The 72,089-nt window shown below is 32.1% G+C and overlaps 1 protein-coding gene and 2 long non-coding RNA genes across 6 annotated transcripts; 2 read left to right on the top strand and 1 right to left on the bottom strand.

The window, feature by feature from the left end:
- Positions 1 to 24,220: 24,220 nt before the first annotated feature.
- Positions 24,221 to 67,603, top strand: LOC139502316 (putative defense protein 3). 3 transcript variants are annotated; one of them, XM_071291749.1, is made up of 4 exons: positions 24,221 to 24,542; positions 63,502 to 63,760; positions 65,987 to 66,063; positions 66,657 to 66,886. In XM_071291749.1, exons 1-4 carry the CDS (start codon positions 24,329 to 24,331, stop codon positions 66,797 to 66,799), a joined length of 693 nt encoding a protein of 230 aa, XP_071147850.1. In that variant the 5' UTR covers positions 24,221 to 24,328; the 3' UTR covers positions 66,800 to 66,886. The 3 variants fall into 3 exon arrangements, with proteins under 3 accessions (XP_071147850.1, XP_071147848.1, XP_071147849.1); XM_071291747.1 differs by lacking the exon at positions 24,221 to 24,542 and adding an exon at positions 52,480 to 52,817; XM_071291748.1 differs by lacking the exon at positions 24,221 to 24,542 and adding an exon at positions 60,313 to 60,881 and having other exon boundaries at positions 66,657 to 67,603.
- On the bottom strand, positions 27,631 to 30,255 carry LOC139501368 (uncharacterized). The gene is made up of 2 exons (XR_011658531.1): positions 29,429 to 30,255; positions 27,631 to 28,018 (listed from the first exon to the last, which is right to left on the bottom strand). It is a non-coding gene; the product is annotated as an uncharacterized lncRNA (long non-coding RNA).
- LOC139500799 (uncharacterized) lies at positions 40,972 to 45,955 on the top strand. 2 transcript variants are annotated; one of them, XR_011658366.1, is made up of 3 exons: positions 40,972 to 41,066; positions 44,278 to 44,365; positions 45,240 to 45,955. It is a non-coding gene; the product is annotated as an uncharacterized lncRNA (long non-coding RNA). The 2 variants fall into 2 exon arrangements; XR_011658365.1 differs by lacking the exon at positions 40,972 to 41,066 and having other exon boundaries at positions 43,103 to 44,365.
- Positions 67,604 to 72,089: the final 4,486 nt, after the last annotated feature.

The following is a 72,089-nucleotide window of genomic DNA, read 5'->3' as shown; positions in this document are numbered from 1 at the left end:
TCTTACTAGTAAACATCTCTATTACTTGGTATATTAGACAAGTGGAATATCACGACAGAATTATTCAGGATTGGCATCGTTTTACACGACACAGTCATACATTCTGGTCATACATTGACTTTCATTTCCAGTCCAAAAAGTTAAATGTTTTGTTGATGCCACTTTTTTTTCAAGTAACGCATATTGCTCTATGCCTAGAATGGCTATTATACATTCATAATAAGAAAGTCACGTTTAAAATTATTTTTTAATGTTACAATTAAACTATAGTTTCTTGTATAGCTTCCGATTTAGAAGGAATCAACTATAGGAACAATTAAAAGAAATAAGTACTACGACTCTCAGTTCGACATCCTTTGCGGGTAGAACTGTTCAAAACTATTTATGGCATAAAATTGTCTAAAACTGGTCTACGATAAATCTGTTCTTGACTGTTCTTGACTGTTATAAGAGAGATTCATAAATATATATACAAAGATGTGGTATGAGTGCCAATGAGGCAACCCTCCATTCAAGTCACAATTTATAAAAGTTTACCATTATAGGTCAAAGTACGGTTTTCAACATGGAGCCTTGGCTCATACCGAAAATCAAGCTATAAAGGGCCCCAAAAATTTACTAGTGTAAACCATTCAAACGTGAAAACCAACGGTCTAATCCATAGAAAAAACAAGAAACGATAAACACTTATGAACCAAATCAAACTATGTTTAAGTAATTTCAGTGTCGATACTTACTAATGGAATACGCTGCTGCATGATGGCTTCAATGACATAACAGTGTTCGATTACTTGATCGAAAAAAGATAAAATTGGAAATATCATATTTCATTTATTATAACATGACATGTAAAATGCATGCATCCAGATATTATATTTCAAAAATCCTTTTCAAATCAATTCTTTATTTACAAAATGTCATGACAGTTTTATTATTAATTTGTTATAATGAGAAAATCATGATAAAACAGACAGAAGAAGAAACATGCAAATGTAATCAAATATGATATATCAATATGAATTCAAAAAGCAAAATGAAACAAATTAAATCTTAACAAAATTAAACAAATGTAAAATTATAGAATAATAAAGTCATTTCTAAAATGCAGTACCCGATTTATGTATTTCCCTAAGGCACAAAAGTCTTTACCATTATAAATTGTGTTCATCATACATATTTGTCAGGAAAATCTATACTTAGGTTAGCATCAGTTTAGAAGTTAGTGATTTGGTGTTGTGATCGTTTTTAACATTTTAAACATTTGTACCTATTGTGTCTGTTTGTTTTATTCACGCATCGTTGTCAATATAATGGAACTTGATGCGACTGCCATGCAAGTAAGAGGTTCAGTTAGATATAAAAAAAACAGGTTCAATCCACCATTTTCTACATAAGAAAATGCCTGTACCAAGTCAGGAATATGACAGTTGATATCCATTAGTTTGATGTGTTTTAGCTTTTTTATTTTGCCATTTGATTAGGTACTTTTCTTTATTCAATTTTCCTCGGAGTTCAGTATTTTTTAGATTCAATTTTTTTAGAGATAGAGGTTATACAAACTGTCCGTACATGACAAACATTTTCAGTTCATAAAAGTTAATGTTTTGTTAATGTCTTTTTGTTAAAGGTCAGCAAACGTTTTAATTGTATAGCTTTTCTGATCTCGAGTGTGTCTGACGAAGATTATTCGAGAAACGCATGTTTTTCTACGGACTAAAATGACTTTTCTACATTTATGTTAAGGAAGTAGTCTTTAAATTTTAGACTGTTACATCCTGGTATTTTTATTGAACACGTGGTCAGTAATGTTAACTTTTGTTTATGTAACAAATAACTGAAGTTTCTTGTATAGTTCTAATTTAAAGGAAGCAACTATAGGAACAATTAAAAAAAATTGTACTCCGGCACTAAGTTTGACATACTATGAGGGTAGAACTGTTCGAAACTATATATGGTATACAACTGTCCAAAACTGGTCTATAATAGATCTGTTAGAATATGTTCTTGACTTTTATAAGAGAGATTATAACTTTTCATAGATAGATATAAGAAGATGTGGTTTAAGTGCCAATGAGACAACTCTCAATCCATGTCACAATTTATAAAAGTTAACCATTAAAGGTCAAAGTACGGCCTTCAACACGGAGCCTTGGCTCACACCCAACAGCAAGCTATAAAGGGCCCCAAAACTCACTAGCGTAAAACCATTCAAACGCAATAACCAACGGTGTAATCTATATAACAAAAAGAATCGAGAAACACTTATGAACCACATCAAACTATGTTTAAGTCATTTTAGTGTCGATACTTACTATTGGAATATGCTGCTGCATGATGGCTTCAATGACATAACATTTTTGTTATTACCTGATCGGATACAAATAACATTGGAAATATTAAATATCATTAATTATAACATGACATGTAAAATGCATGCATCCAGACATTATATTTCACAAATCCTTATCAATTCAAACCAAGATTTTTATTTACAAAATGTCATGAATGTTTTATTATTATTTCGTTCTTATGAAAAACAAAATCATGATAAAACAGATAGAAGCAGACAAAATGCAAATGCACAATATGATTTCAAATAAGGAAGATATGTAAGAAATTTAATCTTTATCAACTGTTACTAAATGCAACGGATAAAATCAAAAAGTCATTTCTTAAATAGAGTGCCCAAATTATGCATTCCCCAAGTCTTAAACATTAAGCATTGTATTCATCATATTTATTTCCGGGTTTTGTCATGAAAATCAACAATTCGGTTAGCATAAATAAAGACAAGTACATATGTACTTAGACAGTGCTTCGGTGTTGGAATCGTTTTATATAATACAGTTATACATTCTGGCCGTACATAATATACATTACCAGTTCATAAAAGTTGAATGCTTGGTTTATGCCCTTTTCGTTTTAAGTCATCAAACGTTTACATATTTAAGCTTTCAAAAGTTTTTGATCTCGAGTGTGCCAGAGGAAGATTTTTCGAGAAACGCATGATCTGCAACATACTTAAAAATGACTATTATACATTTATGTTAAGGAAGTCCCGTTTGAATTTATACTACATCATCCTGGTATTTTCATAAAACACGTGGCCAGTAATGTTAATGGTTGTTTCTAATGTACAAGTAACTGAAGTTTCTTGTACAACTTCCGATTTTAAAGGTTAAATCTATAAGAACAAGTAAAAAAATAAGTACTTCGGCACTCAGTTTGACATACTATGATGGTAGAACTGTTCAAAACTATATATGATATAGAACTGTCCAAAACTGGTCTATGATAGATCTGTAAGAATAATGTTCTTGACTTTTATAAGAGAGAATGACATTTTTCACAGATAGATATAAGAAGATGTGGTTTAAGTGCCAATGGCACAACTCTCAATCCATGTCACAATTTATAAAAGTTAACCATTAAAGGTCAAAGTACGGTCTTCAACACGGAGCCTTGGCTCACACCCAACAGCAAGCTATAAAGGGCCCAAAAAACTCAATAGCGTAAAACCATTCAAACGCAATAACCAACGGTGTAATCTATATAACAAAAAGAATAGAGAAATACTTATGAACCACATCAAACTATGTTTAAGTCATTTTAGTGTCGATACTTACTATTGGAATATGCTGCTGCATGATGGCTTCAATGACATAACATTTTTGTTATTACCTGATCGGATACAAATAACATTGGAAATATTAAATATCATTAATTATAACATGAGATGTAAAATGCATGCATCCAGACATTATATTTCACAAATCCTTATCAATTTAAATCAAGATTTTTATTTACAAAATGTCATGAATGTTTTATTATTATTTCGTTCTTATGAAAAACAAAACCATGATAAAACAGATAGAAGCAGACAAAATGCAAATGCACAATATGATTTCAAATAAGGAAGATATGTAAGAAATTTAATCTTTATCAACTGTTACTAAATGCAACGGATAAAATCAAAAAGTCATTTCATAAATAGAGTGCCCAAATTATGCATTCCCCAAGTCTTAAACATTAAGCATTGTATTCATCATATTTATTTCCGGGTTTTGTCATGAAAATCAACAATTCGGTTAGCATAAATAAAGACAAGTACATATGAAATTAGACAGTGCTTCGGTGTTGGAATCGTTTTATATAATACAGTTATACATTCTGGCCGTACATAATATACATTACCAGTTCATAAAAGTTGAATGCTTGGTTTATGCCCTTTTCGTTTTAAGTCATCAAACGTTTACATATTTAAGCTTTCAAAAGTTTTTGATCTCGAGTGTGCCAGAGGAAGATTTTTCGAGAAACGCATGATCTGCAACATACTTAAAAATGACTATTATACATTTATGTTAAGGAAGTCCCGTTTGAATTTATACTACATCATCCTGGTATTTTCATAAAACACGTGGCCAGTAATGTTAATGGTTGTTTCTAATGTACAAATAACTGAAGTTTCTTGTACAACTTCCGATTTTAAAGGTTGAATCTATAAGAACAAGTAAAAAAATAATTACTTCGGCACTCAGTTTGACATACTATGACGGTAGAACTGTTCAAAACTATATATGATATAGAACTGTCCAAAACTGGTCTATGATAGATCTGTAAGAATAATGTTCTTGACTTTTATAAGAGAGAATGACATTTTTCACAGATAGATATAAGAAGATGTGGTTTAAGTGCCAATGACACAACTCTCAATCCATGTCACAATTTATAAAAGTTAACCATTTAAGGTCAAAGTACGGTCTTCAACACGGAGCCTTGGCTCACACCCAACAGCAAGCTATAAAGGGCCCAAAACACTCAATAGCGTAAAACCATTCAAACGCAATAACCAACGGTGTAATCTATATAACAAAAAGAATAGAGAAATACTTATGAACCACATCAAACTATGTTTAAGTCATTTTAGTGTCGATACTTACTATTGGAATATGCTGCTGAATGATGGCTTCAATGACATAACATTTTTTTTATTACCTGATCGGATACAAATAACATTGGAAATATTAAATATCATTAATTATAACATGACATGTAAAATGCATGCATCCAGACATTATATTTCACAAATCCTTATCAATTCAAATCAAGATTTTTATTTACAAAATGTCATGAATGTTTTATTATTATTTCGTTCTTATGAAAAACAAAATCATGATAAAACAGATAGAAGTAGAAACAATGCAAATGCACAATATGATTTCAAATAAGGAAGATATGTAAGAAATTTAATTTTTATCAACTGTAACTAAATGCAATTGATAAAATCAAAAAAGTCATTTCTAAAATAGAGTGCCCAAATTATGCATTCCCCAGAGTTACAAAAGTCTTAAACATTATGCATTGTATTTATCATATATATTTCCGGGTTTTTGTCATGAAAATCCACAATTCGATTAGTATAAATAAAGACAAGTACACATGTACTTAGACAGTGCTTCGGTGTTGGAATCGTTTTATATAATAAAGTTATACATTCTGGCCGTACATAATATACATTACCAGTTCATAAAAGTTGAATGCTTGGTTTATGCCCTTTTCGTTTTAAGTCATCAAACGTTTACATATTTAAGCTTTCAAAAGCTTTTGATCTTGATTGGCCAGAGGAAGATTTTTCGAGAAACGCATGATCTGCAACATACTTAAATGACTATTATACATTTATGTTAAGGAAGTCCCGTTTGAATTTATACTACATCATCCTGGTATTTTCATAAAACACGTGGTCATTAATGTTAATGATTGTTTCTAATGTACAAATAACTGAAGTTTCTTGTACAACTTCCGATTTTAAAGGTTGAATCGATCAGAACAAGTAAAAAAATAAGTACTTCGGCACTCATTTTGACATAATATGAGGGTCTGGATTGGGGAAAAGACAGAGTCTTTATTTATGTTTCTTTAGTTTGAAGTTTTTTTGCCATTTTTCTGTATTCTGTTGTTTTTTTACCTTGTGATCTCTTTTTTTATGTTTCCACTATTTTTCATTTTTGTTTTGTAATTTTTGTTTTAATATTTTTCCACTATTCGCTGATAATTTAACCCGATCTTAATTCTCATAATATATCATACTTTCCTTAAGTTTCTTGGTGCTTGTATTTGACCAATCAACTGCAAGAAGTGTTTTCCCTATTACACATATTAATATAGCTGGCATAAGAAAGAAACATATATTAACATATATATGACCTAATTAACTTGACAGAATGCGAGTACATATGTTCAAACTCTTTTAGGTCATTTTTTAGTAGCAAAAAACAAAAGAACTATGTCAATTGGACATTCTTTGATACTATATAATTATGCGCTTGAATTTTTACTTGATCGCTTTGGAGATTCCGTATATCGTCAAGTTATTGGAATTCCAATGGGGACTAACTGTGCATCACTTATTGCGGACCTGTTTTTGTATTGTTATGAGTTACAAGTTATGACTAAAATTAGCAAAGACCCATCGAAACAACATTTGAAACACAAATTTAACAATACTTTTAGATATTTGGATGATACAGTGGAGATAACTTCTAACTGTCAGAATATTCTGTCATAAAACTGTTCTAACCTGTCCTAGAACAGTTCTACCCTAGAACTGTTCTTAGTAGAACTGTCAGAATCAGTTCTAGGTAGAACTGACTAAATCAGTTCTAGGTAGAACTGACTAAATCAGTTCTAGGTAGAACTGTCAGGATCAGTTCTAGGGTAGAACTGTCTAAATCAGTTCTAGGTAGAACTGTCCAAATCACTTCTAATCGTAGAACTGTCAGCAGAACTGACTAAACCAGTCAGGGCTGTAGAACAGTTCTAAATGACGTCACTGCAGTAAGGGCACTTTAGAATTTAGAAGAAATAAATCACTTCCAATTACTTTGCTATGTATTAAATAGCAGATTTTCTATATTTTTTACTGATCAAACGACTTTTATTACGTTACATGTACAAATATCGAAGTGAATAGAAGGTTATCCAACTCATCGGAGAAATATTTTTATAAGATTGCATATGGAAACATCATTGTTTACGTTTCTTCGTTCCCCGTTTTTAACAGTCTCTTCCTAAATAAAACTCTGCATTTAATTCATGGAATTTTAATCGTAATTTACCTTGTCTGCCTTGGATTTACATTCATTTAAGATTCTGTTTTGACAAATGTTCAAACGAAAATTGTACAGTGGATCAATTATGGGATATTAATGAAAACAGTGTTGTATAACGTAAAAAAAACTATATACATTTGCATCATCTCGTCAATTTAGCCAGACTTATCCATAACGATTATAAATGATATCTGGGAGTCTGGAACTCAGAAAAATATACTGGATCTGAACATGAATGAAACATTTGCCCCATGGACGTTCGGCTACAAACAAAATCATGCATTTTTCTTTGCCTTCTTCAAATTATATTAACAGTATACTATTCCAAGAAGAGAACTTCCCATACATGTACTTTTTATTTTATTTTTAAAAAAAAGTATATGAATCAGTCATGTGAGTGTTGGATTATGCCATTAAATAGTTTTGTTAAAAAAAAAACAATCACAACCTACTGACTTAAACATGTTAAAAAGTCACTTTAGCATGTTTAATGACGGTTCATTATTATGGATACAGAGAGGAAATAACGGCACGCTAAATTCTTAGATATGGTATAAATACACCTTTTCGCTATTTGTCTGCCATTACTGGATATCACACAGGTTCCCGTAAAATTTTGACGTCATAAAACAAAATATCTGATGCCACAATGGAAAAGTCATTGTTGTATGCTTCAAAAGATCAAGAGGCCGGGTCAGCCAGGATTAGCGATAAGGTGTATTGTGTTTCAAAGTTGGTGTCATTTTTATCATACGATTCGTCCTCACATAGAATTAATATTGGTTTACCATGTTCACAATGAGGCCATATACATGTATATTTACATGATAAAGTGTAAATAAGTTCAGTTTTGGTTGATGCGGTCAAATAATTTTGTTAAAACAACTCTCACTCAGTCTGATATATCGAAACCACTGAAATTTGTTTACTATTCAATATTTTGAATAAAAAGAGGACTTGCTGATATTCTAAATTGATGTGGAAATTTTTTGTAGCCAATGTGTTCCAATATTCATTGATATTGCTGTCATTTGAATTATACAATCCATCGTAATATGTATTACTATAAGTGATTTAGTATACGGCTATATATATATATATATATTAAGATTTACATAACAAAGTGTAATTATAGTCAGTTTTGGTTGATGCTGTCCCATATAGTCAGTTTTGGTTGATGCTGTCAAATATGGTCAGTTTTGGTTGATGCGACAAATAATTTTGTTATATTCATGAGTCAGTCTGAGATATCAAAACTACTGAAATTAGTTTACGATTCAAAATTTTGATGAAATAGAGGACATGCTGGCACTATAAACTGATGTGAGCATAATTTTATTTTCCAATATTGCTTTCATTTATATTAAACAATCCATCCTGATATAAAAATATACGTGATTTACTTTGCGGATATTAAGCTTGACATCATGTTCAATAAAGTGCAAATATGGTCAGTTTTGGTTGATGCGGACAAATTATTTTGTTATACCAGTCAGTCTGAGGAATGAAAACTACTGATATTTGTTTATGATGCAATATTTTGAATAAAAAGAGGACATGCTGGCATTCTAAATTGATGCAAATGAAATTAGGTAACATTGTGTTCCCATATTTCTATCATTTGTATTTTCATGATTTTACAATCCATCCTTACATAAAAATATTACAGATTTACTATGCGACTATATAAGAGTTACATAAAAAAGAGCAAATATGATCAGTTTTGGTTGATGCGGTCAAATATGGTCAGTTTTGGTTGATGCGGTCAAATATGGTCAATTTTGGTTGATGCTGTCAAATATGGTCAGTTTTGATTGATGCAGACAAATAATTTTTTACATGATTACATGTTACTGTCAGTCTGAGGTATGAAAACTACTTATTTTTATTTCGATGCGATATTTTGAATAAAAATAGGAAATGCTGGCACTCTCAATTGATGCGAGAAAACAAATTGTGGTCATTGGTTTCCAATATTGTAGTTATTTATATACTGCAGTGACTCCCTCTTGACCTAAAATTATTACTGAATTACTGTGCAGCTTTTTAGATTTCCATAAATAAAAAAAGCTAATATGGTAAGTTTCGGTTGATGCGGTCAAAAGATTTTATTATACGACTCAGTCTGAAGTATGAAAACAACTGATATTTGTGTATGATATTTTGAATAAAAAGAGGACATGCTCATTGGCAGATCAGGGGGGGGGGGTTCAGGAGTTGGAACCCCCTTTTTTGACGATCAATGCATTTGAATGGGAATATATAGTTGGAACCCCCTCCCCCCTTTTTAAATGGCTGGATCTGCTCCTGCATGCTGGCACTACAAAATTGTTTTCAAATATTGCTGTAACTTGTATAGTACAGTCCCTCTTGACCTAAAATTAAAACTGAAGTCCTGTGCACCTATATAGATTTGCAGAAAGAAAGAGCAAATAATGTCAGTTTTAAGATTGATGTGGTCAAAAGATTTTTTTTTTAACTACTCGTAAAAAGATATTACATTTGGTTAATGAGGATAATTTTGTTATGTGATAACGATTTGGTCAGTTCTAGCTAGAACAGTTCTAACCTAGAACTGACTAAAAGGTGTCAGGCTGACAGTTCTACATACTGTTCTAGAACAGTTCTCCTGACAGATTCTGACAGAATTTATGAGATGTTAGAACTGACCTCCACTGTATATTGGCTCTCAATAATGACGACTTCAGTATGTATACTAAAGAAATTTATGCTGTTGAACTTACTTTAAATATAGCTAATACTAACAATGACCACTGCCTTTTCCTCGATCTTGATATCTACATCATTAACGGGAAGCTTAGTACAAAAAATTATGATAAAAGAAATGATTTTTCATTTCATATCGTTAATTATCCATTTTTAGATGGTGACGTTCCCTTGTCACCATCTTATGGTGTTTATATATCTCAACTTGTACGATTCGCTCGTGTATGTAGCAACGTATTCGATTTTAGCGAGAGAAATTTATGTCTTACTGAAAAATTAAAACAACAGGGTTTTCGATATCACAAACTAGTCAAAACATTTACTAAATTTTATCATCGGTATAAGGAAATAATTCGTAAATAAATTTCAACATGCAGACATCTTATACGTTCAGGTGTTTCCCATCCAATCTTTTATGGTAATATTCTTTACAAAGCACAAAAATGTCAGTATTCACCTCAAAAGCTCACAAAACCTTTAAACAGACTTATTAAGAAGGGATATAGTTACGATACTGTTGATTGCATATTTTGGTTTTAATATTGATTCACTTTTAGGGTCTTTGCATCGGAACTAAACACATTTATTTAAAAAAAAAACAGTTGTTGGCATGACACGGGTTATGTTCTTCTCATATATTTTATGATAGTATGATACTCAACCCCTAACGAGAGGGATTGCGCCTGATATTCATATGATGAGGAAATAATCTTTCAATCAGTTTAATTGAGGTCTGGAGCTGGCATGCCAGTTAACTGCTAGTAGTCTGTTGTTATTTGTGTGTTATTGTCATTTTATTTAATTTCTTTTGTTACATCTTCTGACATCGGACTCGGACTTCCCTTGAACTGAATTTTAATGAGCGTATTGTTTTACGTTTACTTTTCTAAATTGGCTAGAGGTATAGGGGGAGTGTTAAGATCTCATAAACATGTTTAACCCCGCCGCAATTTTGCGCCTGTCCCAAGTCAGGAGCCTCTGGCCTTTGTTAGTCTTGCATGATTTTTATTTTAGTTTCTTGTGTATAATTCGGAGTTTAGTATGACGTCCATTATCACTGTACTAGTATACATATTTTTAAGGGGCCAGCTGAAGGACGCCTACGAGTGCGCGAGTTTCTCGCTACATTGAAGACCCATTGGTGGCCTTCGGCTGTTGTCTGCTCTATGGTCGGGTTGTTGTCGCTTTGACACATTCACCATTTCCTTTCTCAATTTTATTAAGATTGGATTAATTGAATGAATGAATGAATATTTTATTTGCGAAAGCATAAATAATATGCTATGGCAATACATAAACAAGTATATACAATGTGACAAAACAACAGACAGCAGAGAACAATACATAATATAATAAAGTTACAATTAATTCACAATACATGATCTAATTTTCCAAGTATATTTCAGATAGTTACACAGTTTAGTTGTGATTGATTTTGATTTTGCTTGAAGTAAATGAAAAAGTTTAAAATTATTTGGCCAAGAACAATAATATTTTGGCAAATGTTCTTGTCTCACAGTTCTGTAAGCTGGACATACAAGTATAAAGTGGTATTCATTTTCAATACAAGCCATATTGCAGCATATACATAGACGCAGATGTATAGGAATATTTTTATATCGCCCTAATTCCAAATTCAGTTTCAAAGTACCACTTCTCAATTTTGTAAGTAAGTTACTATTAATAAAAAAATCTAAATAATTCTCTATTACAAAGTCTGTTTTGAGGTGTTTATAAATACATAGTTTTTCACAATCATTTATTGATGCATACCAAGTTTGTAAATACTGGTCCTTTATACGAGTTTTTATAACATCTAACTGTATATTAACATAATTGTGTGCAGTCCAAACATAGTTCAAACCAAGATTAAACAATAAATCACGAACACTAGACGCCCAGTTCTTTTTACCCTTGTTTGCATCTTCTAATAAAAGTTGGTAAACATCATAAACAATAGGTGGCTTATTTACAATAATATGAAGCCAATATTTCAAAATAATTTGTTTTCTTGAGACATACATAGGCAAATGACCAAGTTCACCACATAAAAAACTTAAAGGAACATTTTTACCTAGTTTTAAAACAAATCTACAGAAACGGTTGTGTATTTGCTCTATATCATTTGCACGGTGGAAACCCCATATTTCAGATGCATAGTTCAATACGGAACCAACCATACTATCGAACAGTACACATTCTTGACTTGTGGATAAAAACACATGTTTAAAAGAGTTCAGAAGTGACGAAAGTGCTCTTGATCCCTGTTGAGATAATCTTTTTTGGGTATGTAAAAATTTTCCATTGTAATGAAGTAGCATACCCAAATACACGTAAGAGTCCACTATCTGTAGTTCTTTACCCTCATACACGAAACTGAAGTTAGCTGGCTGCCATCCATTTCTAAAAACAACAACTTTGGTTTTGTCTGTATTTACCTCAATGTTCCATTTCTTACAATAGATTGATAGATTATCTAGTAATTTTTGTAACATTTCAGGAGACTTACTAAACAATACAGTGTCATCAGCGAAAAGAATTAAGTAAATTAGAAAACCATTCAGTTGTACAACGTCATCACTAGCATTTACGGACATATCTTCTATAATATCATTGATGAAGAACAAAAATAATAAGGGAGACAATGGTTCCCCTTGTTTCACACCAAGTAAATTGTTAATTGCGTCCGAAAGTAAACCACCAGATCTAACTCGTAGCTGGACAGACGAATAAATAGATTTGATCATATTAACGAATTTGCTACTGACACCATTTTGTAGAAGTTTATATAATAAGATCCGTCTGCTTAGTTTATCAAATGCTTTACGGAAATCCACAAAGGTACAAAACAGTTTCATTTTACGTTGCAGGATATGTGTAATAATTCCATGGATAACAAAAATTGCATCTATAGTTGAACGGCCTGGTCGGAATCCAAATTGGTTATCAATTAATTTTTCCTCATCTTCTGACCACGCCAGTAAGCGACTTGTTAATATAGACGTAAATAGTTTAGATAAGACACTTACTAATATAATAGGTCTATAGTTGTTTGGGTCCGTTAAATCACCACTTTTCGGAACTGCAATTACAAGTCCTTCTGTCCAGAGTTCAGGAAAAATCCCATTTTCAAATACATTATTAAAAAGTGTTTTTAAGATCGGCGCAAAAAATAGTGGACCCGCTGAGAACATTTCACCTATAATGCTGTCGTTACCCGCACTTTTCCCGGATTTCAATTTGTGTATTGCTTTAATAACTTCTTCATCAGTAATTTCAGAATCTAAAAAGTCAACGTGGGATTCACTTATTTGTATATTATTTAGTAAGTCTAATACTTCGTTGCAGATATCTGGTGGGCTGTCCCCAAGAATAGTTTCAAAATGGTTAAACAGTACATCATTGTCTACTACACAGCGTGATTTAGTCTTAGGTTTTATGGTTGACCAAAATTGCTTAGGGTTCGTTGATAGTTGGTTGATTAGATCCCCGTGCCAGAAACATTCTATATATTTAGGACGAGAATACTAGATGGACAATATTATCATAGATAAATGTAGGTCATGAAATAAAGGTCACTGAGGATAAATATCAAGGGACTTTGGACTGCCACTGGAAAATGACGGTGTATTGGATAGGAACAGAAATTTTGTCTTACAACAAGCCACATACGGACCCCAAAGAGTTGTTGCAAGGTTTCTTAACGTGTACACCGCATAGCATTCTCTTTACACGAAGCGTCCAATCTTACATGTATGTCCTCATTTTGACCGGACGTGGCTGCTTACTTGTTTAACCTGCCTATGCCAACAAAATCCCCATTGGCAAGGGTAAAATTACGGCCGATCGGAAGTCAACCATTATGACCATATTTCTATTCCCCAGATACATGTACTTTAGATTATTTTTTAATAAAATTTAATTAATATAGGTATGACTGGACAGATAGTAATGCAACTATGGCAACCCATAGAGAGGCCGAAATACATGCACAGCATAATTATATTCTATAATCTTAAATCGGAAATAATGTATATTTTTTTTGTCGCGTAGAGACACATTTTTATTTATATATTTTAACAGTTTCCGTTAAAGTTACATTCAGCCACCTTTCAGCGCAACTATCATACTGTTAAATGTTATTCAACGGTCAGACGGGGTATATAATGTGACATTCCCAGCTTAAGATTTATATTGACATTTCTTTTACATTAAACGGATGTACAGATTTATAGATATTCCCAGTACCGGTACGTTCTCTGTAAGACGTCGTTTATATTGATATAAATCAACTATTGTTAATACGCATTTACCATAGCATAGATACTGGTATAATTCAAACATTCTCCTGATTACAAATATTCCGGAAATGAGCAATATCTTCTCCGAAATTGATTGAAATTAGATATCGTTTTCTATACATGGTCTCTTTACGCAATCCAAATACGGTTCAAGTCTGAACATTGTCACAATAAATAAACCGTTTTCTGTTAATTGAAACTATTTTCTTCTGGAACTTTATTCTCACTAATCCAGCTTTTCACTTAAAATTAATTTTCTAAGCAGACCCTATCATGTTATTATCTAACGATGTAACAAATGCACCCAATAAAAGTAAATAACTACGCAGCCTTTGAGTTTTATATAAAATTATTTGAAGTTAGAAGACAAATTGAAGTGATACAAACATTGCAGGAAGTTGTAAAATTTCCAATATGTATATGTGTTTAGTGATTGATTAAGACAGTAATTCAAAAGTTTTAAGACCTAGTACTTAGGTAGGTCATTAATTGATTATTAAGATCGGATTAATTGATCATAGTTGACTGAGCATACGTCAGTAAGACACCAACTACACGAAAAGCATAAACAAAACACTTAATCGGGAAAATAGTTTGTCGTTCAAATGCACCGTCTTGAATTATAGAAAGGTATCTAGTTCAATGCGTCTATACCTATATAAAACTCAGGTCTAGATGATGTGGTATGATTGCTAAATATACCGCTACACCAGAGACCAAACGATGATGATGGAAAAAACTAATATATAGATTTCCGTACGGCCTTCAGCATTGAGCAACACCTATACTGGAAAGTAATCTATTCAAGGTCCCTACGTACATTTCAATATATATCAAATACCAACGACCATTATTAAACTAATGAATGTATGTATATATGAATATTAAGACAGTAAAACGTATAATAAAGGCGGAAGTACAAAATAATCATGTATAATAAAAGCATTTGAAATTACCAGACAGTATTTTTCAATCATAACAATAATTTGTTTACTGATGAATGAAAAGGAAGATAGTCTGACAGTGTGGTCACTTGGTACATAATAATATCGGATTGTCCTGGTGACGTTATTTACATGTCAAAAGTGACCAAAAATGATAATTTAACAAAAAGAAGTGGAAAAATTTGATATTAACAGCATAACTCAGGCAGTATTCACACTGGGATCTTTGTATACGAGGCCTTGTTGCCAATATACATGTGTATGTGTTTTGTCTTATATAAAAATATCTTAGATAGATATCTGAACTCAAAATGAGGCTAAATAACATCTCCTCATTTTGAAAATGTTTTTGTAAAATTTTGAAGCAAATATTTACTGTAACATGACAGATTTCAATTTTGTGGATATCATACAGATGCAATTTGACAATTTTCTTCAAAATTCAAAGACCGCAAAAATTGCCATCATATTATCATCATATACCATTATATTATCATCATATACCATCATATTATCATCATATACCATCATATTATACCATCTTCAGTCATTGTCTGTACGCAATGTATTTAAAAAATAACCTTCAAGGTTAACCTTACACTAATAACCCTTATTATACATATTAATGGTTGTCAAAATCCCATTTACTATAGTTTAGTTCCTCATTAGAAGCTTAATACAATAGGGAACTTTATGTGTCTCTATAATGTAAAATATCAGTGAAATTTAATGAACCCTCCCGACAATAATCGTTTTCAAGAATTTACTGCAGAAGACACCTAATCAATTTCATCGAGTATGGTTAATGCGATCATCTTTCGGTAATGGGTAATATACATCGGATCATCATCATTAGTGAACCCTGATTGGGTTAAATATAGCAGCAGCGAGTAATAATGACGTATAACTATATTAGTGTTAGATAATTGGCAAACAAAAAACAATAGCGAAGTGTGTGATGTTTGCCTTGAAGGCTTTCCGTTACATTCAACAAACTTTAAGGTTCAGTTGAACCACTGATACAAAATGAAAACGAAACTATATTTAACTCATGTCAAGGTTTTGGAATTTGTGTCAAATGTTCGGACTCCTTGGTGTTTTTCCATACAATACAATGTAAAATAGTTTGCCACATATCACCCATTTATTTTTTCATATAAGACTCCATAGCTCATGAAAGGTCATTTTCCAAAATTTTAGAAGATTCTTGATTTTCTTTCTTTTGTTTTGAGACCCAAATAATACCAATGCAAATGTAAGGTAAAAGTCCGAGTCAGCCTTTTCCCGCCATATTTTAAAATTCAAATATCTTGAAAAGGAGGTCCATGACCTATCAATATTTTTAGCTTATCTTTATCCGTAATTGATGTTCTACCAGCTTATAGTATCAATTTTAATTTCTGACACAATATGACCAGGTCTAAATCTTGTCCAAAATTAAAGTTAAATGCTATGGTTTATTGATTGATAGTTGTTTCCTTAACGTCCTGTGGCAAATGTTTCATGCATATGTATACAAGTCGATTTAGATACTATAAGTGTCATGAATAGAAGTCCCCTAAAGTTTATTAGTTCCAAAATGAGAGAAATATCTATTAATACTAGTATACCATGGTATGGTTAAGGCTTTCTATTACTGTCTATGCGGTATGGGTTAAAGGCTGAACGGTGACCTAATATATTTGTTATCTTTCATTTGGTGTCTGGTGGAGAGTTGTCTCGTTGACAATTAAATCATAACTTCTATCTTGCATACGCAATGCATAGAATAGTTATTAGAACAAAGAACAGATATCAATAAAGTATGTTTATAGCAAGTACCTGTTTTCATGAGTAACACATATACGTTGACAGAAGAACCATTGGACATGTATCTATGAATTCAGAAAAAAATATTCTGTTTCACTGATTAAAAAAAGTTATTTGCTTTAAGTACAAATGTATGTAGGATATGGCTTTTTCAATAACACACTCCATATCAACCATCAACCAATATAATACCTTGAGCAAGGCTCTTGTGATTGTATTGATGGCTCGGGATGATACGGATGTGATATTGTTAAAGCCATATGATACTCTCTATTTGTCTAACACCAACATATCTTATTGTCATATTAGATTCGTTTGAATAAGTAGCAGGTATTGTCTTTTTACCTTTGTATTCATTTAAGGAACGTCAGAATCCATTTAAGAAATTAAAGTTAGGTCATCGCTAAAACAATACGGTCAATTGCTTAAAAATGTTCTAACATGTTCTACATTGAAGACCTGTTGATGACCTTCTGCTGTTGTTGTCTCTTTGGCACATTCCCCATTTCCATTCTCAATTTTATCTAGTATAAAGTTGGTTAACAACGTGTCGTCAACTACGAAAAAATATAGTGTAAGGAAAGAAAACATGTAAGATTTAGAACGAGGGGCGGTATTGAAAATACAAACAATCCTTTTGTTTGCGTTTGATGTTTTTATCATCAATCACGATGTTGGTTTCATGTTTGTCATGTTTGTGTCTTGAATAGTTTAACATATTGTATGGGTTTTGCTCATTGTTGAAGGCCATACAGTTTGCTATAACAATTGATTTCAGACATCCTCGACTTCTAAAAGATATATTTTGAATAGTTCTCTCATTTGCAATGATAACCAATCTTCTTATTTGTTTAAAAGTAAGTCAAATTCAGACTTATATAGATTAGACCGTTGGTTTTCCCGTTTGAATGGTTTTACACTAGTAATTTTGGGGCCCTTTATAGCTTTTTGTTCGGTGTGAGCCAAGGCTCCGTGTTGAAGGCCGTACTTTAACCTATAATGGTTTACTTTTTAAATTGTTATTTGTCTCATTGGCACTCACACCACATCTTCCTATTTCTATTTTAATATATTTAGGTATTGCATGGCTATACTGGGTATGCCTTTGTTTGTTCTGAAAGGAATTATATATTATTATATACTACTATACTACTTTGTGCATACATGTACATGTCTGTTTTATATGTATGTGACGTCAAATAAAGATATTTTGTTTAGTGTCGAACTTTTATAAAAATATTGAGATGTGGTACTATGGCAATGAGACAGCAAAAATCCCAATGAAGAGGATGTAAGCAACGGTATGTCACTTACAATGACCAATCGCCTACCGTATAGTAAGCTAAAATATGTGTAGCAGTTCAAACGAAATACAAGTGGCATGATTTAGGACAAACCATAAATGAAAACACAATATAAAAAAAAATGTGTGACAAACAGCAACCGACGACATCAGACTACTGACTTATGAATTGCACTTAAGAAAATGAGGCAGGATGTAACGTGTTTATGAACGATCAACCCGCCCATACTTTGGGGCAGTGATGTGACAGCACAACATAAGAACAACAAAAAATCAGTTGAAAATGGCTTCCTTTTATAGCTGACTACGCGGTATGCTTTTTGCCAATTTTTGTAGAATAAAAATCAACTAACGAACGAAAAGAACACTTAGTACTCATCCAAGAGTACTTGTAGTTTCTTATATATCGTTACATAAAACAAACTAACCATGTTCTTTTTGACTAAAGTATCAATTGTCACACATCCAACAGATTTGGTTAAAACACGTGCACTTCATGATCATAAACAGTGACAAAGAAGGACCTGGTGCACCTAATATCACAAGGCTATAGACCAATCTTAAAGGAAAGAAAATCTACATGGAAAAAATATGTTCTTGATTTATTATGATGAAACACCGCATAAATTTATGTTTTTGTTGTTTATTTATAGTGACTGTGTTAACTCCTTGATATACGTGAATGCGGTCTATGGTATGCGTGAAATCGTCAAGGTTAATTAAGGAGATTGAATGGTGTCCATCACAAGACATTTGTTGTTTTTGTGTGTACGTCACTGTTTCCATCAATACGAATAACAGTTTTCTATCAACTAACAAGTTTTGGGGAAATATAACGAGCCATAAATAGTAATAATGTCTTACAATAATACAGTAAAATAATTAGAAAGTTGCCAATGTAAGTCATCGTAGAGTTAACTTGCTGTTTTGTACCGATCTGACGAGTCAAGCTATATCTCCATCTGTCAGCGTTTAACACTTTGTTCTAGTATTGCGTTGTTGCACAACTGTCGCAGGTTAAAAAACTTTAAGGGTTAAACACTCCAAAACACCACAGGTTTTACACATTCGTATTTACGCCTTGTCCGAAACAAATCAAAAGAATTGTAAACAACTTTCTCCGAATATTTAACACACCAAATGCAATCAATTACACACTTCCTTACATTGTCTTTGAGTATTTCTCTTATTAAGCCCCAGTCCCACTAGACCACGATCACACCACGCTCACCGCGATCTAAAATAAATTCAGATCGTGATGAGGTCGCGGTATGAGCAGCATGAAAATGTAAATTTTCGTTGCTTTCACGATGCTACTACGTCCTCTCTACGCTTCTACAAAGATCCCGCTACGATTATACCACGTTCTCACCGCGCTTATTCTGCGACCTCACTGCGCTTATCAAGATCTTTCTACGCTCTTCACGTTCTCACTACGACCATACCACGAGTTATCCGATTGCAACACTATCTTACTGCGATTATAACACGTTCTTACAACAATTATACTAGTACGTTCATAGCGCGATCTTACTACGTTCTCAGCAATAACGTCAACATCGTGTTCCATATCAATACAGTTCAATTCCTTATATTTCTGATTAAATCGTAGATTTCTCGGAAACAATACAGTCATGCCACCAAAATCTACCAGAACACGTGGGCATGGTGGTAGGAGTTGATGTAGAGGCAGAGGGAGCAAAGTAACGAATCCTGATCTAGCAGAGATGTCGGACCGACCAATAAAACCTAAATTACAACCTATTGCTGGTCCATAAAGCTCAATGGCGATATTTTAGTGAACGATAGCAGAGATGACATAGATGTATCAATATATATATATATATATAGCAAGATGTGGTATGAGTGCCAATGAGACAACTCTCCATCCAAGAAACAATTTATAAAAGTAAACCATTATAGGCTAAGGTACGGCCTTCAACACGGAGCCTTGGCTCACATCAATCATCACGTTATAAAGGACCCAACATATTACTAGTGTTAAACCATTTCAACGTGAAAACCAACGGTCTAATCTATATAAAAACGAGAAGCATGGTTGAGCCGTTAGAGCAAATGGATAATTAAATTCAAACAAACAAAATATATGGAGCTTTTTTATATATTTTATGTGAAAATGACAATGAGAATGATGGTCGTAGTGTGAACGTAGTAAGAAGAGCGTGACGGGGACGGCAAGGGCGTGCTAGAATCGTACAATGGTCGTGAACAGCGTGGTATAGTCGTAGTGGAAGCGTAGTTTAGTCGTAGTGAGAACGTGATGGTCGTAGTGAGGTCGTGATAACGTCGCTGTGCGATCGTAGCGCAGTATCTCCGAATAGAATCACGCTTTCGCTACGCTCTCGCTACGATTGTACAGCGACCTTTGCGATCTTACTACGATCTTAGTGCGCTCGCACTACGCTTCTACTACGACCTGATTGCCACGACCGCACCGCGATTGTTTTGAACATGTTCAAAGTTGGCCACGCTCTTCACGATCTTGAAGACCTTCCCACGACCATGATACGACCTTACTGCGATCTACACGATCGCACTACGATCATTAAAATTTGCATTTTTTTCACAGATCGTAGTGCGATCGTGGCCTAGTGGGACTGGGGTATTAGCAAATACTTTAATTTTGGATGTAACGCGTCTTCTGATTGGCTGACGTTGTTTTGTTTATCAGCTCATAGACATAATTTAGTCAAGTGACCCGTGACGTTATCAACGTTTTTTCATGATTTTCTCCGGTTTACACTGGAAATTGGAATTAAATTACAAGAGATAACTGTAAAATTTGTTCTATCTATTCGAAATAACATCAAATATATATATATATTTTTTTTTTATCTCGGATGACAAGATAGCAGCCACTAACTAGCAGCCAGTGTTCAGAAATTTCTATAATCCCAAAAGTTGCATAAGATCTAAACTTACTTGAAATACTTTTATTAATATTAAAACCATTAAGTCAGCTGTCAGAAACACTATTAATTGAGTTTTAAAATTTCAGTTCCTATTCATTAATTTAAAGACAACATCATTTGTTTTATATACCAAACAGCGAGCCCCACACTTTACATTTTAAATAGTAAACACTTTTAAGTGTTTATATAATCGTAAATAATTATGAAATTATTGAAATATTGGCAAAATTGCTTGTTACAAGGTATTGCCTTTTCCATCAGAATTTTGTTTGTGTCTTACCTTTTTGAAAGAAAATTCTATTTTGACGAAACATTCTACCTCTGAACCAGTGGATGTCGCTTACTTTTGATTGGACGAAAGGTTTATTTGTACTCAAAGTAGGGTACGTATGCAAGGAAATTAATACTTAGCGTTAAAAAAAAATGTGATATACCCCACCTTGAAATTTTGGTCAAGCAGGCCCTAAATCACCATGCAGCTTTCCTTTGTTCCTAGAGCAGACACAAATATTGTCGTAGGGATTATTTTTATTTTTAAGAAAAGGGTGGGTAGGGTGTTTTACCCGGTCTTTTGACCTGTTGAAAGTTAGCCGAACAACACCCTGTATTTTTTTCTCTCAAATAGACCTCATAATTTTTAATCAACCTTTATGTAAGTGCGAGTAGGTGTTCGACGCCAACTTTGAAGTTGTTTAAAAACAAATTGGTTTTGTACACATCTGAAAACTGGCTGCTAGCTTGAGCCTGGTTCTCAGATGACCTATTATGTATTTAAAACTCTGCAGTATTCACAGTATATCACAGTATCAAAAATATATACAGTATGGCACACATGGTATTAGCATTATAGTACCAATGACATTATACATGTAGCTGTCTAAATTGATTCTCACAAAATTACTTAAGCTAAGTAGACATTGCCCATTGGTGGCCTTCTGTTGTTGTTTGCTCTATGGTCGGGTTTTTGTCGCTTTGACACATTCCCCATTTCTTTTCTCAATTTTATTGCCAGACCTGCCGAAGTAAAACAAATGTCAAGTGTCTAGAAAAATACAAAACCATATAAATTTTAGCAAGCAAAAAACTTCCGCAATATATTACCATATAATTTGTTTTTATATTATTTTAGAGTGTTGAAAATTTTTAAATATTATAAAAAATACTTTTTTTTTAAGCGGACGAGACTACAATTTAAATCAGAAGACATAATATTTCTTTTCAATATTTTATGGCAGATACCAAACAATTAATCGGTGTTAGAAATGAGATGGATGTTTACATACAAATCTCATAATATTTTTATTTTGGTTGTGTAATATTTCCTTTAAGTTGTTTCACGGGTCCTTTTTATTTTAGTAGATACATGTATACGTACATCCTTCATTTTAACAAGACACGTGTTCAAATTTGGCAAACACACGAGCTTCTTATTTATTTAATTTTTAAAACGTAAACTTCTTCATTAGAATCTTTTTAGTTTATGATAATTGATTTATTTCATTTTAGTGTGATAATATGTTTAGGTTGTTTTAATATCTTCAAAAAATAATATATTCTGAATATTCATATACAAAAGGTCATGTACATTGTACGTACGTGGAGTGCTTAACAATGAGAGAATTATCCAACAGAGTCCCTAAGTCTTTCTTATCGTCCTGACCATGAATAAACTATTTGCCACTAGACGTTAAGCAACCAACAATCATCAACCTTTCGTCTCTCAATTTCATCAATCGATCGATGAGAAAGAAAAAAAATGTCATTACATCTTTAATGGAGATTGAAACCAGTAAATGTGAGACTCATTCTTTGAATACAAAGGCCTTATACAACACTGAGGTTATTCATCGACTGAAAAATAAGCAAGACACATTGAGACACGCTTAAATTTTATGGAAGACCCATTGGTGGCCTTCGGCTGTTGTCTGCTCTGTGCATGATCGGTTTGTTGTCTCTTTGACACATTCCCAATTTCCATATTCAATGTTATATATGAAAAAAAATACAAAGATACAACGTCGCATTATTATTTACTAATCGTTGATCTTCAACTTCAAATTCAAATTCGAAATTGTTCGGACATTCTCGCTTTGCTTACGATAATTTTGCAGCGAGTATGGCCGAGTAGTAACGATTGTTTCTGTCAATTGTGGTTATTCGTCTATAAGAAACCAGGCTAATACAGGGCCTGGACCTGCATCGATGCATGTACTGAATTGGTGTCTTGTGTATACACAGAAACATTACTGACCATTCCCTTCTTTCATCTGAGAAAACTTTGACAAACATTGAACTTAAACAATGTTAAATTTCAAACTATTTGAAAACAGTTTATTTACTGTTTTAAAATGTTTAATCAAATTTTCTATGAAAGACAGCATTTTAAACAGTTTGAATCAAACATTAAACAGATTTATTGACTTTTAAAACAACATGAAAATTATGAATATTACATCATGATAACTCATTGTCTAAATATGTTGTTACTTAAAAAAAAACATATGTTTTGCACAATATTTACTTGTTTGTTACGTTTGTATTCAAGTCGTTAATTATCAGTATCCCAGTTAAATACTTTGAAATAACAACTTTCAATAATGAAAAAACCAAAAAAAAAACTGCAAGACAGCAATTTTTTTGAAGATTATTATTTTTGCGTAACAATCCAAAAATAACTTTTAAACAGAAAATTTAATGATTTTGTTTTTTGAAAGACAAAAACGAATATGTATAAATGTGTAATTACACTACAAAACACGTGTTTTGCACGATATTTTACTTTTTTGATTTAGCTGTCATCCGGGGCTTGGGGGCTTACATTTAATATTTCAATCATCGTCACTTTACTTTGATCTAGACAATAGATCGGCTGTTTGTCAACAAAGTAACATCTCAAGGTGATTTATGACCTATAAACGTCTTGGACAAACTCTCCATTTAACTGAACAAATTTCGAGCTCCATTGGTGTCAAACGTCAAAAAGATCTAGTTATAAACTTTTCTACAATTTCATGTTTGCGTTTACATCTCTTTTCTTGGCCTGTCATTGGCTGACAAGTAACTTGACATATGATTTCAGGAATTTTGATTGATGCATTCCGTTAGAAGTTAAACGTTTTTAGGGACAATTCAGTGTCTTGATACGGTTTTCGTTAATTTTCATTCTCATAATTAACGGATTGAAATAATTTCAACAAACATGTACAGTTATTTTCTGACAATTTATTCCCTGGTTTTGTTTGTAAGTGACGTAAATACTTACGGCAGTGGTGCTCCTGCCGCTTTTTGTCAATATGACCGTTTGGACGGTAGAAATGTTATATTAAGGCCTGGTCACAATGCACGGCCAAGAAATCCTGCTCCTCATGGTTATCGAATTGAGACAGGACAGTTCAACCCACAATCACTTCGAGGTAAGTTTAATTGTATTTTCATGTATTTATGTATTTTGATCTGAGCGTCACTGATGAGTCTTGTATAGACGAAACACACGTCTGGCGTATCAAATTATAAGTCTGGTACCTTTGATACTATATGCAGGATATCATTTTAAGTAAAAATATATTCCACATGTTTATTTGATTCCCTAAGTTAATCCAAATCACCTTTATTAGAACCTGAAAATATAGAAATTATATTCTCTTACTGACTATCTTTAAATATAATTATGAAAACAAGTCTCGACAAGAGACATCGTAGTCGTTAACGCTTAAACATTACAAAAACTCATAGTTTGAGTAAAATCTGATAAGTTTGACTCGGAGAAATAAAATGTGAAAACATTCATACATGTGTTTTAGATATCCATGCTGACGATAAGCTATGGTATGTTTTCATTTCATGAATTTTGACGCCGGAGTAGACAATTTTCGGCAGGTTACCAACTCCGTGGAAGGACATTCTGGTACTCGTCAATTTAAGAGCAAGTAACATAAATAAAATTAAATTTACAATCGTGGATTATTGAAAAAAAAACTTGTTTTACGTTTCTTGTAAACGATAAAATCATCGGAATATGTTAAATGTTTCCTAGATTGCATCTATTGAACAAAAAGCTTGGTTTAACTCGATTTAGTCGCTCTTACTTGACCGAGTTTCAGATTATCTTACCACAGAGTAAGTATTCAATCTACCTGCAAAATAATACAAACCCAAGAGTCAAAAGCAGGAATACGAAAATAGTCTATTGCTTATTGACAAGATCGTCAAAAAAAATTGTGAAAATGAAGGTAACTGTAAAATGTACGTAGATTTCAATTCATATTTCCATTCTTGAAACAGCATGCGGAACCAAGAAACAGCCATCTTATTTCAGAGAAGCTTTAGTATAATATCTACATGTATTTACAAAATTTTACACAATATTACAAATATACAGTGGTTTCTTAGGTGCGCAGTGACTTGACATTATTTAAAAGATGATTAAAACAAGGTAAATGAAGACATTTTACCAAACATACATCATACTATGTCATTATATTTTGCCATGGTAACTCGTTAAATTTTTTTTTTCTCAACACCTTATTAGGAAAATGTTTAGAAATGCATGATATCATTGCCTCTCATATTAAGAAAAAAAAAATATCCCCCCTACGCCTTTTCAGTAATCTTTGCAACTATATGGCTTCTTCGGCAATATTCATAACGTCATAAACATGTACAATTTTATGGAAAACCTGAAGCAAAACACCAAAGCAACTTATAACATTGTTTTATAATTATGAAGATAATATAAGTGTTGTTATTCTCAGACCATAATTAAGGGGTCTCGGTGACCGAGTGGTCTAAGTAGTTACTATTGTAATCACTAGCCAGTCAACACTGAGGTTGTGAGTTCGAACCCCGCTCGTGCGGGTGCACTCGACTCCAATCTTAATTGACTAGGATAGTCAGTTTTCCTATCGAAGATCGGTGGTTTTCTCCAGGCACTCCGGCTTCCTCCAGCAATAAAACTGACCGCCCCGAAATAGCCTAAATGCGGTGCTTAAATCGGCGTTAAAACACAAAAAAAATCAAATCAACCTCAGATCATAAACGTCTTTTAAATATTTTTTCGCCAATGTCTATATTTATAGCTTCTAACTAATGATTAATTGATTGTTGGTTGTTTAATGTCCAGTGGCATGTACTTTCATGCATTTTCAGCACGATTCTAACCAAAGAACAATTTTTCAAAATTTACATTATGCACTTTAAAACTCCATTTTATTTGTGCTCGAAAGAGACTTGAATTTAACCCGTCTTAGGCTCGAAGAGACTCGAATTTAACCCGTCTTAGGCTCGAAAGAGACTCGAATTTAACCCGTCTTAGGCTGGTCTTGTACAAATTAATTTTGTAATTTGGAACACTGTATACATATGGGTATTCTTATTCTATATATACCATTTTATATTTATTTCCTAACAATAAATTACTATTGCACTTTATAAATTTGGTACTTGTTGTCTCAAAAGCACTTTTGTTGCAATATACTCACCACAAACGCTCAAACCCAAAAAAATTATAGGATGTACAAATACACTTCATCAAAACGTGAGCAGCTACATCAAAGAAACATGAAAGATAAGTCAAAATTAACTAGGTAAACTTTGCCCGGGGAAGTTTTAAGTTCAAAGTGTTCAATCTTATAAGAACCATATAGTTTTCCTCGTAATTTACTTATTAAACCTTTTCATTTCTTTGAATTTTTAAGTTTTACGTTGAGTTTGTTGACACACTAATGTCTGCTTGTATTTTAGTAACAGTGTTTGGTTATTAAACATCACTTTTATCTATCATGTCTCATGTCTGACTTTAAATGTAATAAAACTATACGAACCGGAAATAGTCCTGTACCACAAAAAAAATATGTTAATTTACACAGCCAATCAATTGATCAATCGATAAATGCAGATATTAAATAATCGATCAATCAATTAACACTGGACACTTTTAATTTGCAAAACACTCATTTGCAAATCCGCCGCCGCCTCAAACAAGAGCTACAATATCATGTATATAACCAAAATGTGCAGAATTACATGGGATTCAATAATTTCATTGGTTTTCTACAGTTACTTTCATATTTATTTTGCAATTTGAATTATAAAAACATGGGATTTTCAATATCCCATGGGACAGGGCAAAATCCCATGGGATTTACCATTATCCCATGGGATTTTGGTTAAATCCCATGGGATTTTTTTTTGTCCCATGGGATTATTGTAGTCCCATGGGATATTTGTTGTCCCATGGGACAAAAAAAATCCCATGGGATTTTTATTATCCCATGGGATTTTTAATATCCCATGGGACAAATTAAAATCCTATGGGATTCTAATTGTAAATATATAGATATAAATAAACAGTAATGTGTATGTTACAATGTATTCTATTTGGTAGTAAATTATTATAAGATGAATCTTTTTAATTGAATATCTTTTTTTCTTGGGAAATGTTAATTTAGCATATTGTTCTTTAACTGTTCAAAACTAAACTTTTAAACAACAAAGCAGATAATGTAAGTATCAATATATGTTTATTCATGAATTATAGAATACTTTCTTGAAACACAATTATTTGCCATTTGAAATCAATAAAAACTCTATTGTTAGGCTTAACATACTAGTAGCTATTTAAGTTAATCTATTTTTTTCACAATATCCCTCAACACAAAACATTAATAGTTTCTTATCATCCAGCATTGTTTGATGGTATAGTCCACTTTTTGGACATTCAGCACAGAACTTTGATATTATTGTGGTTTCAATATTTTTTTGAATTTAAAAGAACTTCAAATCATTGACTGAGTGATGAAAATAATAACTGATCCAACTTTTTTCTTTGAATTTATTCTGGTCTTGTTTCTATGTTTTCTCCATTTATTTTAGGTGGTGAATTTCAATCCTTCTGAAAAAGAACCAATAAAATCTAAAGTAATGGATTATACAAAATTGTTTTCATACATGTAGCAATAATATGATTTTCAATAAAAATAGCTATGCAGTATGGATTTTACTGATTGTTAAAGGTTGTCCAGTGTCATCAGTTGCTAACGGCCTACATCCTTTGGTCTCTGATGGAGGGTTGTCAAATTAGCAATATACCACATCTTCCTATTCTAATACCATATAACAATCAATTAATTTATTCTTCTTTATAAAATTTGGGTATTTTCCCAAGTTATATACATAATATATATATATATACTGTAAATTCGGAATTAATGCAAGTTTTTTTTTATTGCGAAAAATGCAACGGAGTTGTAAACGCAATAATTTAAACTCGTATTATGAAATATTTTATATGGATTAAACAGGATTTTTCAAAATCGTAAAATTTAAAATCGCATTTAAGTCTAAAATGACAGAATCGCAATAATAAATGCACGCAATAATTTATGAATTTTACAGTATAAAGATCAATGTTAAAAGTTAAAACTTTAGACAACTATAATAACATTCCATTATTCACAAGAATTTGCAATATATTATACAAAATGCAGACAACAGAAACAATATTTCTTTAAGCTTTTGAAGTTCAGACAGATTTCAATTTGTGTTTTATTTCAATGAAAAAATACCTTGAACATATTGGAAATTATAACATTGATACAAACAAAATATGTATGTTTTATCCTTTTTTTTTGTGTTGTTGGCTTGCTGTCTCATTTTAATATACATTTAAACATACATCAATAATCTTCTTCTTTATTAAAAGTAAAAATGGGATATTTTTGATTTTGATATCCCAACATATTATAGTTCTATCACATAACTTATTACCAAGTTCAAAAACACCAATGTGTTTGATATTAATTTTAAGACATGTATAAATGTTCCAGACCATATCAGTATTCGGATCTTACTTTTATGGTCCAGAACTTACAGTCCCACCATATGTGTACAGTCAGACCATTTAAGTATACTTGTACTGTCTGGTACCAGCTCAACCAAACCTGTGTTTTTATTTTAACTGCAATTAAACTTTTTGTATTAATCTATTAAAGATTTCAGTTATGTTGATCTGTACTGTACATTTGTTTGTAATAAACTTGACCAACTTCTTAAAATTGGGCAGACTGTATGCGTACAGTCCAAATACTTGTTTGTTCTGGAACATAAACATGATTAACAAGCATTTGGCAGGATGTCATGCTAAAATCCCATTAATATTAGTACTAAATTTTGAGTATATACATGTAAATCCACAAGTTACTTACTGAAATTCATGGTGAACACTCACCAAAAACTTACAATTTAGAGGAAAGACTGGAAAGATGAATGCACTAACACTATCAAAACAGAGCATAAAACTTACCGAAAAACAAGATGTTTTACATTTATCCAGGAGCAGGATAATTGAAAAGTTGTTTTTTTCTTTCTCTGCTGTCCATCATATAACCTTTGAATTCATTCATGCAAAATATGAAAATCTGCAAAGGTAAGACCTAGAACCTCAACTTATCCACATTTTGAATTTTGAACTGCATACTTGTCCTTTTCATCTTGCTGACAACCTAAACATAAAAAAATGATAAAAACATAATTCTAGATTGAATTTGTGTTTTTATTTTTGTTGGTACATGTACAAACAATTTTCCCAACTTTAAAACGAAAACATCATCACCAAAGAGGAGGTCATACTAACCTCCGAAATATTTAAACAAACCGAAATTATTACTTGATTAAGATCTTGTCGTAAATTAATGGCATAGATACTCTTATTTTTGAAAACTTGATGTCTATTGCATACTTATATTCCTTTTTACGAGAGTATGAATATTAAGATGGACTCCATGGACTTTAATGTAAGCATGATTAATTTTACAGTCACTGACAGTTTTTCAGCTCTATGTGTACATTTTGAGAGAATCTTGCAATACTGTATATTCTGATATTCAGAACTTATTGTGAGGTTTTTATTAATACAACTGAAAGCTGTATCTCGTTTTCATTTCTGATACATATTTATGAGCTGAAGACCAGTGCCGAATTTTTCTCACTGCATTGAAGACCCATAGGTGACCTTCGGCCGTTGTCTGCTCTTTGATTGGGTTGTTGTCTCTTTGTCAAATTCCCAGTTTCCACTTCCCATTTTATATCATGTATGCTGATTTTTCTTAAATTACAATATTCAATCATGCAATTTTGAAGAAGAAAAACCACAAAAGAAATTAGGGAGAGCCTTTTGGTTTTCTTTAACAGAAAGAAACTTCTTCCAGTCAGGAATCATTCTTCCTTCAATAATCTGATACACTTTGGTTGAAGCTATAGTCTTTGTGTGGCTTTCCTTTCCAGCAGACAACTTTTTAAAGTTTTTCATGTCGTAGCGGTAAAAAAATGTCTGCTACTGTGTGCGCTAGAGAATTTGATCAACGTATTAATATGTTTTTGACGATTTACTTGGATTATATGATAGTGTCCTTCACTTTATTACAGTTAAAAACTAGAAAAAGTCATTTTAAAAGTCTAGAATACCATTTAAGTATACTTGTACTGTCTGGTACCAGCTCAACCAAACCTGTGTTTTTATTTTAACTGCAATTAAACTTTTTGTATTAATCTATTAAAGATTTCAGTTATGTTGATCTGTACTGTACATTTGTTTGTAATAAACTTGACCAACTTCTTAAAATTGGGCAGACTGTATGCGTACAGTCCAAATACTTGTTTGTTCTGGAACATAAACATGATTAACAAGCATTTGGCAGGATGTCATGCTAAAATCCCATTAATATTAGTACTAAATTTTGAGTATATACATGTAAATCCACAAGTTACTTACTGAAATTCATGGTGAACACTCACCAAAAACTTACAATTTAGAGGAAAGACTGGAAAGATGAATGCACTAACACTATCAAAACAGAGCATAAAACTTACCGAAAAACAAGATGTTTTACATTTATCCAGGAGCAGGATAATTGAAAAGTTGTTTTTTTCTTTCTCTGCTGTCCATCATATAACCTTTGAATTCATTCATGCAAAATATGAAAATCTGCAAAGGTAAGACCTAGAACCTCAACTTATCCACATTTTGAATTTTGAACTGCATACTTGTCCTTTTCATCTTGCTGACAACCTAAACATAAAAAAATGATAAAAACATAATTCTAGATTGAATTTGTGTTTTTATTTTTGTTGGTACATGTACAAACAATTTTCCCAACTTTAAAACGAAAACATCATCACCAAAGAGGAGGTCATACTAACCTCCGAAATATTTAAACAAACCGAAATTATTACTTGATTAAGATCTTGTCGTAAATTAATGGCATAGATACTCTTATTTTTGAAAACTTGATGTCTATTGCATACTTATATTCCTTTTTACGAGAGTATGAATATTAAGATGGACTCCATGGACTTTAATGTAAGCATGATTAATTTTACAGTCACTGACAGTTTTTCAGCTCTATGTGTACATTTTGAGAGAATCTTGCAATACTGTATATTCTGATATTCAGAACTTATTGTGAGGTTTTTATTAATACAACTGAAAGCTGTATCTCGTTTTCATTTCTGATACATATTTATGAGCTGAAGACCAGTGCCGAATTTTTCTCACTGCATTGAAGACCCATAGGTGACCTTCGGCCGTTGTCTGCTCTTTGATTGGGTTGTTGTCTCTTTGTCAAATTCCCAGTTTCCACTTCCCATTTTATATCATGTATGCTGATTTTTCTTAAATTACAATATTCAATCATGCAATTTTGAAGAAGAAAAACCACAAAAGAAATTAGGGAGAGCCTTTTGGTTTTCTTTAACAGAAAGAAACTTCTTCCAGTCAGGAATCATTCTTCCTTCAATAATCTGATACACTTTGGTTGAAGCTATAGTCTTTGTGTGGCTTTCCTTTCCAGCAGACAACTTTTTAAAGTTTTTCATGTCGTAGCGGTAAAAAAATGTCTGCTACTGTGTGCGCTAGAGAATTTGATCAACGTATTAATATGTTTTTGACGATTTACTTGGATTATATGATAGTGTCCTTCACTTTATTACAGTTAAAAACTAGAAAAAGTCATTTTAAAAGTCTAGAATACCATTTAAGTATACTTGTACTGTCTGGTACCAGCTCAACCAAACCTGTGTTTTTATTTTAACTGCAATTAAACTTTTTGTATTAATCTATTAAAGATTTCAGTTATGTTGATCTGTACTGTACATTTGTTTGTAATAAACTTGACCAACTTCTTAAAATTGGGCAGACTGTATGCGTACAGTCCAAATACTTGTTTGTTCTGGAACATAAACATGATTAACAAGCATTTGGCAGGATGTCATGCTAAAATCCCATTAATATTAGTACTAAATTTTGAGTATATACATGTAAATCCACAAGTTACTTACTGAAATTCATGGTGAACACTCACCAAAAACTTACAATTTAGAGGAAAGACTGGAAAGATGAATGCACTAACACTATCAAAACAGAGCATAAAACTTACCGAAAAACAAGATGTTTTACATTTATCCAGGAGCAGGATAATTGAAAAGTTGTTTTTTTCTTTCTCTGCTGTCCATCATATAACCTTTGAATTCATTCATGCAAAATATGAAAATCTGCAAAGGTAAGACCTAGAACCTCAACTTATCCACATTTTGAATTTTGAACTGCATACTTGTCCTTTTCATCTTGCTGACAACCTAAACATAAAAAAATGATAAAAACATAATTCTAGATTGAATTTGTGTTTTTATTTTTGTTGGTACATGTACAAACAATTTTCCCAACTTTAAAACGAAAACATCATCACCAAAGAGGAGGTCATACTAACCTCCGAAATATTTAAACAAACCGAAATTATTACTTGATTAAGATCTTGTCGTAAATTAATGGCATAGATACTCTTATTTTTGAAAACTTGATGTCTATTGCATACTTATATTCCTTTTTACGAGAGTATGAATATTAAGATGGACTCCATGGACTTTAATGTAAGCATGATTAATTTTACAGTCACTGACAGTTTTTCAGCTCTATGTGTACATTTTGAGAGAATCTTGCAATACTGTATATTCTGATATTCAGAACTTATTGTGAGGTTTTTATTAATACAACTGAAAGCTGTATCTCGTTTTCATTTCTGATACATATTTATGAGCTGAAGACCAGTGCCGAATTTTTCTCACTGCATTGAAGACCCATAGGTGACCTTCGGCCGTTGTCTGCTCTTTGATTGGGTTGTTGTCTCTTTGTCAAATTCCCAGTTTCCACTTCCCATTTTATATCATGTATGCTGATTTTTCTTAAATTACAATATTCAATCATGCAATTTTGTCTATTATTGAAAATACGATAAGCAAAAATAAATGCACAAAAAAATTAACATTGTTATATATATATGTAAAAGACTTTTTTTTAAATTCAAAACAGTTGCCTACACTGTTAATTTCCTTGTTTGATTTCATATTTTTAAAGCCTTTATAGCTAGCTAGATGGTATGCCGGGGCGGATCCAGCCATTTTAAAAAGGGGGGTTCCCAACCCAAGACAAAGGGGATGATCCTATATTCATTTGATTTGTTTTATTGTCTCATACAAGAATATATATGGTTTGACGGTGGGGATCAGGAATCCTGAAATTTTTTCACCTAACCACTGGATGACAGGGGATCTCAACCATTTAAAAGTTTCTCAAACATGTGGGGGTGGGGGTGAACCCCATGGACTCTCCCTATATTTCCTTTGATTTGTTTTATTGTTCTATACAAGAATATATAAATATGGTTTAGGGGTGGGGATCTTGACCGTTTACAAGTTTTCAAACTAGAGGGGGTGGGACTTCACTTTTATTTTATTTCATTATTAATTTTATTGTCCCCGACAAGAATATATATGGTTTAGGGGTGGGGATCTGGATCGTTCACAAGATAATAGCACATTCTCAAATTGAACAGAGTGGGGTAACCCCCAAAGACCTCCTTTTAATTTCATTTGATTTGTTTTATCGTCCCATTCAAGAATATATATGGTTTAGGGATGGGGATCTGGACCGTTTACAAGATAATAGCATATTCTCAAATTGAAAGGGGTGGGGATTACCTCCCATGGACTCACCCTCCCTTCTTTCTTCCCCTCGAAATACCTTTTAATAAGCCCCAATGCACAGATAGTTCACAGTATTTTCCCTTGATTTACACTAAAGAATATACACTATACAGGTGTAATTTTTTTTTTAAAAGATAATACAACTGAAGACCACCATGACCACAGTGGTGGATCCAGAATTTTTCATAAGTGGGGCCCACCGACTGCCTAAGAGGGGCCTGCTCCTGCCATGACTCAGTGATTCCATATATAATCAACCAATTCTTTTCCCAAACAGGGGGCCCTGAACTCCTGATTCCCCCTTTTTTTTCCTCATTTCAATCACCCTGATATAAATTTAGTTTTATCACTTACAATAGGAATGGTTTGAATTCCCCAATAATTCTTATATACCATTAATATCAACATATTTCATTTTTGATAAATGAAAGGCAAAAGATTTCTATGGGTAGAAATGGATAGTGGGAAGCTTTCAGATTCACACCATGCCGGTGGCTGTGTTCAAAGTGCTGGGTTTTTATGACCCTCGTTGTTTGCGGACTAACTATTTAGGCCAGTGGTGGATAATAGTGTGCGTGCATTAATCTTCTATACCTTCTTAATCAATATATTCAAATACTGACGGCAAGTGTTGTAATGATGTATAAATGTCTTTTTGAAATCACCGTGCTATTTACATGTGGGATCGAGAATGCAGGGGAAGGAAACTTGTCAATTATGTTTATTTCTAAGCCAAAATAAAATGAGCCGCCGTAAAATTTACCTTGGGTAATAACAGTGCATGTAAGGCTCGTCTCGGAGGGGTGTCTTTTTTTCTGTCTTCTTTTTATGCCCCACCTACGATAGCAAAGGGGCATTATGTTTTCTGGTCTGTGCCTCCGTTCGTTCGTCCGTTCGTTCGTCCTGTTTCAGGTTAAAGTTTTTGGTCGAGGTAGTTTTTGATGAAGTTGAAGTCCAATCAACCTGTAACTTAGTATATATGTTCCTTATGGTATGATCTTTCTAATTTTAATGTCAAATTAGAGTTCTTACCCCAATTTCACGGTCCACTGAACATAGAAAATGATAGTGCGAGTGGGGCATCCGTGTACTGGGGACACATTCTTGTTTTAGTTATATTTTTAATAACTTACACTTTTTTCCATTATTCTCTTTCTTTCACTATTCTTTATTCCTTTTTTTCTTTGTCCTTTGTTCTCTATTCTGTTAATTCACATCCATACCCTCTTATGTGTATGTGGACTTACTGTAGTTTATTTTTTAGTTCTGGCAGAGATATTAGATACAATATATATGTCTCTGGTTCTGGTATTATGCGATAAGTCAATTTCTTTTTCATGCAGTGTCATGAAATATAATGGTTTTATGCATATCAGCCAAGATTGTGCGCAACATTTTAATAAACAATTCAACACTATATACACGTTATGTGAATTTTATTAAAATCGATGAAGAACATGAATTTGGCAGCTAGTGCCCCTTAAACAGGTAAAGTTCAATTAACAAATTCTGATCTACTGGCATTCAACACCAAATTACTTACTTGCTGTATATTGATAAATGTGATTGATAAATGTGATTGTATATTGTCAATACCTCAACATCGAGAATACGTCATGTGAGGTGTTGGTCGCTACGTTTGATACGGGGTCAAAGGTTGCGGCTTCGAGACAGAGAAAAACATCCAGCTAGGTAAAAAGTGTAGAATTTTGTTTTTGAAAATTTGAGTTGTAAATTTTCCTAAAAAGTACTTAATTCCGTTCATCTAATTGAAAATTTTCCTAAAAAAGTACTTATTTCCGTTCATCTATTATGGGTATAAACTAAACTGAACAAGAAAAGTATTAGTAAACAGACAGAAAGTCCGACGTTGAATTAATTATTTTACAATTGATTGTTTAAATATATGAGAGAATGTTTTAGGCGAATTTTCTTTAATTACAGATAAATGTATTTTAGGTTCAGGAAATGATTTATTCTTCGGGTACGTCTAAACAACCGCTCAGGACCTCCTGAGTGCACTCAGGACATACAAAGTGCACTCAGGACCCATTACCGTAATTATATCTGCACACATGATGTATGTTTATATTCGTTATACGCTTCTTATTTTAGAGTTAAATTTTGGTAGAAGTTGAAATCGCAGGGGCGGATCCAGCCATTTTAAAAAGGGGGGGTCCTAACCCAGGGCAAAAAAAGGGGGGGTTCAACTACATGTCCCCATTCAAATGCATTGATCGGCCTAAAAAAGGGGGGTTTCCACCCCCGCCCCCCCCCCGGAACCCCCCTCCCCCCTCTGGATCCGCGCCTGAATCGAACTTAGATAGATATGTTAATTCTTATAAAATAATGAGGGCACGTGTCACTGATTACACAACTACTGAGCCATAAATTATCCAATCAACAAAATTGATTGGATTATCTTTATTGTTTTTTAGGAATTGTATTGTTTAGTTCAGTTTTACCTTTAACATGAATTTGCATATAGAAAAAATTAAACATGTATCTCATTCGATGTGCTTTTTCAGTTTATTTTTCATGATGACGGGTAAATTAATTTGTTGTCTTTTGCAGTTCACGAATAAAGAAAATTATTTTATAGTTGCGTTTTTTTTCTGTAACAAGTTCGATTTTTGTTTTTCAGTGTGATTCTTTTCTCTATCTCTCTCTCTAAATCAAGTTTTTAAACAAACACAATGTTGACTGAATATCAAATTTTATTACATTTGTATATCTTTATTCTCAACAAACCATTATACAAGAGAAGACAATTATGTACAATATTCAGTTTAACCTTAACGGAAATCTGTGCACGAAGACTTAGTCGTGGTTTGAACGGATTTCGTGTCAATAAACTGTCTTCGAAATAGTCTTTCTTTGTTAATGTTTGTGTCATTTTGGTCTTTTGTGGATAGTTGTCTCATTAGCAATCATACCACATCTTCTTTTTTTAAATTTCTCGATACTACAATCTAACTTACATATTTTTTAGAAATAATTATACCCAAAATATCATAATTTTCAAAAAACGGAGACGAAAACGGAGAAAAGTTCATTTTCAGAATTTATTTTCGCATTGAAATTCGTTTCAGGCTTGTGAAACTGGACAAAACACTTTAATTAGAGAAAAAAAACTTAATAAAAACGGATTTCTTAACATATTCGTATAACTCAAAAATAAAATTCCTGGACAAGTTCGATAAAAATGAGAAATAACATCTAACTACATGTATATGAGTTTGATTGTTTGAAAAGTACGGCTTTTACCGTTTAGAACGGATTCCATATACAAAACTTTAATTAATATAAATTCTTTTAAAGTATGAACATTTATAATTATTTCCCTTTTCAAACTCGTGCAAAGAATTAATTACTGGTCCCGGACATGATAATAAAATTAAGAATAAAACTTAAAAATTTATGGAACGAAATTTTAATAAAAGACGAAAATCTTAAAACATCGTGATATTCATTCTAGACGTCACAATATTACTTCCCGCATGGTCACACTGTACTAACAACACAATGTATAAAACAACAATAAAGATAATCCAATTAATTTTGTTGATTGGATAATTCATGGCTCAGTAGTTGTGTAATCAGTGACACGTGCCCTTATTATTTTCTAAGAATTACAAATTCTACCAAATTTAACTCTAAAATAAGAAGCGTATAAAGAATATATGCATCCATCCTGTGTGCGATGACTATAAAGGGTCCTGAGTGCACTTCGTATGTCATGAGTGCAATCAGGAGGTCCTTCAAGCGGTGTTTAGACGTACCGTTATTCTTCTGGAAGCTTCAATTTTTTCTTATCAATAACTTTTACACAAGGAGACATTTTTTTTTTTGACAGCATGAACCCCAGTTAATGAGCAAACACAAATTAAGAACGAAAATCGTTTACAATTAAATTTTATAGAAGGAAAAAAAGGGGGGGGGGGTAATAAACAAATTTTATTTACGCTCACATACTTTTAAACAGATTTGCATATGTAAGCTCTCTATAGTTAATGTTAAATTATTTCAGGAGTTTAAAAAAAAAGAATATTATATACAGTTTAATTTCGACTAAAATAGTGATTCTTTTTATAGATTTGGTACCTCAGTTTCGACTCAACATTTCATTTTGAATTGTTAGATGGCAAACTCTTTAGGCGAATATTGTATCTGTTCTTTATTTAATTATGGTGATATTGGCGATAATATTCATTATAACAAGGCCTTGTACAAATCCTTGATTATAGAATGTTTGGTAATATAAAAAGACGAAAGTAGACAAACCCTAATTATGCAGGGTTTCACAAGTTGATCTCCAAGCGGCCCACATTTAACATATAATAAGATCTATATTTTTCAACGTTTTCAAAATGAAATAACTTGAATTGAAAATTTCCCAACTGTGAAAATTTGTTATTTCTAAACGTCTTTAATTATTATTTCGGAAAAAAAATTTATTTAGCATATTCATATATTTTCATAATTTTTTCCGAGGAAACCTTTTTTTTTGCAAAGTTTACTTCTATATGTTTTTAACCATCACCAGCGACTTATTCTCTGCCATCACCAATTAGTCCTAATTATTAAAGATCAATTGCCCAAATTCAAATGATGATTGGTATATCGTATTGAATATGACCATCGGTCATCCGTGACGTATCCCAAATAACGACGCATGCCGATAGATAGATCATAGTTTATTAATTAGCGTCTCGCAATTTAAATTTCATCAAGGGGGCTTAATTAAACCAGTTACTATACAAATCTTGAAAAAACGATGTACATGTACTTTTTAATATTTTTAAAACAAATTACGAAAACGTTTAGTATAAAAATCACCGAATATAAATGTTTCTTTCTTGCAGGTTTTGGCATTTGTAAATAACATTAACGTTTTGGAATTCTAATGCAAAAGACAGTCGATTCAAACTGAAATAACTTCTTTAAAGATGGTTTGATTTTTTCAGAGACACATGTATTATATATGTCTCAATACATGTATTATATGTCTCTGATTTTATCAAAACAAAAATTACAAAATTATAAAATATGTTAGTTATCGAATGTATACCCTGAACTCTTACTATTATATATACATGTCCTAAGTTACTTAATGTCCTGTGTGCAACCAGGAGATCCTGAACGGTTTTTAAACGTACCATTATTTTATATGCATATATTCAAAGCTGTTCTTAATTATATGCATACTAGGTATCAGTGGCGGATCCAGGGGGAGGGTTTCGGGGGTTGGAACCACCCCTTTTTTTGAACGATCAATGTATTTGAATGGGGACATATGGTTGGAACCACCCCCTCCCCCTTTTGTCCTGGGTTGAGACCCCCTTCTTTTCAAATGGCTGGCTCCACCGCAGAGGTGTATTTATATATATATGTGTGTACCAGCCCCCTCCTAAATCTTGGGAAACAAATGGTAGATTATATAGGGAATCACGGAAGCATGACTGGACGTGACCCCTCTAATAGTGTGAAATAATGCCAATAGGTCTTTTAAAACACATCTTTATTCATACATGTATATATACGTTTTCTCACGGATTTGTTCATGCAATATTGGAATTATGTTTACTCAATGCGCAATTACTGAAGTTTATATTTGCTACTTTTCTTCTTAATTTCATATAATTTTTTTTTTGATTTTTTTTCTTCGAAAAATTAGTGGTGTTGAAATAGGGAATGGACACAGATACCTTATCACATTTAACCAAAGAAATGTTGTATAATGTCATCAATCTGTATTACACGTAGACAGGATGTTCTCTAGAAAACTATACGTTATACATACCCGAGAATACACGCACTGTCGTAATGGAAAATTACTGTATGTTATAGTTACCTGTAATCAGCTTTGCAACACCATGTCATGACAGTTCAAAAAGATTTTCTTCAAATCAAATTGGAATATTCATTTTTTCTGTAAAATTTAAAACTTTAAAAAGTAGACTTTGACAAAATTATGAAATAGAAAGAATTGAACAATTTAAAATCGTATTTTAACAAAGATTTAGATATAATTTTACAACGATCCTTAAAAAATAACCAAACAAACGTTGAATCAAACGATATGAACCTACGCAGTTTTATATTAAAATACTGACACACACCAGTTTGCCATCTCAGTATGCAAGGCAAGGGTGCTTGGTGAGGTGCTGGAACTTGATGTACATGTATCATTAAGTTAATACAGTTCTGTTAGTATTGACTGCCTTTTTACAGAGACTTTCTATTCTTACTGTTATCAGTTAGTATAGACGGTTCCTGGCTTAGAATGATTCTCTGCTCAGCAAATGGTGCGTAATTAGCATTTGAATCAAATTTCTTGTAGAAGTAAAAAACACAAATTAATGTATTTGACAACTTTATACAGGAGCACAGTCTATATTATCCGGCGTAAATAACTTCGAGATTTATGTGGAAGTTTACTCTGCTGCTCGATCTATGCTAATCGATGTTCCAGTATATTTCATATTTATATTTATTCGTGAGGCCTCGTCATCGTTTATATTCACTAAAAGCACAGTCGCCTAAATATTTTATATGGCGAAAAAATTGCGAAAATTGGGGGAAATAATATATTTTTAGTAGCATTATTATTTTAGAATCTTAAGAGGTTGCTTGCAAATTTAACTCTAAAATGAGAAGTGTATGACGATCTATAACGAATATATACATCAATCATGTGTGCAGATACGACGGCGACTATATAGGGTCTGCCATGAGTGCACTTTGTATGCCCTGCATGTGTGCACCCAGGAGGTCCTCCTGAGCGGTGTTTAGACGTACCGGAAAAATCTTATCTGATTCAGGATCAATTCATCGGTTACACTCCCCTGTCACCAGTGATTCTTTTTTGCTGACATTCTGAAAAAGTATTGTGTAGTCCCTGTGTAAGTGTTGACTCTTAACTTGCACATGTGATTTTTTAACACTTCCTGGACTTCTGCAAAAACAGAAAGTCACAGGACATTCCGACAAAAAGTCACACGACAAAAAGTCAAACACTCAGGCATAAAGTAACAAAGTTAATAGGACAAAAAGTCACAAACAATTTGTTGACAATTGATTGAATATAAATGAAAAAAGATTTTGAAATATCTTCTTTTTATTACATATATTCATTTTTAATTTTAGGAAATTGTTCATAATATAAAAAAGAAGATGTGGTATGATTGCCAATGAGACAACTGTCCACAAGAGACCAAAATGACACAGACATTAACAACTAGAGGTCTTTACGGCCTTCAACCATAAGCCAATATAAAGAAGGTATGGTATGATTGCCAATGAGACAACTGTCCACAAGAGACCAAAATGACACAGACATTAACAACCATAGGTCACCAAACAGCCTTCAACAATGAGCAAAGCCCGAGGTAAAGCCCATACCGCATAGTCAGCTGTAAAAGGCAATCATACTATATCTTTTTTTTTATATTTACATGTTAAAAAATGCGTGCAAATGTAATCAAAAGCTGCACACAAACGTAATGATTTTTGTGCGCAAATGTAATGGTAATGTGCGCAAACCTAATGCACTGATTTATTTGTTTTTAATAAATTTTAATTTAAAGTTGCTATATCATGTTCATGTATAAAACTTCAAGAAAAATACAAAAAGAGTGTTTTCTTGTTCAAAGAAAAATAATCTCAAAACTAAATTGTGACTTTTTGTCCTGTGACAGTGTGTGACTTTTTGACTGTGACTTTCTGTCCTGCATTCAGATTGAATAGGGGAGTTTGGTTGACCCCGCCTCCCTCTATCTGAGACTACTATCTCAGTGATGAGCTTTATGTTTCATGTACAAAGGTATTGTGCTTGTCATATATATGTATGTCGGATAAAAGCTCTACAGACCTTTAATATGTTGTATTGTTATATGTATAACCGACAATAAATAAATAGCCCCTAACAAGTAAGAATTAGGTTACTTCTTTTTGTTTTGACATCTTGCATGGGTTTTTATAGCCCCGTATTAAAATTATGCCCCCACTTTAAAAAAAAGGGGGGGGGGTATACTGTTTTACCCCTGTCTGTCCATCCATCCTTTGCGTCAGTCAGTCCGTCCGATGAATATTTTTCGTCCCATTTTCCTTAGGAACTACAATAGAAGGATTTCTGAAATTTGGTTTCAGGGTTAAATAAGTCAGCTATACTGTGTGATGCATTTTCAGATTCATCACTCGACAACTTCCTGTTTTCCCAACAGTTGTATGATTTTACACATGATAGCCAAGTTGAAAGTTGAAAACTAACAACCTAATTTATGTACAAAAAAATTGAAAAACAGATATGTTACACATAAACAAACGACAATCACTGAATTATCGGATCCTGACTTGGAACAGGCACATCCATAACAAATTGGCAGGGTATAAGGAACTTTGAAAATATTTAGTTTTTGTGGTTTGGTCAATTTTCCGGATACTGTAAGCAATAAGGCCCCTTTATTTAGTGAATGAAATAATTGTAAGATGCACTTAGCTGTCTGTCATATTTTATATGAACTTGACCTCATTTTCATGCATGGTTCATTGGTCAATGAAACACTGCATTGTTTTGTCAGTTTATCATATGTTTAAAGTTACAGGTAGATTATATTTGGTAGATATGAAACAATTGTAAGGTGTGCATGTCTGAATGGCAGATTCATATATAAACCATGACCGCATTTTATTGTTCTTTGGTCAATGAGAAGTTTTCTTGGTTTTGTCATTTTATCAGGCCACATTTAAAAGAATGTCTGTTTCCCCTCCCCAGGTCTACCCTTTGTAAACAGACCAGGAAGGCAGGTTTTTTTTAGCTCACCTGACCTGAAAGGTCAAGTGAGCTTTTCTCATCACTTGGCGTTCGTCGTCTGTCGTCCTGCGTCCGTCGTCTGTAAACTTTTACAAAAATCTTCTCCTCTGAAACTATTTGGCCAAATTCTACCAAACTTGGCCACAATCATCCTTGGGGTATCTAGTTTAAAAAATGTGTGGCGTGACCTGTCAAACCAACCAAGATGGCCGCCATGGCTAAAAATAGAACATAGGGGTAAAATGCAGTTTTTGGCTTATAACTCAAAAACCAAAGCATTTAGAGCAAATCTGACATGGGGTAAAATTGTTGATCAGGTCAAGATCTATCTGCCCTGAAATTTTCAGACGAATCGGACAACCTGTTGATGGGTTGCTGCCTGTGAAATGGTTATTTTAAGGAAATTTTGCAGTTTTTGGTTATTATCTTGAATACTATTATAGATAGAGATAAACTGTAAAAGCAATAATGTTCAGCAAAGTAAGATCTACAAATAAGTCAGCATGATCAAAATTGTAAGAGGACCCCTTAAGGAGTTATTGCCCTTTATAGTCAATATTGAACAACTTTTCGTCATTTTTGTATCTTGTATAAAAATCATTTCTAAAACTACTTGGCCAAATTTAACCAAACTTGGCCACAATCATAATACTAGGGTATCTATTTAAAAAAAAAAGTGTCTAATGACCCCGCCTACCAACGAAGATGGCCGACATCAGTAAACACATTAACAGGTGAGCGACACAGGCTCTTGAGAGCCTCTAGTTTTTTTTAACTGGATGTGATTGTCATAGCATGGTCACATGAATGGTTTGACTTGTCCAGTCCAGGCCACTTATCAGTTGTTTGTGCTCAATTTGAGTGTATTTATTTAGATTATCAATCCTTCTGCTTTCAAGCACTTTCCAAAAATGGAAACAAATTATTTTCAGGAAAAAAATAATTTCGATTTTTTTGTGGAAAATAATTTTTTGACCCGGGCGCTTATTTTTGACCCGTGTGGGGGGAGGGGAAACAAACATATTTTTAATTTTGGCCTTAGATTTTTTAAGCATAGGTCTACTTGTTGTATGGAATGACTACAAGGTATCATATAAAAAAAGATGTCTGCCTGCCAAGGTTAATTTTACTGTGACCTCATATTCATAGAATAATGATAATATTCATGATATTGAACAGCAAGAATGATGAGTAAGTTGATGTTATATACAAATAAGACAAAATTTTCAGTTGCCTACTAATATGTAATACATGTAGTAGTTATTTTTGTCATTAAATGATGTTTACCCTTTTATGTGTAGGGCAAGAACATGAAAGATAAAGGGGAAACTATAAACAGAAGAAATTATCAACAAAATAAGATTTACAGAGGTCAACAAAGCCTAAATGGTAAGTCCACTGTTATAAAAAATTTTGTCCTTGAATAATAATTAAATATTTATTAAAATAAGATGTGGTATGATGAAAGAGAAAACTATCCATCAGAGTTCAATTTAGTGGATGCAAGCATTGTAATTACTTATTAGAGGCCATTGATGACCTGTGAGTAATGAGAAAACCCATACCCTATACATGTTATAGTAATCTATAAAAGTCAACACTAACCAAATTTGAAACAGAGCATCAATTCAAACGTCAAATATACCAGACTAATTTATAAAAACAAAAAATTATGAAAAATAAAAATGACGGGTATGAACCAACATCAACCACTGAACTATGTACAAGCTCCTGATATTAGACAGGTATAATATGGCTGAGTTGATATAAAAATAAGAAACACTTAGCAGTCTGATTTCCAATGAGACATTTCTCCAATAGAGATCAAATGACATTTAAGGAGGCTCTAGGGTATAACAATTTCAGAAAAATGTTTTAATATTTTTTTTTCATAACTCAATTTATTTATATCTTTATCATATGGTACACCAAATCATTCAAAACAATCAATTCGGTTTGGCCCCAGATGACTTTTAAAATGCATATATCATTGAAAAAGCTCCAAATTATCTCCCTTTGGTGCAAAAAAGCCATTTTTTGGCATTAAAAATGTAATATCTTATTTAACTCATCGGTGGCCTATATTTTTTATTATAATTTTAAATAAGCTGTACTTTAACTAAACTATTATAAAATTTAAGCGATTTCTGTAATTTAGTACTTGAATATTTAAATGAAAGTTTATCATATTAATCATAAACATGATAAAATAGCCATTTTATTGATCTCTTCACTGATAATTTTTGAGTTTGTGTATTTGTAGGTCAGAAATCTGGATTTTCATGGTCATCATTCACAGATCAATACTGAACGGAAAACTTAAAGCTGATATTTTTCTCCATAGTGCGACTTTTTTATTAATTTGAAATGGAACATGTTTTTTCCTACATTTATTTGAAAGAGGAAATTTCAACATGATGACTATAAACAAAAAGGAGTCATATCATCACGATCATTGATGCACAAGAATTTGATCATATAAATACAACAATGTAATTATCAATTGAAAGATGGAACGAATGAACAAGATATTAGAATGTTGTTGTCCAAATAAACTTGCTTTGTCTTCTCATTTGAATCTCTCCATTCAATAAAGATGTACAGAGGAAGATCTTTGAAGAACAGATTGAAAAAATGTTTTGTCTAAGAATTGCAGGAATATTCTAGTGAATGAAATTATTTATTGACTTCACTCTTATATAGTGGACTGAATAATTGTACATAGCAAGCTGTGAATAAAGAAAGCAAAAACTTTAACAAAAAGTGTTTATATTATAAATTTGCAATTATAAGCATACTATTATGTACACCACAAAGTTATATATAATTCAAATTGTTTGCCTATACAAGTATTGCAATGAACCTATAACAAAGAAAATCTTACCTCATGAAAAGAGTGAACTATTCAGTCAGAATATGAAATATTTTTTCAGTTCTATTTTTCATAATAGAATAAACAAGACAAAGATTTCAAAACAATATTTTTTCATTTATTTAGAAATTTCATCATTTTGTTTCAGTGAAAGGACTTTATTCTTTGACTGTAAAATATTATTATTATACATTCCAAAATAAGAATAATATTTATTGTCATATAAACAAATAAAAAACATGTTTGTGACAAAATTTAAAAAAAATTATATATATGTATATATAAAAAATATAAAAAAAACTCGTATACATTTAAAACATTTTACTACCAAACAGCATTCATTGTAACATACACATAACTTTATATTTATATATATATATTTATAATTTTAATCCCATAGGATTTTATTTTGTCCCATGGGATATTAAAAATCCCATGGGATAATTATAGTCCCATGGGATTTTTTTTGTCCCATGGGACAACAAATATCCCATGGGACTACAATAATCCCATGGGACCAAAATAAATCCCATGGGATTTAACCAAAATCCCATGGGATAATGGTAAATCCCATGGGATTTTGCCCTGTCCCATGGGATATTGAAAATCCCATGTTTTTATAATTCAAATTGCAAAATAAATATGAAAGTAACAGTATAAAACCAATGAAATTATTGAATCCCATGTAATTCCGCACATTTTGGTTATATACATGATATTGTAGCTCTTGTTTGAGGCGGTGGCGGATTTGCAAATGAGTGTTTTGCAAATTAAAAGTGTCCAGTGTTAATTGATCAATCAGCAAAGTCATTTGAATTTGATGACATTTTAAAAAGATATCGACTTAAAAAGGATTTTTTTGTTTAGAGTATGTTTATATTAGTTTAAGCGGGCATTCAGTGAGGTTTAAAACTAATACGAAATTGTATTTGTTAGTATTAAGGTAGGATTTCATACCAAAATATTTCAGAAGTCGTATTGACTGATAAAATAATGTCAGACAGGTCTTTTGGGAGGGTTGTTGTTTCAGTTCGTAAATATCTATGTGCTAGTCTGATCACACTTTTGCTTTTAATTGGCATGTCACCAATAGTTTAGATTACGACTCTTTTCCTGGTTTTCCATAGCAAAACATATTCTGCATATTAAAGTAGATAGTACATAATTTTTACCGAGCTCTCCTATACTTAATTATTGATGACATGCCAATTAAAAGCAAAAGGTCCAATTTTTGGCTTAACTAGGCTGGTAAACTTACCGAAAATAAAATAATTGGGTGATAGTATTATTGGTTTACTTTCTCAGTTAATCTGCTCATAGTAACTACATGTAGAACTTGAGAAAAAAGTTAGTCTTGGGGATTATTGTGATTTCATTGAATTGATGTCATAGCAGCCAATTTCAGGAACGCTTCGGCTAAAATAAGTATATAGCACAAGCCTCTCTTAAAATAATTTTTTCGTTAAAAAAAAAAAGGATAAACACAATTTACACGTACTGTATTATAACAATCTTCTATTTTGTATATTATTTCTAAGAAACTTTCACCAGGCAGATTCACCATTTAACTTAATTTTCTATTTTTAATGGCTGCATTTACAATGCCTCGCAAATTTACACTTCAAAATCCGCAATATATTATTAGTTAAAGTACATTATTTCAACTTTCAATTCTACTTTCAGACGAGGTTAAATACAATTTATTACAGGGTCAAGTTTTCCCCCAAATCGTTCCTTGAACAGGATCCTTGTTTCTGCATTATTTGTTTTTTGTTTTATCAAAGTATTATTCTAGTTTTTTCGTAGGAAAGCATGAACTAACTTTGCCATGTCTAAAAAGAGATAGACAGAAAATGGATTGCAATTTAACAATTTAAAAGGTTTATTGACGGTCTGAATGAGTGTCTTTATTTTTGTATTCTTTAATCTGAATGCCATTTTTCTGTATTCTTTATTTTATTTATCCAATTTTCATTATTTTTAAGATTTATCCCCCAATTATACCATTTTTATTATTACTTAACCCTTGTTACTATCTTCGAAATTGTGTCAGAGAGACAACAACCCGACTAAAAAGCAGAAATCCGTCTGCATGTCCCATATTTATTCACGATTGTTTGCCCATTATTCTCTATCTTGTAAACATAATTATCACTGTACTAGTATACATATTTTTAGGGGCCAGCTGAAGGACACCTACGGGTGCGGGAATTCTCGCTACATTGAAGACCCATTGGTGACCTTCGGCTGTTGTCTGCTCTATGGTCGGGTTGTTGTCGCTTTGACACATTCCCCATTTCCTTTCTCAATTTTAATATCCAGAACAGCACTTTTTGTTCTTTAACGTACCTTTTTGTACTTGTATATTCAAATGATAATAAGAGTAGGCCTACGTATTTTAATAATCTTTTGTATTTAACCATCAAACAAATTTAACTGTATTAACAAGTATTTTAGTAACTTAGACCATCACGATTTTCTGTAAAATTATGTATTTAGTATGACTTATTCGTGTTTTTGATGTGTAAAGGGTGTACGATTGGTGTGTTATACATCTTGGATCAGTGTGTTAATGAAATAGGGAAATAATGAAAGATCAGCAAAATTTTGTTCAAAAGATATTCATTGTCTGTTTCAACATTGCGGCTGTGAAGAATAACCCCTTGAAAATGAAATAGACAACAGAGAAAGTAAATGTCACTTCCGAAAAGCATGCGCACATGTCTAGTCATCCGATTTTCGCCGCAAAATTTTTCAAGTTGGATAAAAATCTAAATGAAAGACTTTAAGTTTCCGTCTATAACTGTTAGGACAAGTTTATGGTGTCTGCTTTCGATCTGACAATAGATCAGTAAATGTTGTATTTTTTGGTCCTGAGAAGAAATTAAATCCCGTGATCCATTAACACAAAGACTGAATACGACACGCAAGTACACAGAAGCTAATTAATGTTTTATGCAACACGCGAACATTCAGTGGTGTGTTGAAATTCAGTGTAACTTCAATTTAAAGGCCTGCTTTATATTTGTGTGGTGTGTTGTGGTTGTCTTCTTTTGTTATCTCCGTATTTCTTGAAAGCTTTTCACAATCAGCAGAGTTTTACCATAGCACTAAGTTATATACTAGTCAACAACAACAAGGGTTATGATACACAACTTTCAACTCAAATTTATGATAAAATAATATAAAAAACTGTAAAATTATTCGAATACAAACTTTTCTTTGGACGGCGAATGCATAATAAAACTATTCAAAGTTACCAGGTTTTTTTTTACGCCAGACGCATATGAATCAGAAAATTAGCCAAAATCAGAAATACCGTAATATTTTGGTTTTAAGGGAAACAATGAGAAAATCTGTGAAGGGAATCGATAGTCTAATCCGACCATGTTTTATGTTCCAAACTGTACGTTAAAAAAATACATAATTTCTTTCTAAAATCAGTGAAAAATTATATTGGAAATAAATCAAATTACAAACAAATAAAGAATGTTGAGTTTTTTGTCTTAATTTATATGTTTTGGTGAGAAACAAACTTTGTAAACATGATACATTTACCAATTGCCAAGTTTTTACCTTGTTGTCGTTTAAACAATGTTTTTTTTGTGATATATATTGATAATTCATTGCCTTGTATTGTTTTTTTAGTTGACTAGTATATGTATGACTGACATGTTTTATGACCGAAAAGTTGTCACAAGATGAACTATTTGATTTCGGCATGTCGTATTTTTTTCCTTATTCTGAACATGCTTAAAGCGATGGCCATATTAGGAAAGATTGAGTTTTTTTTCAATTTAAAGTCATTAAGAATAACCAATTAGATTGACAAGCTTCGTCATGCACAAGGAAATAAGATTTATACATGGATATTAAACGTGTACGTAGTACATACATATGTTCTGAAACATGTTATTTAGTTATTTACAATCAGAACAATGTTATCTTGATGATGTAAACAAAGACATTTGTGTTTGTTTGTTTATCTTGAAACACGCATATATATTAGAAAATTAAGAGATGTGGTATGACTTTCAATAAGACAACTATCAACCAGAGTTCAAATGAAATGAATATAATCAGTTATAGGCTACTGCACGACCTTCAACAATGAAAAAACCTCAAACTGTATTGTCGGCTATGAAAAGCGTGAATCTTTTAAACTGGAGAACTTACAGCATAGTTTATAACAATTCATAAATTCATGAAGAACAAATATCACTGACGGAAACTTAAGACAACACCTTGACTGAAGGAGTCGGTTTCACAAAAAAACTTACGACATAGATTGATCTGAAATATATTGAATTGTTCATGGCTTACGATAAATGTTAGTCGTAATTTTTTTTGGTGAAACAGGCTCCTGACTTAGCACATACAGATGTAGTGGGGTTAAGCATGTTTGTGGGTACTCAACCCTCCGTCAAATTTGGGACAGTAGCGCAACAACACACTATAAGAACAAAATGTAAAAAATCAGTTGCAATTAGCTAAATTCAAGAGATGAATGCCAGGCACAAAATCAGCACAGTATAAAACAATCGACACAAAACATCTCCATAAGAGTACTTGCAGTTTCCTGTACTGAAAGCTAGTTAAAAAAAGCCAATTGCAACTAAGAAATACTTATATAATCACGTTTTCTAAGACTAAAGTATCAAGCAGTGCATGCAGTTCATGTACAGTATACATGTTCACATCATTTATTTACATAAATCAAGACTGAAAATTCCGATTTGAAGAGTAGTTTCGGGATGGAGCATTGGTTGAAACAATGGTAGATTTTGAATTTTTTTTTTAAATGGACCTTAATTTTTCCTAAAAATAGAGAAAACGTTACATATAATAATAGATCATAATTTACTTAGATGTATTATAATGCACAATTTATTGTTGGCATGCAATAAAGAATAGTAGTGAAATATGACCCCATATTTACGCATAAACAATGATGAGTGACAGTTGTATACCAGAAATATGCATGTGTTCACCAAAAATTTATGAGACAAGACTTATTTAAAGATAAACTGCGACGCCCTTTACATATACATTTAACACATGTAATGTAAATCAATTAAAATATTTAAATTTAAAAAAAACATGCTGCTTGTTTTTTTTTCTTATATGATCGCTTATACAGAAAAAAATACATTGTAGTCAATATCGCCTTTTTGTTTTTACGTAAACCACGAATATGACTAGTTGTACCATTTATTGTCATGGCGTCACTGAAAAGAAAACTCCCTGTGAATTAGCTTGTCAATCGTGATGTATAATTAATATCCTTTGACATTTATGATTATAAAATTATCAAATTTGAGGTTTTTTATTATTGAAGGCTTGTCTTTGTTAGCCGGGGGCAGGTATGAAATCTTGTAAAATGTCTTTATTTTGTTCTGTATATTACTAAATATCGTTATTTTACTCCAAGTGATTGTTATTGAATATTCATACTTATGTAATTACTTTTGATTTATTAGATATTGAAGACAAACACCTGTTACAAAATGTTTAATAACGAATTCTCTTCAATCTTATTCTTTTCGTATTCAGGGGAAGTAACTCTAAAAATATAAAATTGATAAAGGAATCGACAGTGCAAGGGCTGTACGTTTAGCCAGTCAAGGTCGTTTAAACTTCCATCATCATCAGTGATTTTTTCTGTTTTTTTCTGTTATAGTAGAGGGATAGGGAAACCGAATTCATTTTTTCTTCTGATGATCAAAAAGCATCTTATTTCAATCATTCAATTTATCTTTTATTCACACACTGACGCTTTTTCTCTGTATAATCCATATACAATGTATATTTTCACAACCTGTAGCTTATGAATAACCTCTGTGACCTATATTTTAGTTACTTTTTTTTTTAACATATATGCATCACAATATATGCAAAGAATGGAAAAAAAAACTATAAATGTCCGTTAACACTCCCACACTGCCTTATATTGAAGACACGTATACGTTTTCGGTTCAATATATCATTAGTTTTTTACATAATAAGCAAGTACAATTTCCATAAATCAGTTCGTCAGCTAATTAGGTTGCATTCACACAGGTTTAAACTAGTTAAATCCAATGTTTAAATAATAAATGTAAAGGGGTGTCAAAGGGTTATTTTCTTCAGATTAAATGTTTAGGCAATTTGTATTTCTCGTTGTTTGAATTAATCCCCCCGATACATGCAAATTTATGGGCAAAAAAGTAAAAAATAGATAAAGAAAAAAGAATAGAAACTTTGATAATGGCCAAAAGGTAAAAGAATAGAGAAAATGGCTGAAAGAATAAGGAATTGGAGGTTCAGACCCTCATGCATTGGCAGTGGGAACGAGGACCGACTTTCCAGCACCGTTCTCACGCCACGAAGTACCGGAAGTACTGTGATTATGTACATCATGCTTGTAAATAGCATTAAATGATTTAGATATATATATGTATATATATATTATAGGTGTCCCTAGGAAAAAACATATTATTTCAATTCAATGACAAGAATCCGTCCATTGTATTTCCTCAAACTTACTTTGTTATATATAGTGCAATTGCTTGTAATTGACATTTAATCAACATGTCTCATTGACAAGAGAATGACATTTCTTACTAATTGATGTGTCGCTCATGTCAATTTGGCATAATATCACGTGACACCGTATAACAGGTTCCAAGTGTTCGTCCATTTCTAACAATCTTCCTTGAAAAATGTCCACGATGCTGAAAAAATTGGCAAAAGTTACTGAAATTCTTGTGATCGTCTGTTTAACAACTGTATATTGTTTTTGGAATGGAGCACCAATTAACACTTGTCTGTCGTCCGCAACTTTCCATACGAAAGTTTTAAATGAAACACACATGGGACAGTATCTTCCAATGAACAATTCTGAAATGAATTACACATTAACAGTTAGTAAACTGGAATACAAAAATTTAACTCTACCAAAAATGAAGCCAAAACAGGACTATATCAGAGGTAATGTATTCTTAGTTACCTCGTGATTTCGCGTGATTTCATTATATGGTTTAATAATTGTATAAGAAACATTATTTACAAAAGTGAAAGTTTTCTTTTATCTTAGATCATTGTTTTAAAAGTTAGCATTCGCTGGTCTTAATTATAAACTAAATGTTAATCAAAATTTTTTTCAAATCAATAATGAGTTTCTACCCAAGGAACAGATTTCCGTAGCTGAATTTAGTAAAACATCTCGGAATTTATAATCCAAATGTCCTTCAACTTCGTACTATATTTGACTTTTTTAAACTTTTTTGAAACGAGTATCTTTAATGTGTCTTTTGTATACGAAACACACGCCAGGAGTACAAAATGTTAAGCCTTTTACATGCATCTTGGTGAGTTTATTGATATAATGACCTAAGCCTCTATTGGCTAATGGAAGAAAAGCGGACATATCGTAACGTTATGGGATGATAAAAGTCTGAATTTAGTATATGGAAGACGATTACAAGTAATACAAATGGTAAACAAGACCCTGCAGACTTTTTATTTAAATTGTCACCGTTAAATGTCGTTTCTTGAGCTTTAGATGCAGCAATAATACGATTCCATGGGTTTATATCTAGTTTAATTTCAGATATCGCGATACGAATAGTGTTCTTATCATACATTGAAAATATTTTAAAGTGCTGTATTGTATTCTTAATTGATTTTCAAATGTGAAAAGAAATTATATTAGTAGCATTTTCTGTCATGTCTGTTTTCTCCGACTTATGCGTCTGAGTATCTCCCATGGTTTCCACTACCACTCTTTTTTGCAGTTGTGTAATATTAGGTATACATTGTACTAAAAGTCTTTATTCTCCGTCTTAAGTAATGAGAGTCCGGCGAATCTACAAGTAAAATGATATAATTGTCAACATAAAGTCGTATTTTATTGTTCCTAACATTTGTTATTTATTGGTGACATTTCCCCCCTGAAGGAGGTTCATGGTGGGGTTTACAAAATAGAAAATAATGTGTAAAATAACAGAGTATTATTCGGGTTAGTACAAACAAATGTACCGATCTCAAATGTCACCCGAATAAGGATCTAGATGGGGTTAACAAAATAGAGAATATTGTGCTAAATAACAGAGTATTATTCGGGTTAGTACCGATCTCAAGTTTCACCAGTCACGGTACTGCTACCTCATATACATGCACAATATATGATCATGTCTGTACATAGAAACCTGGAGAAATTCCACAGAAGTAGCTTTCGGGCTTATGTCTCTCAATTTATACCACTGAATTGTGACTTAAAATATCAAATCTTAAAGTTAATTTTTGAATGATTTGGTCAAACTCTGTGAATTCGTTAAATAGAGAAGTCTTAGACATAAGATATTTCAAAAGAGTCAATTGTTTGCCATAAGTAAATCTATGTAAAAAATGTATACATACACTTGTATTTGGGCTTCTGAATACCATGTCATGCAACATTAAACAAAATATTAAATATGCAAGAGTACCAATGCAAACACCATGACATTTTGACAAAATATTAACATTGACCCTTTGACAAAAATATATATTTCAGAAAAGTTGAACCACACACTTTATCTGAAAAATTTTCATTGGAAATATAACATTTTGACGAACACTAATTTTGATCATTGAGAAACCCAATATTTCCTTCACAATAGAACGTGATTTTACAGAGTCATCTTCCTTTAGTATTAAAAATGTATGTACCACCTTATAAATTAGGTTCTAGGTAGTAAATTAGCCGTCTGGCAGGAAGAATAAGTTTAGTAAAAATAATTATAATTATAAATCATGCGTTTTTGTCTGCTAATAATCTATCATAAATTATTTTTCTCTTTCATCTAAGTTAATTATGCAAATAGACCGAACTTAACGTTACATCAAACAGAATCGTCGTGGCCCCTCTACAATGGAAATGTTGATGGTTTTATAAATGGTTCTATGTTCTAATGAAAAGAGGCAAACCCGGAAGCCTTTGTTATTTATCAATTTCCGGGAATCGCACCTCCTGAAGTCATTTTATCTTTTCTTTTATAGTATAGTAATTATATTCAATTATTATCAGTGGAGCGCGAAAAGAACCACCAATCTTCGGTAAAAGAATGGATAACAACTGTCATATTTGACGAAACGCGCGTCTGGCGTAAATATTAAATTTTGATCCTGGTATCTTTGATGAGTTTATTTGCCACCACTGGGTCGATGCCATTGCTGGTGAGAGATTTATTTCCCTGAGGATATCACCAGCCCAGTAGTCAGCACTTCTGTGTTGAATTGAGTCATCATTGATATGTTCATAATTATAAATTAACTGTTAACAAAACTTTTAATTTTTAAAAAACTAAGGCTTTTCTAGCTCAGGAATAGATTACCTTAGCTGTATTTGGCAAAACTTTATAAGGAATTTTTGGCCCTCATTGCTCTTCAACTTTGTACATGTACTTTATTTGGCCTTTTAAACATTTTTTATTAGAGCGTCACTGATGAGATTTTTTTAGACGAAATATGCGTCTGGCGTAAATATAAAATATTGATCTTATGATGGATGAGTTTAATCTTGACTTTGTATAGGCATTTTATTATGTAGAAACGCACTATTCTCTTTAATTTATGTTTTTCTTAATTTTCTCTTAAACTATTTCTTTGGGGTTTCTTTGCTCCTTTTAAACCATCATTCTTTATTCTGTAATACGAATAAAGACTTGCATGTATCATCCTAATCTTTTGTGTATCTCATCTTATAGTTACATGCACTATTGTTAAATTTCATGGACAAATACAAAATTGAGACATTTAATCAATCTCAAAGGCTACTAAAAGAACGTTTGCTGTATTCACATTTGTATAGCATTTTCAATTTCATATATTGATTAAGTCCTACAGTTTTGATGACATGACCTATTCATGAGATGTTGTAAATTTAAACGGATGCATGTATATAAACATGTACCTTTTTTTATAATCCTAAAATTTGCCACATTAGCAATTTGATCTAAATTTCCATAAATATGAACGTGCAAACTGATAGACGTCCTCATGATAACCAAACCCCACCAAGCAACAGTTTTAAACAAATAAAACGAAATCTTATATAACATGTTGCTTTGCTCAAAGTTATAAATACTATAGATAGTGGGAAAAAACATTTATTTAAAAAAAATATAATATAGGAAGGACATTCACCATCAAATTACATTTTAACAAACCTACGATAAAATTGGTTCATTAAGCACTCTCTACGGAATTTAGGATTTCTAAATGTCTGAACAACATCCTGCGTTTCCGATGCAAACTATGTATTGAGTTCGATACAGTTTGAAAACAAAAATGCAGTTTATCGAGTAAAAGCTAAGACAGTGAAACGCCTAACATACCTTTAAAAATACTTTAACATAAACCCAAGAATTGTGGCAGTATTCAACAATACAAAAAGTAAAAGACTCCTTTTAAAAATGCAGGTCCTAGTACCAGATGGTCTACAGTTCAAAATAACACATAACAAACAAAACGTATGTAACGTTTGCAAAAACATGTTTAACGTTGTCTCTCAACAGCAACATGTGGCACTGTAAAATATTTTGATTTGATGTATAAAAAAGTCTCAGTTACTAGTTAAAGTCTGCTTTGTTCACATTCCAATTGTTTTACCAAGCAGGATCGTCTAACCCTTTCGGGGCATCTGAAATTGTTTGATTGTGTTATTGTTGGTCAGTCTTTAGTTGTCTTTGTTTTCTTGTGTTGTTTTTTCGTTTTGCGCTATGGCCTTGTCAGTTAAATTTTGATTTATATATATTCCTTTTGTATTTTCAGCGTTTATTTATAATCTTCTCGTTGTGACCTACTAGAGTTAACCTTACTAGATTGAATTTCCTAAATAATATTTTGTCATACAGAAACAAACATAATTGTTTAAAGTGGCATGCTTAACGACAATGACATTGTTAATACTCAGTTGAAAAAATGTTGACTTTAGAGGTTAACCGCAAAAGGCGTTCTTTACATTTTTAAAAACTATTTTTGTTGTTAGACAGTTCCTGGTTAATAAATAAATGTTCCCAAATTTTCAAATAGTATATTAAAAGTATAAAGCAAATACCGACCGAGCTCCAAGTTACGTTCCTGTAGGGGGAAGTCCATTTAATGTGACAAAATCAAATACCGCCCGAGCTCCAAGTTACGTTCTTGTAGGGGGAAGTCCATTTAATGGGACACAATCAAACGTTTCAACAAATGGAACAAACGAAAAACAATTGTCATATTCATGAATTTGTCAAGGCATTTTCCGTAGAGAAAAAATCGGGGATATAACCTTTGTTTATACCTTAATCTCCCACTTGTATGAACGTTGTCTTAATATTACTACCACTGAGGTTATCTTGGTCAGCAGATTGAACGTCGACGCGGATGTCAGCCAAGTAGCCAGTATTTTTGTAGTGGAAGTTCAAAGCCTAAAATTCAAGATACAAAATCCATTTATAAGGTGTTTTGTCTACACAGATACTACTCCAACAGAGCCATCAAGAAAAATGACTTATTTAAATTGACACTGCATAACATTTACGACTTACTTGCAACAGGTTTTCAAGATTTGAATCGTTTAGATACCAGAATAGTCGTCTGGTCTATTATTTATATTAATTTCTGACTTAGCGTGAATTCCAAAGGCGGTGAATGCATGCATAGGAGGAGAAGCTTTCTGTCGACGTAAAGTTTCAAAAACAAATTGAGGGAAACCAAATTAAATGAGAACAGGTGTGTCGACATGGTATGCATCTCTTTTTTTTGTTGTGAATTCCCTACCCGTCATGTGAATCCACATACAGTCAACTAATGTAAAGGAAACAATTGACACAATTACAAATAAAACATAATTCTAGTATATGGATTTTGGAAACTGTGAAAACATGACGCTTCGAATCGGTCAAACAAATTGTGATTGTGCCCGTAAGTTTCGATTTCTTTCTCGTAAATCTTTAACGCAGTTTTTGTTAACATTGCAATATAAGTGGACATTTTGGATAGCCGTTAAACCAGGTTCAACACACAATTGTTTTCATAAAATGTCATATACCATGTCAGAAATATGCCAGTTGGGATAAAAGATAATCCGTTTCTATGTATTTTGGCGTTTGTTTTTGTAGCAGTTCCTTGTTTCTGTTGTTCCATTGGTTTCCTGTTATAGTTAATGTGTTTCTCTCGATTTTGGTTTGTGACCCATATTTTGTTTTCACTTAACCGATTAAAGACGATTAAACAGTTGTATACTACTCTTGCCTTTATTTGGTGCAAAGATCGTCGACTCATGATGAACTGCGTATGGTGTAAGACAGTTCAAAATGAAAATTTTAGAGCAACTAGTTGTAAAGCTTCATGTCTTTGATAGAACAGTTATGTGCCAAAATTTTTATGACGATTGAACAGCGGTATTCTACTCTTTCCTTTATTTAGTGGAAAGATCGTCGGCTCATGATGAGCTCCATATGGTATAAGACAGTTCAAGATGAATTTCAGAACATTTAGTTGCAAAGCTCCATATCTGTGATAGAACAGTTATGTGTAAAAAAAATTATTCTGACGATTTATTGGAATGTGACAGATGACGGCTGTTGCAAATGACATCTTTTTGAAAATTAGTATCAGTTCAGTTTGTTTTTTAGTTTAAATTTAATGTTTATAGATTGGGGTGAATTATATCAAGTGATAAATATTAAATACTATTATTTAAAATGATGAATCTGTGTATCATTTATCATCTTTAGCCTTTATTTTTGAAATGAGGTTAATGGGGACCAGAATGCGCTTTTCTAGATTAATATCGTTTTAATCGATTGTGTATTTTTTTAAATTGGAAAAACCAATACTGACTTAATTAATTAGCATAATCTAGTGATCGCGTTGCATCTTCATACTTTACATTTATTTTTGTGGTAAATATGTTTACTTTTAAAAGAGTTGAAACGTATAATTGTGGTTTGTTCATACCAATCATCATGTAATTCATCAGGTTTATGTGGTTTTTTAAACATGAAATTGATGAGTTTTTGGTGACACCTTTTGATAATATGTGTTAAAAATTAAGTTTCTTATGAATAATAAAATATAAATCTCCCGACAAAACGAGATAGCACTTTTTAAAAAATATTGAATTTAGGGATAAGTCAATTTCCAAATTATTGCCCAAAATAATAGATAGAAATTTTTAAGGTACAGAAGAGACGTCAGACAAAGTTTACGGCATAAAAAAAAAGAGTTACGAATTGACCACACGTATTTACATGGAAAGGGAAATAACCGTGATTATCGTTGGAATCTTGACAAAATTTTATTCTAAGAACTTCTGTATGTGTTTTAATACAAAGATATTTGAATAATTATAATAAACGTTATAAAAATAATAATAGTAATGATAATTTATTATCGTTATGCATAGCTCTGATTCCTAGTAAAGGTTTGATTAAACTTTTGAGGTTTATCTCACGACTTCATCGTTTCTTTTTTTGTTTTGAATTGTTTAGTGGTTGGAACGTAATGTTGTCAATATTGCGGTATTTTTAACATAGACACAAAAGCGGGAGTGTTTGGCTAGTTTTAAAACAAGGTTCAACTCACCATTTTTCCTTAAGACAGGAATATAGCAGTTGTTATTAAATAATCCGCGTCTATGTATGTTGGCGTTTGGTTTTTGTTGCACTTCCGTGTTTCTGTTAACGTTGTGCCATTGTTTTTCTCTGATAGTTGAAGTTTTCCCCTCGGTTTTAGTTTGTCACCCGGATTTGTTTTTTCTGAATCGATACAGTACTTTTGAACAACGGTATTCTACTTTTGCCCTTATTTTTTTATAACGATCTTGGCTTAAAGTAAACATATTTTAGTGTGTAAATAAACAATGTGATTGAATAAAAGTTATAAAAACCCAACGTTATCCTCTCAAACTAATTACAATATCCAAATTTCAATGTGACAGCAATTTAATATCATAAGGTACAATTTGAATTTTTTTTATCTACAATAAAGACATTATGTTTAAGTAACAGTTTTCATATCTTTATCAACCAGTTGGATAAAAGCACAATTTATGATACAGCAATATTAATCAAAGAATCGTTTTGAATGTCGTATATACATATGCATATTTTTGAAAAGGATTTTTTTTCAACACTAATTTCGTCTGTACCACATAAAATAAGTTCTATGGAAAAAGCAACTAAATGCTGGATATTTTCAAAGAACTGATTTCAAAAATTTATATGGAGTACATTTGAATCACGAGGTCAAAAGACATTAATTGTCGAAAAGAGTTTGTGTTGCAACAAAATTGGAAGCGTTTAATGATAATCTAATCTATAGACGGTTAACTTTAAGCACATGACAAATTAGAGGTAACGGTTGTTTACCGATGGTCAATCCTCACTTCCGTGTTAAGCCACATGATGATGAATGACAACTAGCCCTTATATGTAAGCACTTAAAATAATTTCCCACAAATATTTATGAAATAAAGATAAGCAAATCTATTCTATACCAGAGTGAAATGAAAATAGTTTTGCCCACTGATATGACGATTTTTGAATATAAATCAGATTATGACAAAATTTAATGTTATATATATATATTATATGTGTATCCATGCATGGAAAATGGAATGTAAAATCACGTGATTGCAATAATAATAACCAATACATCAATCATGCTGAAATAAGACAATCCGATGACAAGCCTTCAAAACAAAAACGGTTACCTTTGACTTACCTGAAAGACCAAGCGTCCATAACAAATAACAACTGCGGAATATCACTTGAAATATGAAATCCAAATTCTCTTTGCCAAATTTAATTGCATTCAGTTTTTTGTATTATGCATTGACACTTGTCAGTGGATATCCAAATGGTGCACCTGAAAATTCTTGTGGAGATCCAACACCTATTCATCAAACTAGAATAAATGCAACGCACATTGGAATTTATTATCCACTGTCAATGGAAACTAGTGGGTATTCTTTGGAAACCAGTGGTGCCCAATATAGTGGTGCACGAGGATCTAGAATCAGAGGTATAGTGATTTAATTTGGTTTTTGAGATATTTCAAAATTAAAGGGTAAGGAAATAATCGTTGACAGTCTTTTGTAATCTCTGACAATAGTTTTTAATCTTTTCACACATTTTCAAAAAGTATAACATATTCATGTTGTTGTTCTTTTTTGGTCTCACGATTTCTTTCAATCAAGATGTTTACTAATTAACATCATCCTTAGTTATTTTAATCATTTGAGGAGCGCATGATTTAAAAGACTTAGCATTGGTAAGTCTTAAGCTTAAGGCATTTTGTTTGTCATTTCGTCGTTTTTCGTCACTATTTTGTCGGTTTCTCGTTGACTTTGATATGAGTTTTAATATCTTCTTTTGATATATACCCTTCTTATATCCAAAAACTTTGAATGGGTTTGTTTTATCTATCTTCGGTTTTAAGTTAATGTTGTGTTTTCTTATCTGAACAGTTGGTTGTCATTTGTCCCTTTTCCGTTTTATGTCAAGCCAGTTATATTTCGAATTGTCAGTTTGAATATTCCTTTTGTCATGTTGGTATATCTATTGCCGACGTAAATATGTTAAACATAATTGTAAAACTGTGTACATGTTATATGTGTATCAACTAGCTATATAGGAGTTCGGTTTTCATAGAACAATTCTTTAACAAACAAAAAATGGTTGTAATGGCTACCTTTTATTAAATTTAGTTTTCATTCCAGATTAGAATATTGTAATTTTCTGTTAAGCCAGTACTACTAACATCAATCTGTTTCATTCAAACATAACCTATTTGTACATTAATAACTCTTCAGTTGTTTACTTGGTGAATTTTTAAATGACGAACATTACCTAACCGCAACATTTATTTTATATGATAAATTGTATTCAATACATTAGTAAGTTCTGTCATTTTGAAAGATCGAAATTTTTCTTTCGGCATATCTTCTTTTCAAGAAATTTTTGTTTTATATCTTATATCGCGTCAATTCAGAAGACATTATTTCTTGTCATTAGGCCTAAACATACACGTTCTACATATATTCCTGTTTTTATTGGCATATAACCCTCGGTTAACTCGTTATACAGTAATGGCCCATCGTACATTTATTGCATATATACTGTTACGACAATTTATTGCAGTTCCCTTTCATAAAATGCAATAATCCATGCAGCATATATTACCATATATATGTTATGAAACATTTATCTGAGGACATTTGTTAGTGTATTGAAAGAGTATACATCACTTTTAATTATTTTCTTTGGCAATTAATTTGACAATTATGAGCATGTAGGTGTGTATCTATAAAGTGAACAAACATCTTTATATTCGTGGTTTATGTTCATATATTGTGACAGTTCTGTATTCTATATAAGATATAAAGAAAACATATGTTAATTACCTATATCGTACATTGTAAAATGTCAGGGAGAAATAAATATGATATGTTTAGCTTTGGTATATAACCAATGTTATTATTTTTAATTCGTTGTCACTAGTTTGTAATTTATGCATTAGAAAGGGGAAGATATCCTTGCTTTGGAGATGCAAAAAAAAAAAAAAAAACCCAAACAAGAGCAGTTTCAATCTATTTGATGTTATTGAAAACATCGTACTTTATGCTAATATATGTCTGTGTAAAACGTTACACAATATCTTATTCGTGACTGCAATATCCCTTTGAATGTATAACAAAACAGTTTTCTGATCTTTTGGTGGACTCCAAGATATGGAGACAGATGTTCTGGCTGTCTGCAATTGAAATAAAGAGTCGCTAGTATGCCATGTTGCAAGACTTATATGTATATAAAATATAAAATGTAAATTTAAAAATTGGTTTTTGAATTCTCAAAAACCTGCACTTCGATATTGAATTGCTGAACAAGCATGTTACCTTTTGAAACTGCATGAATAGATAGAAAAAATATAACAATTAAGTAATTAGAGCTTGAAATCGCCATCATAGTGTCGATAAAATAAACAAAAATTGTAAAGGAAACCAAAGTACAATGTTGAAGAGCATTTCGAAAGTTATTGCCAAACACAGATAAAATAATCTGTTCCGAGGGTAGACAATAGTCAAGGGTTTGTTAACATCATGACCACAACAATACCAATTCATGTGAACACAAACGTGCCGACTCCTGAAATAAACGTGGGATAAAACGGAAGTTTCAAGTAGATGCTATAAAGATATCAACATATTTTCAATTAGTAAAGTCAAGTGCACATTGTGTCTTTTTCTGTCATTTGTATTGTCTATATCACGCCTTGACAACTCCCTGCACACTGTTAGTCGGATTAAAATCTTTGATAATTCTTTCTCTCATTTGAGAGGTACAAGTTTCAGACCTTAGATACAGTATGCAAGTTGAAATTTAAACTATATAATGATCTGGTTAGTGTTAGCAGAATGATTCATACAGAGCGGACGAAAACATAAACAATAACGCATTTTTTTAAATAATTTTGTTTACAAAATATGGAAAAAATATGGTTCTAGTTACAAAGAATGTAGAATAATAACGACATATGAAGTATAATTTAAACTCATTTTTATTTAATAAAAAAATAACGTTTTTCATTAAGGCCTACTTATATAAATATAATTCTAACTTTGATTTTTTTTTTGTGTTTTCAGTAACCCTTCGAGCAGCACCTAACGATTATTTCCGTGGATTTTTCGTACAAGCAACAAGAAATGGTTTTCCATTGGAAGCCATCAACAGGCCTGCTTATGGAACATTTAGACCTTTAGATGACAATTCACAAGCAAGGAGATGCCGAGCTGCAGTAGGAGGTGTTGGTGGAATTACACACACAAACAACAGAGATAAAAATGTGGTTTCATTCGACTGGTATCCACCAGCAAGCTGCAACTTAGGAAATGTTCAATTTGTGTAAGTATGCATTACAGACAAAAGAAAGAATAAACATTGCGAGTGCTAGCTTTGAGTAAAAAAATGAAAATAGCACTTTAAAATTGCAAGCGTCGAAAGCGCTTCTCTAGGGTGCATTTCTTTCTAACACAAACGATGCAAACGACTAATCGCGCCCATGTTTTGATCATTTGTTTCTAATATACGTTTGCAAAGTTTACATAAACCTTGACAAACTATACAAACGCTAAAGATGCGTCTACAGCTTGTCGTTCGTCGTTTGTTAGTACAAACACTACATTTGTTTCTAACTTGAACTTGATTACACGATATATTTTGTCTACGTTTGTCAAAAGATTGTTCACCAACAACATGTGCATGCATAATTGAAAGTTCAAACAGGGTCAGTAAAGACTTTATTAAACGTTGTATTTGTTTCTACTTTCGTAGCGTTTCGAAAACAATAACAAACGCCACACAACGTTTACAAAATTTTGGTCAGAAAGAAATGTAGCCCAAGTAATTCAGATTTTAATACTAGTCATAACATATGAGCTGATATTGTGAATATGCCAACAAAATGATTCTAAGTTACAGAAGTTGAGTCCAAATTTTGTTATGGTGTTATAAAACTATGTGCTATCACAATCAATATTTAGATATTTTAACGTACATGGATGTTAAAACGTTTACTCACAAAATTAGAATCTAAAAATAATTAATAATCTTTTATTTTGAATATTGCCACAAAACTTACCATAGTTTTCGGACTAGTAATTTTTTTTAAGAAACCAGGTGTTTGATTTTTTTTCGCCAACTCGTTTCACCTAAATTAGATTGATCAATGGCGCTCAAGTCAAAACAGTTTGAAGGCCAATGTTTTATTAGAATGTTCCTAGTAAAAGGAAGATAACTCTTAATTAAAAGATATAATCATTTATAACAACTATATACACTTTGGTCAGATATATCATACTTTGTTTTCTCGGAAATGTTCTCAAAGATGTATTAGATAATTAGTGTAGTCATTTAAAATAGTGATCTGTAGTCATAACATGATTCAGCTAAGACAAATTAAACGTATGTCATGCAATTAAACTTTTTCTTAATGCTTTTTAAGCACGTATTAAGAAAAGTGTCGTCCTTTTTTCATACAATTATTTTTCTCGAACTAATCAAAACTGATCTACTATATCTGCAGTATCGATGATTCATCACTTATTTCATTTTTACGTTTGCATTGTTTAATCGCAAAATTATTTTATTTTGTTGTTCAACTGTATTTATTTGAAGAAGGCTTAATTGATATAAGTGTTTAAAAATATGTTTTAGTATTGACCTTATATTGTCAATATCTAATTATTTGTAGCAACTTGAGAATCATTGGATTGACATCTTGGACTCTATAATTTAAAATTTTCGAAAGTTCGACGTCATTATTGCAGTTCTTGTTCTATCTGATAAATGGCTTTTTGAACTACTAAAAGTGTTTATTCAAAACGTGATCTTTTAAATCAAGAAGCTTGAGGCAATGTAGAAATTTATAAACCATTTAACTGTGTGTATAAATACAAATGACATTCATGTTCAATATAAAAACAATAATTTTGGCATGTTTATGTATAAATTTATTAAAATTATAATCACAAATAAATTTGTTTTTTATTTGAAAGTTCCTTTTCTAACATGTTAATCTGGTTTTATAGACTGTTTTATATCGGCTGTTGTCTGCTTTATGGTCGGGTTGTTGTCGCTTTGATATATTCCCCATTTCCTTTCTCAATTTTATAATTTAATACACGTATTCGAAAATTTGATGTTAAAATTCCATTCAAACAGAGTCACGAATACATATATCTTAAACCAAATGACTAATTTTGATTTTAATATGTTTAATAAAAACTGAACAGTTAATATGTTAGTAGTTTAAGACTTTCGTCAAATTTCCAAACATTTTAACTGCGATAAAAAAAGTTAGTGCGTTTCAGACATTCAGCTTGCAGTTAATTCAGATCAGATCAATTGAATAATGGTCAAGCTGTTATGTAACTATTCAAGACATATTTTTGTAAACCCCATTGAATGAGAAACAGACATGATGATTTTTGGTTAAGAAATCGAACGTAAAGGTCAAATCATCTAAGGATAGACCAAACTATTTTGTGAATTATTTAACATGCAAACATTGATAGTTTCTACAAAGAAGTATATGAAATTATTTTAATCTTCAAAATTATTTGTTTGTAGCGCCACAGTTGTTAAACAATACAATGAATATTGGGTTGATGTAAGATCACCGAATGTAACAGGAGTCGGATTCCAAGGTAATTATTTGCTATATGAATGAAATGAATTAATATATTAAAACAAAGCAGCACATTTTACTGACTTGTAAATCCAATTTATTTTAAAAGGAAAAAACAGTTAAAAAAAACCGAAAATAGAAAAATTGATGTATATCCCATATTCTTTGTTTTTTTCGTTCTATTAACACATAGCCATTTGTACCAAAAAAATTATGGGCTAGAAATATTATATGTTAGTGAATCCTACACATACTATTATTGTATATTAAAAAGATAACATATCATATCTTTATCGAGTTACAAAATACATTATCAATGTTGACTGCTGCATTAATTCATTTCAATTATGTCAAATTGATTAAAAGGTATGTTGTTTCTTAGTTCCAAGCTTCAGATGTGGTAGCATCTTTTAGCGTGCACGTGCAATTATTAAAATGTATAGATCCTGATACATGTATATAGTGAGTTAAAAACGACGGGTTCAAGACTTCCTAATGATTTATACATCTTTTCCGAAGGCAGGAAGGGTAAATAATAAAATTGTGTTGCTGAAACAATTTCCTGTAATTCAGTACGACTATAATTTATCTTTTTAACATTTGTTTTTATAGGAGAGCGAGGAATTTTGTGTCAGCTATACAACGACCCATTCAACACGGGAATTCAACAGGAAGTAATCAGATTATTGTCCCAACAACAGCAACAACAAGGACAACAACAGGGACAACAACAACAAGCACGTACAGCTGGATAAATGAAGACTAAAGATGTATAGAAAATTTGGAAAATAAATAACGATAGTGTTTTAAAGACATATTACATAGATTAAATCGGATTAGAGTATTGGTTCTTTTATTGTAATGAAGTCTAAAATTGCATACATCTGCATCAGTGCTTTTGGATTTAATCTGAAAAAAATACCATTCTAAATATGATAGTCTTGATACCTGTAAAAATAACAATGTATGATCATAACTGTATAATATGAAGCTAGGGAAAAAAAATCGATTCAAATAATGTATATTTTATACCAAAAAAATGCGATTTTTGAGGAATTTTTCTATTGTTTTTGTTTTTATCATTATGAAATGACTAGTAATTTTATGTTATTGAAGTTTCTAAAATATACCACATACATGTATGCTACGTAAAGGCTTTTTCAAAACATGTGCGATAGATTTTTATGTTCACCATTTTGTTATTCAACTCTGATCACGGGGTCAAAATAACATTCTGGTTTGTTTGGTGATCACGTTGTCAAAAGTACATCACTGTTTCTTCGGTGAAAGCGTGATATAAGACTGATTCATACGATTCAATGATAAAATTTATCATAATGACGCAGGCAATTTTTATATTTATGAAGCATATTATTTACAAATGATGCAGACTTTTGATAGGAAGGGTATTATATTGTTTAAGTTTTAAAAGTACAAGTATTATACTTATTTGTGTTTCATTAAACACAATATTAGGTTGAAAAAATGTTTTATACGTATAAAATAAAACTTTAAACTTTAAAAATGTTTTTTAGTATATTAAAAATGTTCCGACCATGCCAACGTCTTATTTCATTTGACAATCATGTGTCTAAAAAAAGGGAGGCACAGTATACAAAAGGGATATTAAAACTCATATGTCGAAAATAAACTGACAATGATATGGTAAAAGAAAAAAAAGAAAATGATTTTAAGACAAACAAACATTTACAATACACAACAAAGAAAAACACGGACTGGGCAACTTGAACCCAACAAAACAACTTGGATGGAGAGTTTTCACGATGGAACTCATACCACATCTTCTCATATCTATATGTAGGACTCAAATCTATAATGGGTTCCAGATCTATGGCAGATTCCAAATCTATGGTAAATATGACATCGTGCCATCCCAAATCTATGGCAGATTTTTAAAAATCCAAATCTATGGCAGATTATTTAAAATTCTAATCTATAGCTAGTTTTGTAATTTCAAAATCTATTGGGGATTTTTGTTGTTTCCAGATTTGGTACACATGAAGAACAAGGCAGACAAGTACATATACAATCACTGACTTGTCATAAATGACTTGAAATGTTTGGCTACGAGAGCATGTCTATCAACATTGTGAAATAAAAATTCCATAATGGTCAACCAAATCGTTATGTTAATCATAACAATGTGTAAAATTGATATCCCATATTACAGAAATAAGGATTTAAATAATCTCATCCAGAAGACTTAGCATTTCCTAATCTGTACCTGTTTAATCCATTGATATTAACAACTAAAACAATGGAAATCCCTTAACAAACAAGAATGCAGTTTTTTTATAAAAATATATTAATCAATTTGACTTTTCACATGATATGTATTTCACCGTTAAACAATCTTTTTTAACTAGTGGCGATTTAAGTCGTTGTGGTATTCTGTAATTTCATTTTCTCACTTTGAATGCTTTGTCACTATCAGCCGTAGACGCTAAAATATTTACTTTACTTTCATTCCCAAAATATCCCCTACTAAAAACAGCTGTGCCTTTCTTGATCATCGGATTCGGTCGGTAATAAGTGTGCCTCCTATGAATAAAAGATCACATCTTCCTTTAAACCATCGGCAAATTGTTCTACCGGGAAAGCAGAAAGCGTTTTCCTGAGTATTCTAAAAACAGTTTGGAGAGCCAACAACTTTGCGGAAGTCGGCGACAGAAGTCGGCGACGTCTTATATGGCGTTATTTTATTGTGAAGTTATCTTTTATCCTTTTATTCAGAAATTACGTTATTCCCAAATCAGCTATAGATTTGGAGAAAACAAAAGTCGGTCATAGACTTGATTTGTTTGGCGTTTGTAACGTCATATTTGCCATAGCGGTATTTGCCATTTCGAACAGCGGTTTACTACTGTTGCCTTTATTTAGGAATCTGTCATAGATTTGGAAATCACCATAAACTTGAGTCATAAATATATAGAAGACTATAAAATGACCTCGGAATCACCAAATGTATCACAATTCAAAACATAAAAACTAACGACCAGGCGACTTGAAAAAACTTGAAAAATAGTACAAAGTTACCAACGACAGCCACTTAAATACAGTCTCAAGACTTGTGATCAGACTATCTTGACTTACATCTAGAAATTGACAATGAGGGTCGATTGAAAATAAAACTTTCCGACAAAAGAGATAATTTAAGCTTTCTAATTGTGAACTGTCCATTTCTAAGTAGCAACATTCCAGCAGCATCTGCATACGGTGTATATATATCCCAATTGATACGATATTCCCGTGCTTGCATTTCCTATCATGATTTTCTTGATGGGGTTGTTGCTCACAAGGAAGCTATTAATTCAAGATTTTCAAATGGTGAAGTTAAAATCATCTCTTCGTAAATTTACGGATGCCATCACGAGTTGTTTGACCGTTATGGAATAACCGTTTCACAAATTATATTGGATATGTTCCTTACGTCGTAACTACAATCCCCTTCGAAGCCCTTCATAAATGTGACCTACCGAATTAAACTGTTTACCAGATTTGTTATCTCATAAGCAACACGACGGGTGCCACAAGTTGAGCAGGATCTGCTTACCCTTCCGGAGCACCTGATATCACCCATAGATGTTGGTGGGGTTCGTGTTCTTTATTCCTTCGTTTTCTATGTTGTGTCATGTGTACTATTGTTTGTCTATTTGTCTTTTTCATTTTTAGCCATGACGTTTCAGTTTATTTTCGATTTATGAGTTTGACTGTCTCTCTGGTATCTTTCGTCCCTTTTTAAAAGCTTTCTAATAATTTTCAAATTAAAATAGTGTCTCTAATGATATGGTTAATTTATAATAGAATAATTATACCCCACGCAACGAAGTTTCGGAGGGTATAATGTTTATGACCCGTCCGTCCGTCCGTCCGTCAGTCCTGTTTCTTGTCATCGCAACTCCTCTCAAACCACACAACAGAATTTCATGAAACCTTTTTAGATAATAAGGACATACTATGCAGATGTACATATCGACAGGAATTCACGATTCATTTTTTTCTAGGAGTTACGCCTCTTTGAACTTATTTGCTTCAATATACTACTGCAACAGTTTCTCATCGCAACTCCCCCGAAACCACACAACAATATTTCATGAAACCTTTTTAGATAATAAGGACATACTATGCATGCTATGTAGATATGCATATCGACATGAAATATTGATTCAATTTTTTTTCTAGAAATTAAGCCCCTTTGAATTTATTTGCTTCAATATACTTCTGCAACAGTTTGTCATCTCAACTCCTCTGAAACCACACAACATAATTTCATGAAACCTTTTTAGATAATAAGAACATACTATGTAGATATGCATATCGACATGAAATTACGATTCAATTTTTTGCTAGGAGTTTCGCCAGTTTGAACTTATTTGCTTCAATAAACTTCTGCAACAGTTTGTTATTGCAATTTCTCTAAAACCACACAACAGAATTTTATAAAACCTTTTTAGATAATAAAAACATACAATGTAGATGTGCATATCGACAGGAAATTGCCATTCAATCGTGTTTTCTTACAGTTATTGTATTTCTCCAGTGACAATGTCGGGACGTTGGGAATGTGAACCCGCTCACTTAGGTTCTTAACTTTTTACAATTTTAATTGCCTGTAGTGCATGATTATCAAGAGATAATAAGAACACAAACATAACAATAATGAAAAATATCATATATGATAAGCTGGTGAAATGAAATCATGTAGTTCTATAATCCGATATCTAGTATATAGTTTATCAATTTGAAGTCGACGGCACGTGCCGATTATAGCATTCAGTAAACCTCGGCGAGTCAAAAAATATTGGTGATTTTAAGGCATCGATATACATGGCATAGATCATCAAGGTTTTCTTCCTTCTGACATATCAACCATTATACTTGGTAGCCCACGTTTGGGTGGAATACCTATGTCTAAAATTGTGAATGGAAATGGGGAATGTGTCAAAGGGACAACAACCCGACCATAGAACAGACAACAGCAGAAGGTCACCAACGGGTCTTCAATGCAGCGAGAAACTCCCGCACCCGGAGGCGTCATTCAGCTATTCCCTAAACAAATATATATACTAGTTCAATGATAATGAACGCCATACTAAACTCCAAATTGTACACAAGAAACTTAAATTAAAAATAATACAAGACTAACACAGGCCAGAGGCTCCTGACTTGGGACAGGCATTTTTACCGAAGGCCAGAGACAATGTTAGTGTAATAATGTGAAATGAATCGTTTTAATAGTAAAGTTATTGGTGTTGTATATGTGATAAACAGGGTACATTTTATCCTAGCCAATTGAATGACCAGATATGCCTTAAATTGATATAGGAAGATGTGATATGAGTGCCAAATGAGACAATCCTCCATCCAAGTCAAAATTTGTAAAAGTTAACCATTATAGGTCAAGGTATGGTCTTCAAAACGGAGCCTTGGCACACATCAAATAGCAATATATAAAGGGCCCCAAAATATTACTAGTGTAAAACCATTCAAACGGTAAAACCAAAGGTCTAGTCTATATAAAAAAACAAAAAACGAAAAACCCTTATAAACCACATCAACAAACGACAACTACTGAACATCAAATTCCTGACTTATGACAAGTGCAAACAATTGCAGCGGGCTTGAACGTTTTAATGGTACCAAACCCCCACCCTTATCTAAAACTATAGTGTCACATCACAACAAAGAAAGTCTGTCTGTCGGTTAAACAACAAAATCAACAACAAAAACAACGATTGGAAAACAAACTTGTATAGAATATGGTACAAGGAAGTATCCGGATTTTTTAACATTAGTGTGTTTATCTTAGGACTCTTATTTATTTGAATTCAAGAAAGGATTACTTAAATCATGCATTATTGGTGTACCATGAAGAACATACATAACTATGATGGTCTTGATGGGGATCACTCTATTTTACTTTGTTATGCCCATCATGCTATATTCTTTATATTTTAACAACAAATAATTTGTTTTTTTCCTTATTTTTTTCTTTTGCACCGTTATTCTGCACTTTCCACCAAT

This window comes from Mytilus edulis, chromosome 13 (assembly GCF_963676685.1).
Source record: "Mytilus edulis chromosome 13, xbMytEdul2.2, whole genome shotgun sequence".
In the NCBI taxonomy this organism is placed as follows: Eukaryota; Metazoa; Mollusca; class Bivalvia; order Mytilida; family Mytilidae; genus Mytilus; species Mytilus edulis.
This window is presented reverse-complemented; position numbering and strand designations above follow the sequence as displayed.

Excerpts from the sequence above, each read along its gene's own strand:
- LOC139502316 (XM_071291747.1), top strand. The coding sequence starts at position 52,550 with ATGTCCACGATGCTGAAAAAATTGGCAAAAGTTACTGAAATTCTTGTG. Across the intron at positions 63,761-65,986 it reads TTAGGAAATGTTCAATTTGT|CGCCACAGTTGTTAAACAAT; the intron begins GTAAGTATGCAT and ends ATTTGTTTGTAG. Across the intron at positions 66,064-66,656 it reads AACAGGAGTCGGATTCCAAG|GAGAGCGAGGAATTTTGTGT; the intron begins GTAATTATTTGC and ends TTGTTTTTATAG.